This window comes from Rhineura floridana, chromosome 11 (assembly GCF_030035675.1).
Source record: "Rhineura floridana isolate rRhiFlo1 chromosome 11, rRhiFlo1.hap2, whole genome shotgun sequence".
Taxonomy (NCBI): Eukaryota; Metazoa; Chordata; class Lepidosauria; order Squamata; family Rhineuridae; genus Rhineura; species Rhineura floridana.
Window position 1 is genome coordinate 8,125,457 of NC_084490.1, and position 71,252 is coordinate 8,196,708.

A 71,252-nucleotide genomic window follows, 5' to 3' on the forward strand; every position below is an offset into this window, starting at 1 on the left:
AGGGTTCAAATCCCCACACAGCCATGAAGCTCACTGGGTGATGTTGGGCCACTCACTGCCTCTCAGCCTCAGAGGGCGGCTATGGGAAACCCCCTCTGAATACCGCTTACCATGAAAACCGTATTCATATGGTCACCATAAGTCAGAATCAACTTGAAGGCAGTCAATTTCATTTTTCATTAACTCTAGCTATCTATCTTAACTAACACAAGTATATAGGTTTCCCTAACGAAATAAAATGTCACACAAATTGAAATTTAGCCAATTTGAAAAATTTAAATAATATCCAAAATCTCAAAATTTGAAATTAATTTTCACATTGTCTTGATGAATATTAAAACACTGATGTTTAAGAGTGGAATTGACAGTCACAACCCTGAATTTCCAGGAACTTCTGCCCAAATTTCATCAGCATTTTAATGTTCTACACTAATGTCAAATTGAATTCCCTCATGTTTCAGAGGGACACTTTCCTGCCTTTGTCATGGCCACTCATACAATGACTGCAATGAGAGTCTCTGACCTTCAGACCCCTGTCAAGTTTCCTGGACCAGCTTGCAATGGGAACAACGATAGCATCGTTCCCATTGCATTCTGGTCTAGGAACACAGTAGGAGGCTGTAGACTGGACATCCTCTGGGCTTGTCACAATCACTGTACAAGTGGATGTGATGAGACTTTTTTTCCCGAAAGGGAACAAAAGAGAAGAACCCCATCAGCTCCCTCATCTTCTACATGAGACAGCATGGTGAGAAAAGGGTTCAAATCCCCACTCAGTCATCAAGCTCACTGGGTGACCGTGGCCAGTCACAATGTCTCAGCCTAACCTACCTCCCAGGGTTGTTGTGAGGATAAGAATGTGAGGGGAGTAGCATGCACACCATCTTGAGCCTTCAAGGAAAGGTGGGTTAGAAATGTAATAATAAATAAATAAATAAATAAATAACGGCGGGGGGGAAATCCTGCAAACTTCATCTGCTTTCCCTCCCAAAAGCACCTGATGTCCCCCCTCCTCCCATTTTGCAGGAGAAATCTCATGGAAACAGGTGGAGTTGGTTTCAACCTACCTTTAGCTGTAATTGCTCAATGCTGACAAAAAAGAACAAGGAATACATACTCCAACCTCTCCTCCCCCCCCCAAAAAAAATCATAGAACTTTGCCCACCTGACGTCAAATCTTTGATGGTGGCTTCCCCTGCACACAAGTTGCTGGATAAATCTGGACAGAAGAGTTTGGACCATAGAATAGTAGAGTTGTAAGGGAACTATAAGGCTTTAATCAGCTTTAAGTACTGCTCAATCTTGAACATATCTGGGACAAGGAAGTTGGGCCTCCCAGTTAGACCATCAGAACCCAAGAAGATCCCTCCTGGATCAGGCCAGTGGACCATCTAGTCCAGCTTCCGACTCTCACCATAGTCAACCAGATACCACAATGGGAAGCTGCAAGCAGATCTGAGCACAGCAGCAGTCTCTCCACCTACAGTTTCCAGCAACTAGAATTCAGGGAGATATTTCCAGGAGATCCTGAATGAACCACCAGCTAGGGAGTTTCCCAGATAGTGAATACATGCATATCTTAATAGAAACATGCTTTAGAATTAAGGTTCGTTCACCTTTCATAAAGCTGTACTGAGATGATGGATGCCAGCGTTGCTTTCAATGTGACACATGTTACGACGGGACCTTGAACTTCCTCATGAGCATAGCTCACTAGAAATCCAAGTCCCCAAAAGACAGCAGCAGGATCTTTTGCTGGAGTTACCCGCACATCACCCCCAGAACCTGTATAATTTTACCCTTAACCCAATAACACATACACTGCAAGTAAAATAAAGAGTGGTTTTATTAAGAGAAGGAACAAGGAAAAATATTGCAGTTTACAATTGCAGTTAACAATGAGTAGCTTTCTAACTATTATTCATTCATTCATTCAGCAACACTGGATAGACTAAAGCAAAGAGACTAACCCTATGAACACTTTCACATTAAGCTCACCCACACAGAAAGAAAGAAAAAAGGGAAGGAAAAAGGCCCAGATAGTTGCATATACCTTTCCTGGAGAGTGGCTGCAAGCCTGAAACTGAGAGAGACCTTTCGTATCTAGTCCAATGAGCCAAAAGCTCTGCCCTTGTGTAACCAGCGCTAGAATTGAAAGATCTCACCCAATCCTTAGCTCTGAAGCTCTGCAATTTGTCCCAAAGATGCTAGAGTGCGTTGGTAAGTGAAGCAGCAGCTGGAGCCCTCCAGAAGAGGCACACACTTCCCCTTCTCACTCCTCATGTTTTATATCTTTTCCTAACTAAACTGACCCCAAAGTAAACCCAATGTAAATGTGACCAGGAGGGTGGGAACCCACTCATTTCCTGATAAATTCCCGGATGATAGGTGTGATCTCCCTGCTGTAGATTCCTGATGATTCCTCAAGGTTAAGATCATCATAATCCTTGTGTAAAACAGTTTCTTTGTTTGACAGGAGTTTATCCTGTCTTCTCCAAAGGCTTAGAAATGCACAACACCTCCTAGTTTGAAAGGAGCTATTCTGTTTCCTCCTGATGGCCTAGATTATCATATGCATTTCCTTTGTTTGAAAGGGGCGCCTATTCTTACAGGGTGACAAATCCCAAATTTCCATGAGTCAGGAAGTCTATACCTTCAGGCATTGCAAGATATGTACTCAGAGGTCACAGAGGGGCTGTTTCCCAGGAATCTTTGCTGTTGTAGGCCTTTTCAAACTCTGGTTCACAGAGATGAATCAAAGATTAAAAATTCCAAATATTTGATACCTCATAACACACAGGTCTCGAGTGTCCAGCCTATATACTTGCATAGCCAAAGTCACAGCCATCTGGAGACACAGTACCTGGAGACCCCAGACTCCCTTGCTTAATGTCCAGAGAGAATCAGGAGTGCTCCTGCCTTTAGGGGGGAGACTCTGTGCTCTCTTCCTTTCACTCAATATGACTGATAAAGCAACACTGCGCTTCTGATCTTAGCAGACCCATACCTGGTGGGACCAATATAACATGTGCCTCTGGATATTCTACCAGCATTAACTGATCAATCCCCATTGGTTGAGAGGCTAAGACTGCAGTCTTATAACACAGGGGTAGGAAAGCCTTTTTTTCCTTCCTGAGGGCCACATTCCCTCTGGAAAGCCTTCAAGGGGCCACTTGGCAGCAGTGGGCGGGGCCAGAGGCAAAGGTAAACAGAGAAATGAATCTGAATCTTAGCTTTGCACAGTAAGCTAATTTCTACACACACTTGCATGTCCCCTCCCCATCAACTCATTTGAAATATGGTGTTGGAAGAGAGCTTTGTGGATACCATGGACCATGAAAAAGACAAATAATTGGATGTTAGAACAAATTAAACCAGAACTATCACTAGAAGCTAAAATGATGAAACGGAGGTTATCATGCTTTTCTCATTATGTGTCCATTATGATTCACTAGAAAAGACAATAAGGCTGGGGAAAATAGAAGGGAGTAGAAAAAGAGGAAGGCCAAACAAGAGATGAATTGATTCCATAAAGGAAGCCACAGACCTGAACTTACAAGGTGCTATTTATAACAGATCCTATTGGAAGTTGCTGATTCATAGGGTCACCATAAGTCATAATCAACCTGAAGTCACACCACAACAACAACTTAACCTATGGAATTTGCTCCCACAAGAGGCAGTGATACCCACCACTTTGGATGGCTTTGAAACAGGAGTAAGCAAATTCATGGAGAATAAGGCTTTCAATGGCTACTTACCCAAATGACAGCAACGGTCATCAATTTGAATGGCTTTAAAAGAGGATTAGGCAAATATAAGGAGGAAAAGGCTGTAATCGATGGCTACTAACCCTGATGACTATGTTCTACCTCCACCTTCGGAGGCAGTATGCTTTTGAATTCCAGAAACTAGAAACCTCAAGAGGAGATCGAACTGTTGCACTCAGGCCTTGCTTGTGGGCTTCCCTTACTGGGCATCTGTTTGGCCACTGGGAGAACAGGATGTGGACTAGATGGACCACTGGCCTCATCCAGCAGGGACTTTCTTATATTCTCCATTTAAGCACTCAGGAAGCATTAAAAGGCAATATTCCAGCCAGGCAAAAGCCACGGCAAAGGGGGTAAGGCCTGGGGAGAGTCCCCAGGTCTCAACAAAGAGGCCTAATGTGCTGCATTTGGCCTCAGTGCCTGAGATTCTGCTGCAATAACACTTACCTGGGAGTAAATCCAATTGAACACCAGAGAGGGGGGCTTGCCTCTGAGTAGATGTAGATTATGGGAGTGCACAATATGAATGAGATGCCCCTACCTTTGAACTCACCTCTGCTCAGTAGCAGTATGAGATCATTTCAGAATGAATGGAAGATTGAAGCAAAGTGGATCCATTGGGTCTCCTGGTTGCCTCCATTTTATTTACCCAGAATGCCCCAGACCATGTATCACTTTGGGGGCAAATGGCAGCGCTCAAGGGAGATGATGGTACATCTAACAAATGAATAATGACATTCTTTGGCTGAAAGTGCCTGGAACATGCCTCTTTTGTCATTTATTAAAGCAGGAGTGGGAAACCTTTGGCCCTCCAGATGTTGCTAGACTACAACTCCCATCAGCCCTAGTCTGGCCAATGGCCAAGGATGATAGGGGTTGTAGTTCAGCAACATCTGGAGGGTTACCCATGACTGTATTAAAGAATGGTGTGCTAAACTGCACGAGTATACCTCAATGGATAAATTAATGCATTTCATTAGTTTTGGAGAACAAAAACAAAGTCATGACAACCTTATCCTCAGATGGATCAAATTTTATTTAACATAGTAAGATGGGTTATGACCAAATGTATGCCATGGACTCACAATATTTCACAGTGGATATAATGATATGATGCGATACCAAGCTGAGGGATATAATGCAATGGTAAAGTTGTAAAGAGGGAGGCAAAGGAGCTGGGTTTATTCTAGCATAGACACATTTTGTGCAGTGTCAAAAAAATTGTGCAGCATGAATACATTTTTGGTAGTTTGAGCATATGGGATTTAATAAGGAGCTTGATAATTGGGTGTTAGAACAAATTAAACCAGAACTGTCACTAGAAGCCAAAATGATGAAACTGAGGTTATCATACTTTGGACACATCATGAGAAGACATGATTCACTAGAAAAGACAATCATGCTGGGAAAAACAGAAGGGAGTAGAAAAAGAGGAAGGCCAAACAAGAGATGGATTGATTCCATAAAGGAAGCCACAGACCTGAACTTACAAGATCTGAATAGGGTGATTCACAACAGATGCTCTTGGAGGTCGCTGATTCATAGGGTCGCCATACATCATAATCGATTTGAAGGCACATAACAACAAAAATGAAGATAGATATTGGCTCTTTTCAAATCTTCCTAACATACTAATATATAGTACACTTTTGGTTAAGGAAAAAAAAGCAAGGTGCCGGTACTCATATCTTGTCAAAAGTACTGTGGGTGCCAACACAAAATGGCTGGCATGGGCAGTAAAAAAAAAGGGCCGGTATGCTGTACCAATGAGTGCGGTCACAGAAAAAAGGCCTGCTACTAGTATCCCATGGGGCAATTTACTTAATTAGTTCAGGGGCGGTCAGTGTACTGGCTTCTTTTGCAGTAGGAAAAACAACCTTAGAATAAACCCTGCAAAGGAGTATGCTGTATACTGAGGGGAGGGACCTGTGGCCGTAGAGCTGTTGCTAATGGAAAGGAATGACTAGAACGGGAGAAACATCCATAACTTGGGGAGGATTCTATGTGCTGGCTTCCCCCAAAGAATCCTGGTAATTGTAGTTTGTGAATAGTGCTGAGAGTTGTTAGGAGACTCCTACTCCCCTGTTGAAGCTTCAGCAGCCAGAGTGGTTTAACAGTCAGCCCCTCTTCTGGTGATTGTAACTCTGTGAGGGAAATAGGGCATGTTTGGAGATTCTCTACCTTTGGAGATGCAGTCCTGACTGCAGGAGTAGCCAGCATTCACCATATGCTCAGAGGCACATTACCAAATTCTTCCAAGCTACACAGGAAGTGGATTGGACTGTGAAAGACCAACCCAAATTGTGTTTGCATTTTGACCAATTTGTAGGGCAGTCCAATATCTCAGAGAGGAGGTCAGGTCTCCTGCTCCCCTGGTGCATTCACTATAGCTGCCCAATTTCCCTGCTTTTTGACTGTGGGCTATAGGTACGTTCTTAAACCGCAAGGGTTTTTTTGCCTATTAGTGAATTGTATGTATTTCAGTACACTACCTCGATATTTTATATGAGTTGGTAATATTTTATAAATAAATGTAAATTGACATCATTGGGAACATGATGGAGCCCAAACATGTCTCCTCATGGGTTCCCCAAATCTCCACCCATGAGCCTTTCCTTTTCCCTTCACCAAAACCTTACCATGCAGTGACAACAGTGGCCATAGCCCCTGGTACTTGGGACGATTAGATTGCAGAGTCCCAGGCAGCAGGGACACAGGGATGTATAGTTTCCCAGGGCACTTATTAGTAGGGACACTAGATGCCCTGGTAACTACACGTCCCAGTGCTCCTTGTGCCTGGGACAGTCATGAAGATGCTCAGCAGAATCTCAGTGCAAGGAGAACTAGGGACATAGAGTCTCCAAGGCACCTAATGTCCCCACTAACTACTCAAGCACTCTGGGAAACTATATGTCCCAGGTCTGCACATGCCCAGAAACTTGCTTTACCTGTCAAGCCTTTTCAGAGACATGGGACTCAATTCAAAATGGAGCCATGCATTATGAGACTGAAGAAGTTTGCATTCTGAGCCAGGGAAAAATATGAACTTCAGCGACATTGCAAGTACAACATACCCATAGGGATATATTGTTGGCGTGTGTGCGTTGTTGTGTGAAACAGCATACATTACGTTGGAGTTAAGTTGAGCAAGAAACTTCTTCAGAGCATGTTAAGAGTCTTTATTGAAAGACATTAAGGCCAGAGGCTTAAGAGTAAATACATGTAGAGATTCTTCAGTCACCCCCCTTCTGGTACATCTCTCTCCATAGATAAACACAAAAGACAGCCTCTCAGCTCAGAGGCATAATTCAGAAGAACGACAACACATAGACTCTGTTAGAACTTTCCCAGTCGCTATCAGATGGCTACCATAGCAACGGCCCTGGCCGTCCGTTCCCAGACAGGGCATAGACATAACTCCCCCTTAACCACAGTTACATCTTCACACTTGCAGGCTTCATGGAAAACTACTAGAGACAGTAATGCCTACTGGTCACCAGCCCAACATATATATTATTTCATCTGCTTATAGATGATCGAGAACATCTTAGGGTATTAATTTAGATTTGCCATTCCACTCATTACCAGGGACATAAGGGCAGTCATCACGCTTGAAAATCAGGCTGCACATGGGCGTGCACATCTACACACACACACCTACACACAGCTTGCTCTAAAAAGAAAGCCTCTGTCCAGGCATTGAAGGCTGGTCCATTAGCGGAAAGAGGGTGCTGGCCCACCAACTTCAGTCTGCCTTCAGCCAGCTCCCACCTGCCTGCCTTTTTAGTGACATCCAGTCCACAGGTGGCACTGCCTGCTGGCTTCCTCTTTGTGAGTCTCAAGGTAGCCCTTCTAGAACGTGGACAGCAAGGAGGATGCTGGGGACAGAATCAGCATTAGTTGGCTTTGCCCATCATTGGCACTGGCTACATCTTCTATAGGCTTCTCTGCCTTCTGTCTCACCAGTCTCAAGGGACACCAGGCAGCATTGGTCTCAAGAGGTGCCCCTAGCCAATAAGCACATCTCATCTTCAAGCCAATGGTCATCTTCTCTCCTGAAATCACATGCCACTTCAGAAGCAGCTGCTGTCACTCATGATGGGCGTCAGAAGCACCTTCCAATGACGTTCCAATTATGAGCTGATGTTTTCCAGAGCCGTGTTTTACTGAGCATCAAATGCACATTCAGAACCACATAATTTTAGAGCTGGAAGGCGTTTAGCGCAGCTCTCTGCTTCATGCAAGAATCTTGCAACTGCAGGACCCCTGACAGATGGCTGTCCTGTCTCTGTTTAAAGACCTCCAGCAAAAGATAGCTCCCCTCCTGAGTTGTTTCAGGGAGGGATGCATGCATCGTTCCCCACACTTTGCACATCTGTTGCAGAAAATTGCATTCTTCTCAGTAAGAAAACCACAATATTTTGTCCGTCAAAGATCTGGGTATCAAGTACAATACAGGCTGAGCACTTTCTTATTTATTTGTTTCAATGGTTAATGAATTAATTATTTGCACAGTATATATTTACCACACAACTGTAAATAGAACCTCCAAGCAGCTTATGAAAGGAAGAAAAGAAGGATTAAAACTGGCAATAAAAGAGTTTTTTAAAAAACAGTAATTAAAAAATGACTTCCATAAATAATACAGTACAGTAAGCTAAAAAAAAAGATGAAAGTACATGTCAGCTTCTGTATGTCAGGATAGGCTAGCCTGAACAAAAACTGTTTTTAGCAGGCAACAGAAAGAATGCAGTGAAGATACCTGCCTGGTACCCATAAGCAGAGAGTTCCAAAGTGTAAGAGTTGCCATGCTGAAAGGTTGATTTCTTACAAGGGCAGCATGAATATTATGTAGCACCTGCAACATTCTGTTGGCTTGCAGGCTTAGATCTCTTTTCTTCTTCACAACATTAGACTCAGACTTCACGCGGTTTAAAATTAGGCTAGTATGGACACATACGCCCCAGGAATCCCTAAGGGATAATTGGCTTTGATGTCTGGGATGTGGCTTCTTGTCCATATCCTAGCAACCCCTCCAGAAGGAAGTCACACCACAACTGACAGCAACAACAGGAGCATTCAGACTGTGCCCTACTGCATCATAAAAGAGTGTGGAAGGAACCACCAAGATGGTGCAGCCCACAGTGTGAGGGATTTGAAGGGTCACCTTTTGGTGGAACTTGAAGAGGGAAGAACAAGTCCCCTCCCCTGATTGTGTTCTGTCTCCGAAGCTCCAGCAAAGGGCTGTAGCTCAGCAGTAGAGCATCTGTCCTGCATGCAGAAGGCCCCAGGTTTCAATCCCCGGCATCTCCAGGTAGGGCAGGGACTGAGCCCTGTCTGACACTCTAGAGAGCTGCTGCCGGTCAGTGTAGACAATACTGAGCTAGACGAACCAATATTCTGACTCAGGATAAAGCAGCTTTCTGTGTTCCTCTGTATGTGCTTGGGAAACCTCCAGTCTTGAGGACAAACCTGGCCCTCCAGTCTTCTCTATTTGACCCTGGAAAATCTACCCACCCCAGAGCCAGGCCCTTTACCAGCCATGCTTGCAGCCTCCTTCAGTGTTTTTGCCTGGCTGGAATATGCCCTTGAACTCTGATCATGTTTCTTGCTTGCCTGGAAGGTAGAGAGGGGTGTGTGGGTGCACGTAGAAACTAGCCTACTGTTCAAAGGTCAAATTCACATTTCCTCTGCTCATTTTGCCTCCTTTCCTACCACTGGCAAGTGCTCTCAGAAGGTTGCCCAGAAGGGAATGTGGCCCTCAGGCTAAAAATATTCCCCATCCCTATTGTATCCAAATCCAATCAATCTGTGCTCCTAAACCTGTGCTGAGCTTCTTCACCCCGTGGAATCTGAGTGCCCCACCCTATCTGTCCTGAGAAGCTATATGCCTACCAGACAACTTCCTCAGTGCCCTTTGGACCTCCTTGTTCCTCATTGTGTATATGAATGGGTTCAACATGGGAGTGATGATGGTGTAGAACACAGCCACTGTCCCATAGGTGGAGTCGCTTGAAGATGGGTGCGTGTATATAAAGGCTGGAGGCCCGAAGTATAAAAGCACCAAGGTAAGGTGAGCACTGCAAGTTGAGAAGGCCCGGCGTCTTCCCTCCGTCGTTTTGATTTTCAAAATGGCAGAAGCAATGTAGACATAGGAGATACATATGAGCCCAAAGCAGCCGGCGGCCACAACCCCGATGTTGGCCAGTGTGACGGTATGGTTCACCGCCGTGTCAGCACAGGCTAGTTTCAGCACTGGAGGTATATCACAAAAGAAGTAGTCGACTCGGTTTGGACCGCAGTAGGGAAGACAAAAAGTGAGGCTGGTGTGGATCGCGGCATGAAATGAACCAGTGAACCAGGTCCCGGCTGCAAGTCCAGAGCAGATTCTCCGGTTCATTAGTGTGGCGTAGTTCAACGGGCGGCAAATGGCAAGGTAGCGATCATAAGCCATGACAGTGTAGAGGAAACACTCTGTGCTTGCCATGAAGTGGAAGGCATAGAGCTGGATGACACAGCCTCCAAAGGAGATGGTTCTGTAGCTCAACATTATGAAGCCGGCCAAGATTTTGGGCACGGTGACGGAGGAGAGACAGATGTCTAGGAAGGAGAGGTTGCAGAGGAAAAAATACATGGGAAGACCATGCAGCTGGGGTTCAAGCAAGATGGTGACCAGGATGAGGAGGTTCCCCAGAATGGTCAGCAAGTAGATGACCAAGAAGAGGAGGAAGAAGAAGAGAGGGAGTTCTGCTGTGTTTGGCAGCCCCCCAAGGATGAAGACCTTCACTTCAGTTTGGTTGTTTGGATCCATCTGATAGGGCAGGAGCCAAGGGCCAAAGCCAGTAATCAGAACCAAAGAGAAAGACAGGACCAAAGATGATCAAAGGATGCAAGAGCATGCCCAGAGGTCAGATTAGCCTTGTTGCTTGAGGAAGCTTAACCAGAACAAAAAGCCCATCGTATGCTTGTTGACCAGGTTGGGTGGCTGTGGTCAGCCTGAGGATATTAAACTGTCAAAGCACATTCTGCAACATGCAGCTCACTGGCTCACCAGATGGGGCAGCAACATAGAGATCCAAAGGCTCACTGTTTGAGCTCCACAGCTCCTAACAGGAGAAAGAAAAGTATCTTAGTCATTCAAATGAAGAATGGAAAACAATAAACATCACTGCTTTAACTCTAGCTATCTACCTTAACTAACACAAGTATATAGGTTTCCCTAATAAAATAAAATGTCACAAAAATTGAAATTTGGCCAATTTTTAAAATTTAAATAATACCCAAGATCTCAAAATGTAAAATTAATTTTCATGATGAATATTAAAGCACTGAAGTTTAAGAGTGAACTTACCAATCACCACCCTGAATTTGCAGGAACTCCTTCCCAAATCCTCATCTAGGATGCACACCTTAACATGGTGAGGGGGTTTAAGAGTGTCGAAGATGCTGATACCAGTGCCGTCAGGAGTCTAGACCAAGAGGCTAGACTCTTAGCAGGGGCACCAAAGGCAGAATGGTCAAAGCTGAGACACCAGACTAAGATGCATCCAAACTCAGAGGAGAGCAATGGTAAACCACCTCTGAATACCTGACCACGAAAAACCTATGAACAGAGTATCCAAAATGCAACATGAGATAGTGCTGGAAAATGAGACCCCCAGGTCAGATAGCATTCATTGAGCTATTGGGGAAGAACAATGGACAAGCACAAGTAGAACTGTGACTAATGAAGCAACCGCGTCAAAGCTGAAAGGAAGCCCAAAGGCTGATACGCACAGATGCAAAAGGAGAGTCTGGAGTTGTACAACATACACAATATGTCCTGCCTTCAAGTTGATTCTGACATACAGCGACCCTATGAATAGGGTTTTCATGAGGCTGAGAGGCAGTGACTGGCCCAAGGTCACCCAGTGAGCTTCATGGCTATGTGGTGATTCGAAACCTGGTCTCCCAGGTCGTAGTCCAACACCTTAACCACTACACCACACTGGCTCTCATAACATGCACAATAGGACCATGGGATGTGAGAAGCATGAACCAAGAAAAGTTAGAAATTGTCAAGCAACAAATGGAATGCATCAACATTACCATACTTGGTATGAGTGAATTAAAACAGACGGGAATGGGACATTTTCAATCAGGCAACTACAAAATATTTTATGCAGGAAATGAGAAATTAAGAAGAAACGGGGTGCTTTAATAGTGAGAAGTGATGTAGCAAAAGCAGTTAGGAGCTGTAACGCAAGGTCTGAACGAGTGATATCAATGAGAATAAATGGGAAACCTATTAACATAACCATCATCCAAGTCTATGCTCCAATGGCAAACACAGAAGAAGAGGAATTGGAGAGCTTTTATGCAGAAGTACAGGAAGAAATTGATCACACACCAAAACAAGACATTCTGATAATCATGGGGGACTGGAATGCAAAAGTAGGGAACAGAGAAGAACTAGGAATTGTGGGGAAATGGGGCTAAGGAGATCAAAATGAAGCAGACTTACTGAATTCTGTGAAGCCAGCAATTTGTTTCTTGCAAACACATTTTTTGAGTGACCGAAGAGACTACTGTACATGTGGACATCACCAAATGGTCAATATAGGAATCAAATTGATTATATAATTGGAAGCAGAAGATGGAGAAGTTCCATACTTTCTGCAAAAACAAGACCAGGAGCAGACTGTGGTACAGATCATGAACTGGTCGTATCGAAAATCAGAGTAAAACTAAAGAAGAAGAACAAAGCAATCAAAATGCCAAAATACAATTTAAATAACATCCCAGAAGAATATACAGATCAAATAAGGAACAGATTAGAGGCTTTAAACTTAGTTGATAGAGAACCAGAATAACTATGGAGTGAAGTCAGAGACATTATCAGAGAAGAATGCAAAAAGACAATACCTCTAGTTAAAAAGAGAGAAAGACCTCAATGGATGACTGAAGAAACTCTTCAAATGGTTACAGAGAGAAGGAAAGCAAAAGCAAAAGGAGATGGAAACACAGTCAGAACCCTAAATGCAACAATACAGCAACTAGTACGTAGGGACAAAGAGAACTATTACAATAGTTATTGTATAGAAATAGAAGAGGACAACAAAAAAGGTAGAACAAGAGCCCTATTCCAAAAGATTAGAAAAATTAAAGAGAAATTTAAACCAAAGGTAGGGATGCTGAATAATCAACAGGGGAACACACTGATTGTCCGAGATAAAATAAAAGGAAGATGGAAGCAATACACTGAAGAACTCTATAAAAGAGATGCAAGGATGACAGATTCATTCATGGAGGAACCGTATGATGCAGGACCAGAAATCTTAGAATGCGAGGTGAAAGCTGCTCTTAAAATACTTGGAAGAAACAAATCACCAAGAATAGATGGCATACCAATAGAGTTGCTACAAGCTACTGAGACTGAATCTGTCCAACTGTGACAAAAATTTGTCAGCAAATATGGAAAAGAAAACAATGGCCCACACACTGGAAATGTTCAATATACATCCCAATTCCAAAGAAAGGGGAGACCAGGGAATGCAGTAATTATCGAACTATTGCCTTGCAATAGTTGGAACTATCCCATGCAAGTAAAGTAATGCTTAACATTCTACAAAAAAGTCTCTTACCATATATGGAACGAGAAATGCCAGATGTCCAAGCTGGATTTAGAAAAGGAGTGGTACCAGAGATCATATTCCAAACATACGTTGGATAATGGAACTGACCAAGGGATTTCAGAAGGAAATCACCCTGTAATTTATAGATTACAGCAAAGCCTTTGATTGTATAGATCATGAAAAACTATGGAATGCCTTAAAAGAAATGGGGGTGCCACAGCATCTGATTGTCCTGATGCGCAACCTATACTCTGGACAAGAGGCTACTATAAGGACAGAATACAAAGAAACCCATTGGTTCCCAATAGGAAAAGGTATGAGACAGGCAGGGCCGGTTCTAAAGGGCGGCCAGGTGGGGCACTGGCCCGAGGGCCACTGGAGCTACAGGAGGCCCTCCGCTCTCCTTCTGCGATTTGCGGAAGCATCACGGACTGCCATCCCCCCGCTACCCCCCACTTTACCTACCTTTCCGTTGTTTTTTGCAGCGCAAAGATTTGCCATCAATTAAGATGGTGGCCGAGGTTTCCTTAAGGGGATGAAGCCTCTGCCATCATCTTTGCTGATGGCACGCATGCGTGCTACACGCACGTGTTGCTGCCATCAACAAAGATGGTGGCAGAGGCTTCAGCCCCTTATGGAAACCTTGGCCGCCATCTTGATTGATGGCAAACCTGCACACACCACAAGAAACAACAGAAAGATAAGTGACGCATGGGGCTAGCGGGGGGATGGCAGGCGGCACGGAAGCTCCTGTCTTGCGGTCCGTGGATGCTTAAGTTCTGCGGATCGCAGAGGGGGAGCGGAGGGGCCCAGGGCAGGCTGGTACCCAAGGGCCCTGGCATGCCTGGGGCCAGCCCTGGAAACAGGGGTGTATTTTATCATCCTATTTGTTTAATCTATATGCAAAACATATCATACAGAAAGCGGGATTGTACCAAGATGAGGGATGTATGAAAATTGGAGGGAGAAATATCAATAATTTAAAATATGCCGATGATACCATACTACTAGCAGAAACCAGTAACAATTTGAAATGAATGCTGATGAAAGTTAAAGAGGAAAGCACAAAAGCAGGACTACAGCTGAACATCAAGAAGACTAAAGTAACGACAACAGAAGATTTATGTAACTTTAAAGTTGACAAGGAGGACATTGAACTTGTCAAGGATTATCAATACCTTGGCACAGTCATTAACCAAAATGGAGACAATAGTCAAGAAATTAGAAGAAGGCTAGGAATGGGGAGGGCAGGATCATTCAGACCATGGTATTCCCAATCTCTAAGTAGAGATGTGAAAATTGGACAGTGAAAAAAGTGAATAAGAGAAGAATTAACTCATTTGAAATGTGGTGTTGGAGGAGAGCTTTGCAGATACAATGGACTGTGAAAAAGACAAATAATTGGGTGTTAGGACAAATTAAACCAGAACCATCATTAGAAGATAAAATGATGAAACTGAGGTTATCATACTTTGGACACATAATGAGAAGACATGATTCACAGGAAAAGACAATAGTGCTTGGTAAAACAGAAGAGAGTAGAAAAAGAGGAAGGCCAAACAAGAGATGGATTGATTCCATAAAGGAAGCCACAGACCTGAACTTACAAGATCTAAACAGGGTGGTTGATTACAGATGCTATTGGAGTTCGCTGATTCATAGGGTCACCATTAGTCATAATCAACCTGAAGGCACAAAACAACAACCTCCCCAAATTTCATCAACCTTTTATTGTTCTAAACTAATGTCAGATTGAATTCCCTCAAGTTTCAGAGAGACATTTTCCTGCCTTTGTCATGGCCACTCATACAATGACTGCAATGAGAGTCTAACCTTCAGGCCCCAGTCAGGTTTCCTGGACCAGCATGCAATGGGAACAAAGATAGCATTGTTCCCATTGCATTCTGGTCTAGGAAACACAGCAGGAGGCTGTAGACTGGACAGCCTCTGCACTTGTCACGATCACTGTACAAATGGCTCCAATGAGACTTTTTTTCCCCGAAGGGACAAAAGAGGAGAACCCCGTCAGCTCCCTCATCTTCTACATGAGACAGCGTGGTGAGACCAGGGTTCAAATCCCCACTCAGTCATCAAGCTCGCTGGGTGACCGTGGCCAGTCACAATGTCTCAGCCTAACCTACCTCCCAGGGTTGTTGTGAGGATAAGAATGGGGAGGGGAGTAGCATGCACACCATCTTGAGCCTTCAAGGAAAGGTGGGTTAGAAATGTAATAATAAATAAATAAATAAAGGCAGGGGGGGAAATTCCTGAAAACTTCATCTGCTTCTCCTCCCCTGTTGCAGGAGACGAGTTGTCTCATGGAAACAGGTGGTGTTGGTTTCAGTCCATCTTTAGCAGCGCTTAATACTGATGAAAAAGAACAAGGCATACATACTCCAACCTCTCCTCTGCCCCCGCCCCCCAAAATCATAGAACTTTGCCCTCCCGACCTCCAGTCTTTGATGGTGGCTTCCCCTGCACACAAGTTGCTGGATAAATCTGAACATAAAATTTTGCACCATAGAATGGTAGAGCTGGTAGGGGCCTATAAGGCTTTGGAAAATGAAATGGACTGCCTTCAAGTCGATTCCGACTAATAGTGGCCATATGAATAGGGTTTTCATGGTAAGCAGTATGCAGAGGAGGTTTATCATTGCCTTCCTCTGAGGCTGAGAGGCAGTGATGGGCCCAAGGTCACCCAGTGGGCTTCATGGCTTGTGGGGATTCAAACCCTGGTCTTCCAGGCAGTAGTCCAACACCTTAACCCTTACACCACACTGGCTCTCCTATAAGGATTTAACCAGCTTTAATTACTGCTCAATCTTCCACACATCTGGGACAAAGAAGTCAGGCTTTCAGGTTAGACCATAAGAACCCAAGAAGATCCCTCCTGGATCAGGCCAGTGGACCATCTAGTCCAGCTTCTGATTCTCATCATGGTCAACCAGATACCACAATGGGAAGCTGCAAGCAGATCTGAGCACAGCAGCAGTCTCTCTACCTAGAGTTTCCAGCAACTAGAATTCAGGGAGATATTTCCATGAGAACCTGGTCCCCTGTATTGTTTAAGAAATGAACCACCAGGTAGGGAGCTTCCCAGATAGTGACTACATGCATATCTTAATAGAAGGATAGCTTTTGAACTAAGGTGCACTCACCTTCTGTAAAGCTATAGTATGATGATGGATGCCAGTGTTGCTTTCAATGTGACACAGTTTTCGAGCATCCAGTCTATATACTTGCATAGCCAAAGTCACAGCCATCTGGGGACACAGTCCCTGGAGACCTCAGACTCCCTTGCCTAATGCTCAGAGAGAATCAGGAGTGCTCCTGCCTTGAGGGGGGAGACTGTGCTCTCTTCCTTCAGCTCAATATGACTGATAAAGCAACACTGCGCTTCTGATCTTAGCAGAGCCATACCTGGTGGGACCAATATAACATGTGCCTCTGGATATTCTACCAGGATTTCCTGATCGATCCCCATTGGTTGAGAGGCTAAGACTGAAGTCTTATAACAGAGAGGCTGTTTGTCGCCAGGGGATGGCTATTTCCAACTGTCTTGGCATGCTCTCCAGCCCTGGGAACCTTCAAAAGGGAGTTTCTTCCAGAAGACTTTCTGGCCTTTTGCCTTGAGGCAAAAGGGACAGGGGGATAGAAGAGATTTTTATTTCAGATTGGGGGTTAGTTTTCAATATTTTTGCTTTAGTTTTATGGTTGAGCTTTATGCTTGTTTACACTTTGGTGTATGTTAACGGGAGGGAGGCGAAGGAGCAGGGTTTATTCTAACATACAGCTAGACACATTTTGTGCAGTGTCAAAAAAATTGTGCAGTGTGAATACGTTTTTGGTAGTTTGAGCATATGAGATTTCATAAGGAGCTAGGTAGTTTCGAAAAACGAAATAGATGAGGGAAGATAAAAAAAATAGAAAATGAAAATAAATACTTGCTCTTTTCAAATCTTCCTAATGTTATACTAATACTCAGTGCTCTTTTGGTAAAAAAAAAAAAATCAAGGTGCCAGTACTTGTATCTTGACAAAAGAACTATGGGTGCCAGCCCACGGCACAGCTGGCATGGGCAGTAAAAAAAGAGGGGCTGTTATTCTATACCAATGTGTACAGGCACAGAAAAAAAGCTTGCTACTAGTACCAAATTAGTTCAGGGGCCGTCAGTGAACTGGCTTCTTGTGCAGTAGGAAAAACAACCTTAGAATCAACCCTGCAAAGGAGTATGCTGTAGACTGAGGGGTGGGACCTGTGGCCATAGAGCTGTTGCTAATGGAAAGGAATGACTGGAGTGGGAGGGATGTCTGTAACTTGGGGAGGATTCCATGTGCTGTGTTTCACCCGCACAACCTACTGCTTTTGTGCATGTGGCAGTAATCATAACTCATTGGCCTTTACCCGTGTAACTGATAACTGCGTATCCTTCCCTGTTTCTCCCCTGCCTCCATTTCGCTCCTCTCCTCTGCTGTCTCTCTCGTGCCATTTTCCAGTTTTTAAACGCCTTGGGGCAAAGACCTGTCCTCTTATTCTTTGTCAAGTGTGCATGGATCAGATAGCACTATATCTGCAATAATAATTGGGCAGAGCTTCCAAGTAATTAGTTACAAGAAACGAATTACTTGCAATTCATTACTTTTTTGAGTGGGTAGTTCCTTTACATTTTGATTGTAATAGATAGAGGAGTAATTTTATTACTTTTGAGGAGTAACTGTAATGTTTCCAGCATTACTTTGGGACATTACTTAGGAGGGAGCAGGGGAAGTCTTCTGCTCCTCTGATTTGTGGATGAAAATCATGTGCCTCAAACTGGGCTTCTGTGCAGCATCGCTCTTCCCTTGTGCTCTGTGGGTGGGTAGGAGGCAACGAGGGAGCAGGTGGAGAGGGAGACGGGGTGGAGTGGAGAAAGCAATTGTTTAAAAAAATAGATGGTGGCAGAGAAGAATAGAATGTAGAGAGAAAGGAGCCAGAGGGCAAGAACATGGATAAAGAAGGAGAAGGAGGCAGCAGCAGAATGGAGATACAGAACTGTGGAGGTGCAAGATGACAGTGTGTGTGTGTGTGTGTGTGTGTGTGTGTGTGTGTGTGTGTGTGTGTGTGTGTGTGTGAATACTGTTTGCACTTGGCACACAAAGTGGCCTCCACCGCCCTCCCTGGCTACTGTGCTGCATTTGCAGTATTTTAACTTATTTGCATCTCTGGGGAAAATGTTTGCTTGAGTGGGTGTCCCTTAGTTGGTGGCAGGGCAGGGTCCAGGATAGGGTTGCCAGGTCGGAACCATCCAAAAACCTGAGAAAATGGGGGCGGGCCCTAGTGATGTCAGGGGGCGGGCCCTAGTGATGTCAGGGGGCGGGCCCTAGTGACATCACAGGGTGGGCCCTAGTGACATCACAGGGCGGGCCCTAGTGATATCATTAACATGATACATTGTATCAATCACAGTTGCTTGGAGCATACCATTCAAAAAAAATTCTCTGGAGATTAAAATAGAAATCTTACCTAAAATAGGGTGTTCCTAGGTCCATCTGAAGTGACAAGGTCATTCTTTCTCACAAGCTTAGGGTGATGCAAAATGGAAATGGACTGCCTTCAAGTTGATCCCAGATAGGGTCTTCATGGTAAGCAGTACTCAGACAGAGGTGGTTTACTATATCCTTCCTCTGAGAGGCAGTGACTGGCCCAAGGTCACCCAGGGAGCTTCATGGCTGTGTGGGGATTCAAACCCTGGTCTGCCAGGTCACAGTTCAACGCCTTTAGGGAACATTTAATCTAGCTTACTTGCTTCTGGCAAGAAGGGTTTACGTGCCCTCAGGCCAGGCCATTATTGGAAGAAAGGAACTTAGTGTTGCAGAGACGTTAGATGGGAGCACAGATAGATGCCCCTGAAGGCAGCAACTGTAAGCATGCTTATTAAGGAACTAAGCCCCATAGAACTCAATAGGACTTACTTCTGAGTAGATATGGTTGCAGCCATGTTAAGGACAAGGGAGGGCATTCTAGGCAAAACAGACAAATAATTGGGTGTCAGAACAAATTAAACCAGAACTATCACTAGAAGCTAAAATGATGAAACTGAGGTTATCATACTTTGGACACATCATGAGAAGACATGATTCACTAGAAAAGACAATCATGCTGCGAAAAACAGAAGGGAATAGAAAAAGAGGAAGGCCAAACAAGAGATGGATTGATTCCATACAGGAAGCCACACACCTGAACTTACAAGATGTGAACAGGGTGGTTCATGACAGATGCTCTTGGAGGTCACTGATTCATAGGGTCGCTATAAGTTATAATCGACTTGAAGGCACATAACAACAACAACAAACCTCCCTGATAGACTGTGGGAATGCTGTGGACACAATATATTTCAACTTTAGCAAAGCTTTTGACAAAATGCCACATGATATTCTGATTAGCAAGCTAGCTGAATGTGGACTGGATGGAACAGCTATTGGGTGGATCCACAGTTGGCTACACAATCATATTCAGAGTGCTAATCAATGGTTTCTTCTCAACCTGGGGGGGGTAACTAGCGGGCTACTATAGGGCTTTGTCTTGGACCCAGTGCTCTTCAACATTTTTATTAATGACTTGGATGAGGAGGGGCAGGGAATGCTTATCAAACTTGTAGATGATGCAAAATTTGGAGGAATACCTAATTCCCTAGAAGACAGAAACAAAATTCAAAGGGATCTTAATAGGCTGGAGCATTGGGCTAAAAACAGCAGAATGAAATTTAACAGGGATAAGTGTAAAGTTCTACACCTAGGAAAAAGAAACCAAATGCAGTTATTAAGATGGGGGATACTTGGCTCAGCAATACTACATGCAAGAAGGATCTTGGGATTGTTGTTGATCACAAACTGAATATGAGCCAACAGTGTGATGTGGCTGCAAAAAAGGCAAATGCTATTTGAAGCTGCATTAACATTTGGAGGCAATATGCCTCTGAAGGCCAGTTGCGCTTATTTATTTTATTTATCTATTAAACTGATATCCCGCCCTTCCTCCCAGAAGGGTCCTGCTTGCAGGCTTCCTATTACGGTTGGGGTGAGGAACTAGATGTTCTTATGTCCTTAAGGGAACCTGAAAACTACTGAAAGGTACCAGGAGAACAGATGGGCCCAACTCCTGCTGTGCAGCTCCCAGCACGGGCGGATGAAGCAGGGTGGCCAAGGCAAACTAAGACTCCGAGCCCTGGCCTGAGGCAGGATTGGACCAGATGCGAGGATCCGCTTCATTTACCCAGGAATGTTGGATGCAGACCCATGGGTGCTCTCTAGCCCAGTGCTGTCTGCACTGGCAGCGGCTCTCAGGGCTTCAGGCAGGGGTGTCTCTCAGCCCTACCTGGAGATGCCGCTGAGGACTGAACCTGGGCCCTTCTGCATGTGCAACAGTTTCCCTAAAAATAAAGTAACATTCTAGTCCTTATGGTTCTGAATGAAGGGTGATTTAAACAGGGAGCTGCTTTATACTGAGTTAGGCCATTGGTCCATCTGGTTCAGCATCAGCACTGTCTACAGCGACTGGCAGCGACTGGCAGCGACTGTCCATGTTCTCTACCACTGAGTTACGGCCATCTTCCCTTGATTTAAAAGGGGGGGACGGGCTCTGGCCTGCAGGTCCCCCAATATCACCTGCTCCACAGGCTCTTCTCAGGCGGGAGGGTGTTCAGCACTGGGCAGTCTCTGCTTGAGGAGAATTTTGAAAGTGCACATTGGGCAAGCTGGCAGCTGACCCAAGGCATCTCCTCAGGCCACTGACCCACAGACAAAACCAGCTGGGGCCTCAGGTTGATTTGGCTGCTGGTGGTCAATGGCTCTTGACAGACAAAAAGAGGCTTCCTACTCTGCTGTGGGGGGCTTTGCACGCACACTGAGAGGTTTAACTTCCAGAGTCTTGAGTGGAGGCAACTCAATGCTGAAAAAAGACTAGAAACTTGTTAGCAGAGTTAGGTTTGGGATCAAGAGCAGACCCAGCGCTGATGTGTGTGTGTGTGTGTGTGTGTGTGTGTGTGAGAGAGAGAGAGAGAGAGAGAGAGAGAGAGAGAGAGAGAGACTTTCCCTGTGAAGTAGCAGACTTTTACGCTGCAGCAATAACTGAGGATTCAGACTTAGTAAAATAAGGAACAGCTTGCTTCATTGAAGGAAATACACAATAGATAGGAAAGGGATTCTAGTTCTAGTAAACTACCTGCATTGGAGGTTCATGGACCTGACAAGGCCTTTGTCCTCATGCTGCAGGTGAGAGAGACAAAGCAAAGACATCTCTTCTCTTCAAGAGACAGCGAAGAAGCAGGAAGGAGAGAGTTGGAAGGTGTGGTCAGCATTCCTAAGAGGTATCAGTTTTCAGGAAGGAAGATGAGCATATGACCAAAGGAAAGGCACAGCCTAGCAACCTGGAGGTCTCTTCTCTGTCTCCCTCCAGACATGGAAACACCCAAATCGAGTTGCATTTCCACAATTCCAACACAAGTGATGCTTAAAATGGAAACTGTGATTTATCAGGGACAGGGATTAGGAAACAGACATTGTTCCTGGGGAACCTGGCCTGGTTTTCCCTGCCTTCCATCTGCAAGATTCTTTCTTTATTTTAAGACCCACTCTGCACTCACCTGTTCCCGGGGCTGCCAGCTTTCTTTGGGTGGCAGCCAGAAATTCAAGACGTAGAAATTTCATTGTCACAGAGATGAGGGGACGGGCCTGTTCACCTGCTGAAGTTCCATACACACACAAACCCAGCTGGAAAAATCACATGGCAACCTCATCCTGCTATACATTTTGCTTATTTAAACATTTGGTTTTCAACAATCCAAGGAGCAGTGGCAGACATGGAACCACCAGCTTTCCACAATCAGAAAAGGAAGAGGGGGGGGCAGGGTGTGAGAGAGTGTGTGTGTGTGTGTGTGTGTGATGGAATTTCCTCCGCCAAGGTGTGGTGATGGCCAGAGACTGCTGAGCCCCATCTCTCAGGCCTCCCTCTCAGGCCTCTCTCTCTCTCTCTCTCAGGCCTCTCTTCTCTCAGGCCTCTCTCTCTCTCTCTCTCTCAGGCCTCTCTCTCTCTCTCTCTCTCAGGCCTCTCTCTCTCTCTCTGCAATCAGCCGCAGTCCAACCTGCTCCAGCTCCTGCCACCCAGCAGCCTTCTGCTTCCAAACGAGATTCCAAACTGCTCTATCGGCCGCGATGCAAACCGCAGCCAGAAACGCCCATCGCGGCCGCTCCTCCCACCCAGCAGCCATGCGTGTCAATCACGCATGCGTGCCTGAGGGTGACGTCCAAAAGCCGGAGATCAGCCTCTTCACACCAAATATGGCTGGAGGCCGGAGACGGCCCACTTTTGCTGGAGACTCCGGCAGAAAACTGGGGACCTGGCAACCTAGTCCAGGAGGTGGTTAAGTGAGAGAGATTATGCTTGCTGGCTAAGAGTGTGTGTATGGAGGGGTTCACTTGGTTTGATGTGCAAAGATCTGAGTAGTGGCCTCTGCCTCCCTCCCCCCTCCCCTTACCAGCAGAGAGACCACCATTGCTATCTTATGGATAAAAAGAATTATTCTACTATCTCTCTCTCTCTCTGTTTATTTTTAATATTGTTTTGGGCAACTTAGTGTGCAGCAGCCAAGGGCAGCACTTTGTAGGAACTCTGTTGTTGTTTTTAAGTTACTTAAGTGTAATCGTAGTGATTACTTTTGAGTAATGGTAAAGTAATCAATTCATTTCAGAACAATTGCAGTTGTAATGGTAATTTATTCCTTTTTCGGCCTATGTAACGGTAATTATAATTCATTCCTTTTTTAAAAGTAATCTTCCAAGCTCTGCAATTGGGCATTTTTACACTTTGTACTTAAAAAAGGCATTTCAACCATTGTTCTGCTACCACAAATTATGCAGTCAAGTTTCCCGCATTTGGGGAAATCGCAAGGGTCAGCACACCTGGAGTGCAATGGATGAGCCTCACCCTGGGAAAACCTCCTTCGTGATCAAGGTATCTTCCCTGCCAGGTGTCCGTAGATAGGATGCTTCACACATTACAATGAAGGCATGCTATATGCATGTAGGGATGGGGATTAATAATCAATCCTTCTTCCCAGGGAACTCTGGGAATTGCACCTCTGTGAGGGGAATAGGGGTCTCCTAATAACTCTCAGCACTCGTAACAAACTACAGCTCCCAGGATTCTTTGAGAGTAGCCATGATTTTTTAAAGTAGAATAATTGCACTTTAAATGTATGGTGTGAATTAGGGATGTGCCAGAATTCCTCCCAATTTGGATATGGTGCTGAATTTTCCATTAATTCACCTATCATTGTGAAATGGATTTTTATGTAGAGATTTTACGCAGATATTTTTGTAAACAGATTTTTCAGAAAAAGAAAGAAGTCCGCCTCTAAAATATTGATAAGAATGATAGTTTTATTGACATGTCCTTTGATTCATTGATATTTCCTTTTGTTAATTGATATTTCCTTTCAAAATATCGATATGAATATCAATATTTTTGCAAGAGGGAAAAAATCAGATTGGTAAAAACAGAAGCTAGCGGACAAAGAACAAACCTGAATTGACAGAATGCTTCTGAACCAGCACCACCCAACATTTCCCATCCCAAGTGTCAATGCAGCCAAAATGGGGCTTCCCTTGGGATTGGTCTAGAAGCTGCAGCTGGTGCAGAATGTTGCAGCGCAGTTGCTGAGTGGGGCACCTGCACGCATGTATGCCTGTGCTGAGGGAACTGTGCTGGCTGGGGATCAGTGACCAGGCCAGGTTCAAGGTCTTGTTCCTAATGTGTAAAGCCCTGAACAACTCAGGATCAGGTTACGAGAAAGACCGCCTGATCAAGATTTGTGAGATCACTTAGATCATCTGGGGAAAATCCACTCGTAGCAACATACCCTACAGGATATCACAGGACGGTGACCCCACCTGAGATTAGACAGGCACATACTTGAACTTCAGGCATGTAACTGAAGCTTTCTTGTTCCATCAGGCATTTGAAGGCAGCGTTTGGTTTTGTGATGGCTTTATTGCTTGTTATATGTATGGCTTGTTTTATTTTTATGTACAGCATTTAGAAATGCAAATGATTAAGTGGTATATAAAGGTCAACAAACAAAACTGGACATTTTCCTTCTGCCGTACATGAAGTAGCAATCATCAATTGCTCCCAATGTCTTGTAAAAAGTTTAGTTTCATTTTGTTTAGTTTCTCCAAATGAAGAAGCCCCACATGTTGTAACCTTTGCTCGTAGGGGAGTTGTTCCAGCCCTCACTCCCTACCACCACCGTCTTTAAGAAAGCAAATTAGCTAGACGCATTGTTTAGATCATCAAGATTCTTGCTCATCACAAGACTAGTCCCCATGACCCATTGGAAAATGAATGTATTTGTCTTATGGACCAACTTTGGCATTTCCACCATCTAGGGTGTGGGCCCCATTAATGACCAGCAAACTCCTATTAGCTGCAGAGTGAATCATTGAACTGGTGAGGAGGTCTTCCTGCCCCGCAGCTTTCTTAAAGCACACTTCATCTCTTTGTTCCTCAGTGTGTAAATGATGGGATTCAGGACTGGGGTCACTGTGGTGTAGAACACAGCCACCACCCCATCCAATGGGTCTTGGGACCCAGGCCTTAGATAGATGAAAACCAGAGGGACATAGTATGTCACTACGACTGTGATGTGGGCAGCACAAGTGGAGAATGCCCGCCGTCGCCCTTCAGGGCTACGGATCCTCAGGATAGCTGAGATTATGTAGACGTAGGATGTCAGGATAAGGAGGAAGCAAGTCATGGCCAAGAAGCCGATGTCCACAAATGTCATCATCTCATTGAGCGCCGTGTCAGCGCAGGCCAACTTCAGCACAGCTGGGATGTCACAGAAGATATAACCCACTTGGTCCCCATGGCCATAGGGCAAGCGGAAGGTGAGGGTGGTCTGTATCATGGAGTGCAAGGAGCCACCGAACCAGGTCCCAAAGGAGAGGCAGAGACAGGCTTTGCGGTTCATGATGGTGCCATAGCGGAGTGGTTTGCAGATGGCCAGGAAGCGGTCATAGGCCATGACAGTGTAAAGGAAACATTCAGTGCAGCCCAGGAAGTGGAAAAAGAAGAGCTGGGTCACACAGCCACCAAAGGAAATGACCCCGCCACCTTCCACAAATCCGGCAACCACCTTGGGTACCACCACTGTGGAGACGGTCATGTCCAAGAAGGAGAGGTGGCAAAGGAACCAGTACATGGGCTTGTGCAACTGGGGCTCAAAGGCCACTGCTAAGAGGATCAGGAGGTTTCCTATAAAGGTGAGCAGGTAGATGAGCAAAAAGAAGAGGAACAATGGGACTCGTAGTTCGTGGGGGTAAGGGAACCCAACTATGATGAAATGATACAGTCCTGTTCTGTTTTCACACTCCATGCACCTTAATCTTCATGCACCTTAATCTTCACCTCAATGGTTGATTAATGATTAGACTGCAAAATATAAAGGACAGAAGCAGTTTGCATGCCACACCAAGCGCTGAAAGCAGGGCAAGATGACTTGTAACCACTTAGGTCATTTCTATGGGATAAAACATACGTAGCTTGTTTCATTTATAGCATACTTGCTTAAACAAAGACTGCACTATATATTTAAAGCAGTATCATACAACTTTAAATAGCCATGGCTTCCCCCAAAGGATCCTGGGAACTGTAGTTTTCTAAGACCGCCGAGAGTTGCTAGGATATAATTATAAATCTCCTAACAACTCTCTGAACCCTTAAAAAGCTGCAGTTCCCAGGATTCTTTGGGGGATGCCATGGCTGTTGAAACTTGTATGAGACTGCTTTACATGTAAAGCGCAGATGCAGCCAAAGCTAAAATTAATACCAGGGGTAGGAGTGGGTGGGAGGCAGATTCCATATCAAAGTCTCAATTTGCACATGGAATATCAGACTTCTAGACTGTTTATCCTGTGAATTTCAAACTGAGTATTTGAGACGTTGGTTTAATGGCTATGCTGGGAAATTAGCTTTGCTGAAAACCATAGAACTGACTTCCAATTAAAAATGGTTACATTTGAGCTGGAAGATTAGTTTTAGATCTTGAGAAGGATTTCATCTTTCACTGCATTGTTTCATTTTTGCAGGACGCTTTTGTGCCGTAGCCAAACACAAAGCTAATTTTTGAAAGTCAGATTTCAGAAGACTGGCTGAAACTGAAAGCAGTTGTTTTTGAAATTTAGTGTTGTCATCTTTTTTCCCCCAACTCCATGTGGTTCCCAGGAATTACATGAAATGTTATATGATGTTGTTCTATCCTGGTGTATCCTGATAAATGCATAGAATTTAAAATTTTAAATATAAACAAAAATGACAGTTGTTTGGCATATGAATTGATTTGGTACACCAATATTCTGAGCAATGCTGAAATTCATTCTGAGAGGGAATTCTCTAACAAATATTATCAAATCCAGAACTTACAAAAACTAATAAAATTCTGAATATGTCAAATTTGGTTTCATCCCTTGCTTAAAGATGTAAGATTATTTCAGTGGGAAAAGGGATAATCACGTAGAAACATAACATATCATTTGCTTCGGAAGATCCCAGATTCAAACCCTGTAATCTCCACTTGCAGCAGGAGTCACAGGTGACAGAGCCAGGAAAAAGCATCACGAGGTTGAGACTCTGGAGCTGAAGCTAGTCATCATAGACAATCCTGGGAAAGATAGAATATTTTATTTTATTATTTATTATTAGATTTATATCCTGCCCTTCTTTCCAGTAGGAGCCATGGGCAGCACCCAATGTTCATGATCTTCAAAAATAATGATCTAACTAATGATCTAATGGAGTTTCAGGGGTTCTGAAGGTTACTTATTCAAGATACTGGAGTTGTTCATAGATAACACTAAATCATGCACTGCAAAGAATGAATGAGCTTCCTCCTTTTATTTCCTCCTCTGGCATAGCCATGAGAAGGAGGTCAGATGCCTCAAGCTGTTTTAGAGTAGCCATTTTAGTATGTCTTATGTTCCCATGTGTCGTCCAAACCCCTACACCATGGTTGATCATAACTCCAGTAACTGAAAACAAGCCACTTTCGTAAACTAAGGTTTGCACTTGTTTCCACTATTGATAGATGAGAGTAACTAAAGTTTGTCCAGGTTCTGATGACACAGTAAATTGCAGTTAATCAAAACGTCTTGGTAGCAAAGGAGGGAGGACCATGTGAGAGCTGCCAAAGCCATTTGCAGCAAAGTCATCCCTTCCCCAAGTCAAGGCACATAATACACAATAACAGCCAAGTTATTCTGAAGTTTGAAGATCCCACAAGCACTGCTCCATTTCTCTGACAGTAAAAATAATAAATTAAATAACTAACCATTTTCTGTCCTTTCATGACACCCTTGATCCGCTGCTTCAAGCAGCTGCCTTACTCTTCCTGATGGTAGAGTCAGCCTTGGAGCTAGACTCATTCTTGTATGCTAAACTATGGTTATGTCCAACTCAGTCCATCATTGCAACTTACCTTTCTGCTTGGTGCAGTGTGAGTTGTGCTGAAACCTCCACGCACTGAAGCTCTCTTTAATTTACACTGCAGTCCTTTGCAGTATCTCCTTACTCTTCTTTCTCTGCATTTCAAGACAGCCACCACTCTCAAACATGCAGCCAGTGCCTAGCTAAGAAAAGAATGTCAAGCCATCCTCTTCTTGGCCTTGTTAACCCTTTATGCTGGAGACAGATACAAGCTGTCTCTACACACGTACTAGGGTTGGCGTGAAACAGTGTACACTTACTGATGTGTACAGCTCTACTGTTCTGTATCTGCATGCACAGCTAATATACTCATTGAACATTAGATGTGAATATGAGTGCGCAACACAGGCAGGTACACAAATTGTACACTCGTTGAATGCAACATGTGAACACCCTCCACATCTCTCTAACTTGGCTTCAAAGAAGCCAGGAGCAACCTTTAGCGCCAGTAGAATAATCTCTGATTAGAAGGTGCCAGAAGTCACTCCAGAATCCGCACTGAGAGTGTAACAATAAACATCCCTCTGCTTTGGGTGTTTTGCCAATGGTTCTGAGATTCTATTAGCTCTCCTAGATGGTAGCGTCACAATCATTTATGTCATCAGGCTTCATCATCACCACTCCCCACATCATTAACTTGTTTCCCTCTAGATCACCCACAGCTAGCGAGTGGGGATTTCATTTGTTTTCAAAATAAATCAATGACAACATCTCCTGTTGGCAAACTATAATGAGAGTTATTGAAAAAGGGGAGGTGGCGATAGGTTATTAGCATAGACTTATGCATGGGATTTATATATCACCCTTTCTCCAGCACAGCCCAGGACGAAGTATACCAAAGGATAAATGAGCAGATTACATCAACGATGAAAACAAATTCAGAACTAGAACGTTCATGAAATAAGAGGCATTTAAAACACCAGGTTAAATGACACCTCGATTACATCATTCACTAGAGAACTGGGAGGCATCGCTCCACAAAGCAGTGACGCAATGGGTTTGAAGGAGGAAAACCTCAAGCAACGCTCAGGGTTGCATTCTACTATCCCACCAGCATATGAGATGGGATCTCGTTCGACAGATTCCTCCTGTGCTGGCCCAAGAGCCTCCCCACCCCCACCCCTGCACAACAAAGTGATGAGATCTATAGGCAGAGTGGAGAGGTCTCCTGGTCTGGAGCTCCAGAGGTGAAGAGATGTGACATTATTTAAAGACTGTAAGCTCCTTGGGGCAGGAGCCTATTGTCATGTTCTCCATAAGACATTGTGCACACTGATGGGGCTATATAAATGAAATCCTGCCACACGTCTTGTGCTGTGTTGAGAGAAGAGCACAAATGCAACTCAGAAATGTGTAAATGCAATTCATGGTGTGCTTGGGGTTTGACTGTTTTATCTTTTTAATTGATTTATTTATTGCACTTTTGTATTTACTGTAGTTTAATTGTATTTTCTTTTGTATTAATCTGTTCACCGCTATAAACAGATGATTATGATGATGTACCTACCAATCTACAACACTTTGTCCCATTCTTCAGTTGAACCTTCCCCCCCCCCAGGGCTGGCACCAGGCATGACTGGGCCCTTGGGCACCAGCCAGCCCTGGGCCTGCAGGGCCCACCCGCACATCCCACCTACCTCTCCCATTGCTGTGAATGCCGTGCATGCTGTGTGCACATGCCTTCCACCAACCAAGATGGCAGCGGGGACGTCAGCCCCTTAGGAAAGCCCCCGCCACCATATTGGTTGATGGCAGACTTGTGTGGGCAACGCATATTATATTTGCAGTGGTGGAAGAGGTAGGTGTGTGTGTGTGTGTGTGTGTGTGCAGGCTTATTGAAGCCCCTGCTGTCTGTATGGGGGGTGCCCAGGAGCTCCCTCTCCTCAATCCGTGGTAGGGTTGGGTGCTGACACTGCCGCAGATCATGGAATGGGAGCTCTACCCTCCCACCCTAAGGAAGGGCCCTTCAGGGGGGGCCCTCTGGGCTGCGGGGGCCCTCTGCTAGGGCCCGACCTGGCTGCCCTCTGGCCCTGGCCCTGCTCCCCCCCTTGAGTGGCTTACATAAAATCAATAACAAACAAAACAATCCCTTCCTACAGGCTTACATTCCAAAAACAGGGCTGGGCAGAAGAGGGGCTTCTGGTAGATCTCTGGGATGGTTTGCAGTAGATTGGCAAGAGTTTCTGACTCCTGTTTTGCAATAGCAAAAACAACAAAGTGTTTTATCCCCACTTTCTTCTTTCAAATTAGGCTGTTTTAGAATCACTAAAGATCTGAATAATTCAGACACAGATTTGTGCATATCTACTCAAGTCATCCTAGTATATGGATTATGGGGTCAAGTGGTAGGTAAGCGATTTTGCCCCTTAGGCCTATGTTTTGAGTTTGACTCTCTGTTCCTGTCACTATTTTGCCCCTGGCTCTGGTTAGTGGATCCCAGGTGTGGAAGAAAAACAAGTCTTCTCGTTGTGTTTGGATCAGATCCATTAGAGGCACCTTTATTTTGTTCAAATTCAAACAGCTGTTTGGAGAGAACATGGAATGCCAAAATTCTCTACCCCTTAATTTTTATAGCACATATTCATACCATTCCCCAAAGCACATGTAACCAAATTACAGCATGTCATCATTTTAATGTCATTTTAGCATGTCAGCTTGATATGCATCTACTGTCTTTCTCAGAGGGCAGAGAAAATGAAACATTAATCAGGGTAAACACTTAGCAGTTTAAAGTCTCAGGGTTACATATACATGGCTTGCAAATGCTTTCCTAACCTGTTCGCTCTTCTCTTCTCTTGTTTACACTACATTACAGCATCAGCATTTTTCTTGGAACATCTTTTTGGCTTCTCTCTTAGTACATTAAGCAGAAACATTCTACCTGTCATTCTCTGCATTCACAATTCTGAACCAAAAGCTGAAACAAAGTTAAGTCCTATCTTTTTTTGCTTCCACACAGGGTTCTAGTAAAACAACACAAAACAATTAAAAAAAACCTGGAAGCTGCCCACCCCGATATAAAAGACTCAGCACAGAAAGAAGCATGAGGAAGAAGAATCCCAGGATTACTGTAAAAAAAAAAGTAAATCCCTGAAGTTTATCACACCTGATCCCAGTATAGAAGGAAAAAAGGATGAGGAGGGAAGAGGAAAACTAGCAAACCTGGGCACCAATTCTTAAAGTTATTTAGTAGCTTTGAAAATGAACAACAGGAAAGGAAACAGTACAGGGAGGGGAGGAACTGAGCCCAGAGGAAGATGCTGGAGGGAGTATCCTATCAGCTGTTCCCAAACACAGACATAGAGTGGGTGGTCCCCAACCCAGCCTCTCTGCAGTCATGGCTGGGTATTGGTGCCGGTGGTGTGGAACTGAAGTTAAGCAGGAAAAAGCTGCTGCTCCATGGACAAGGCAAGGGTAGAATATCAGCATCTCTCCTTGCGTTTATAGTATTTCTATCAATTCATTACAAGCGTGGCTGATCCAGAGGCTTTGTCATGCATGCTAATGACAGGGACAGATACATTGTACCCTTGTTCCCTCCTGTGTCTGATGTGTGCACCCAGTTCCCAGAAGAAGGCTCTAAGGCCTGAGTGACACCCATGGCCCCAGGTCGCTCAACAGGACAGTGTATGGACCAGTTCAAATGCCAGAGGCCTTGCCCATCTATTGCAAGTGGACTGGATGTCACAGTAATTGCCTTTAAAGTGGGATCATGTGCAGGATGTAGAGATGGAGGAGAACGCCGGTTTGGTTCAAATTTTAATGTGAGCGTACAATACACCAGAACAATACGCAAACCAAAGAGAAGCTATTTTTTGAAATCCGCACTTCTCTGAATTTTGCGGTTCAGTTCTCAAGCTATGCAACGTTTGCAAAAATGGATATATTAGAGTTTTACACTACTTGCAAAAATGCATATATAAGTGTGCATAAAAGTGCAGATGTTAGTGAAAATAACATAAAAATGGCTTTCCTAGGTGAAGTTTAGTTGCCAGGTGTCCATGCTGGTAGTTATTATTCTTCACTAATGATGCAAACATCAGTAATTGCTCATTATATGACAGCCTTGGTTTTTAGATCCCATAGGGTGTTATTTTTCCTTGGAGCCACCGAAACAATGCCATAACATCTTTTGGGAGAAATTACGTCTCACATCCTGAATGAGAACCAGAGATATGGTAAGACAAGGGTTTATAATTCCTCCTAGCTGATAGACTCAAGCTGACCTTGAAATGTGAATCAGGAGGACCTGTATTTTGCCCTTGTACATCCAGTGTTTGGTTCAAGTGTCTTGCATCTTCCTCAGAAGGTGCAAATACTGACTCATTCTCGAGACAACAAAGTAAGCTGTGTGAGTTATTGACTGGGGTCATGCCTCTCAATAGAAACAGGGAGGTCTATTTGTCAGAGTGGTGTATGTGTGTTGGACATTTGAAGGTGAATACAACTGATCTGGAATTTGTTCCATCGTTCCATAGTAGGGTTGCCAGGCTCAGGGCCTGAGACTGATCCCATATCTTTAGGAGAAGAGAAAGTTATCCAAGTGCAGGTGTTCTTGCAACATTGTAATGGGAAAAACCATAAGGTGGCATTCTCCCTTCCCCCTGCACAACTTTTAAAGATACAGAAGACCTCTTGGAGGCTGGGCCTGGCAACCAAGAGGTCTTCTGTATCTTTAAAAGTTGTGCAGGGGGAAGGGAGAATTCCACCTTGTGGTTTTTCCCATTACAGGGTTGCAAGAACACCTGCACTTGGCTGAATTTTTTCCCCCCTAAAGATACAAGATCAGTCTCAGGCCCTGAACCTGGCAACCATATTCCATAGCTAAGTGACTGATGTTCTTATAGATTAATGTTTAGCATGCCTGCAACTTTAATGCATGAGCCATTGTCTGGATTCACACCAGAAATTGAAAGATTGTCTCACCCCTTATATACCCAATAAATCACTGCACTCTGTAGGTGACGGCCTCCTGCAGATACCGTCCTATCAGAAGGTCCATTCCACACAATATAGGAATTGGGCCTTTAGTGTGGTAGCAGCTACCCTTTGGAATTCCCTCCCATTAAATAATAGACAGGCACTGTCTCCGTTGTCTTTTCAACACCTACTAAAGACCTTCCTCTTCCAGCATGCCTTTTAAGTAGAGATCTTTCCCAGTCTGCATCTGTATTGGAATTGTCTTAAAGATTTTAAAAATTGTTGTGTCACATTGGGAAGAAATATAAATATGACCGGGAGATTTTCCATCAAAGGAATGCAATAATGTTGTGCATTTAAAGGTGTATACAACTGATGATTGTGGTTCAGGTAAGTCCACATACTGCCAATTGAAACTCAATAGTTAAGGACTTACATTCTCATAGATCAGCCTTCCCCAGCTTGGTGCCTTCCAGATTTTGTTGGACTTCTAACTCCCTTCAGTCACAGCCAGCCTGGACAATGGTCAGAGATTATGGGAACTGTAATCCAAAATATCTGGAGGGCACCAGGTTAGGGAAGCCTGTGACAGTTGAATGTTCAGCATGCATATGACTTCAAGAGGGTGTCTCCACTATGCATTAGTCAACCCAGATATTTCATGGTGAAAATATACCTGATCGGCGTGTTGCTTCTAAATTGATTAGGGAAATCTTGCAATGGGAAAGGGTTGTTTGCAGAACCCTTTCCTCCTATGGTATTTTCTCATTGTGCCATAGTGGTTAGAGTGTTGGATTAGGACCAGTAGAACCCAGGTTAAAATCCCAACTTGGCTGTAAAATTCACTAGCATGACCTAGGGTCAGTCATAAGAGGTTTGCTGGATCAGGTCAGTGGCCCATCAAGTCCAGCATCCTGTTCATCACAGTGGTCAACTAGATGCCAACGGGAAACTTGCAAGCAGGACCTGAGCGCAAGAGGACTTTTTCCTCTTGAGGTTCCCAGCAACTGGTATTCGGAAGCATGCTGCCTCCGACAATGAAGGTAAAGGATAGCCATCGTAGCTAGTTGCCATTGAGAGCCCTATCCTCCATGCATTTAGCCATCCAGGTTGGTGTTTGCTCTCTCTCTTCCTCATGTACTCAAAGGGTTGCTGCAAGAATAAAGTGAGGTTGGAAGGAAGGGGAGGGAATCATCTACAGTGCCTTGAGTTCCTTGTGGGAAAGGTTGGATATAAATGCTGTTGGGATAAGCAAGTTTGCATGCTTTTGGTAGGGACATGTCCCTTCTAGCCCTAATTGGGGGACACCTCTATACTTGTTTACTGTGATGTAACATCCTATTGATAGGTGTTGTTTCCCTGCTTCCCTTCCTCTTCTTTGTTAAGAGATGTTGTTCTCTTATTAGCATAATTCTCCATTAAGCCACAGGAGAGAGAAATCTCGACAGTCTTCTGTGCCAGAGTACCCCAGTCATGGACTAAATCTACTACCTACTTCTATCTTTTTTCTGCAAGCTGGAGCCTATATTTCCTAAACATATGAAAGGTTGTGAGTAAACATTCTTAATACTTTTTACCAAAGAAGACTGTCTGTGTTGTTTTTATTCAGCTAGTCTGTAGGAGGGCAAGGTGGGCTGGTTAATTCTCATTCCGCTTTGCAAAATATGTACTCTGCCAAGAAATAGAACTACTGAACTGTTTCTGTTTCATCTTAAACCAAATAAATGCAGTAAACACATAAATAAAATAAATCTAACTCTGCCCCCCCCCCAAGCTGGGTTCCTTCTGGAAGGAAGGGCAGGATATAAATTTAGTACATAAATAAATACATAAATAAATATGCTCCATGTGTGCTCTGTACTTTACAAAAAATATTAATTTAAACATAGTTTGGCCTGGTACAACCAAAGCCGCAAAACGGCATGTCCAAGTGCATCGCCAATTTCAAATGGAACAAAGAAGGAATGTTGGAAGCTGCTTTATACTGAGTAAGTCCTTGGGCCCATCTAGCGCAGTATTGCCTACACTGACTGGCAGCACCTCTCTGGGATTTCAGGCAGGGGACATTCCCACCCCTACCAAGAAATGTCAGGTATTGAACCTGGGACCTTCTGCTTACAAAGAGATGTTCCATCGCTAAGCAATGGCCCTTCCCTAACCTTTGTGTTGACAAAATGTACGGTGGATGAAGACGTCCCATGCATGCACTGAGCACCTGCGGCCATCAAATGACCAGACTGGGATGCTTGTTTTTTGTGTTTGTATTTTGTAACATCTGATAAACCTGGGCATACCTTTGGTGTTGTCGCTAAACGGAAATGGGGGAGAAGTGGCAATTTTTCTAGTCTTTAAAGAGTTCTAGTGGTTCTATTGTAGGGATGGGACAGAAATCTTGTTTAGCTCACATTTTAATGCCAGTCTGCACTTCCTGAAATAATAAGGGAACCAAAACACGGCTATTGTTCAAACCCTGCATTTCTCCAAATGTTGCAGTGCAGTTTTCCAACCAAAACGCATATTTTAGGGGGGGAAGTGCATCATCGTGAAAATAAGATATAAAATGCATTGCGTTAGGCAAATCCGCTCACAGAAATGTTTCTATGTAAGCACTGTGCATATTTTGAGAAATGCACGTTCAAATGATGATGAACTTTCACAAGGACTTTTTATTTTTTAAAAAATCTCAAACTAATGGAAACATGTGGTGAAATGAAGTCAAGAGTGGAGAAATAGAAACCAAAATTAACAGATTGGTTCATCCCTATTCTATCCCCTCCCTCACACTCTTCATTTTCTGTCCCCATTCAGGCGTTTGCCATCAACAGCCCCAACAACCAACCAGAGGCAGATGGAGAGAGTCAACTTCACTCTTGTGATTAAATTCACCCTCCTGGGTTTCTCTGAAACGCAGGGACTTCGGGTCTTATTTTTCACTCTCTTTCTGGGCATTTACCTCTTGACCTTGCTCGGGAATGCCACCATACTCCTCACCATCCACCTCAGCCCTCAGCTCCACTCCCCTATGTACTACTTCCTCTCTGAACTGTCCCTCCTGGATGTGTGTTATTCCACTTCCACCATTCCAAAGATGCTGGCTGGCTTCGTCAACAACTCCCAAAGGATCACTTACCGGGGCTGTGTGGCTCAGCTTTACTTCTTCCACTTCTTTGGGGGCACGGAGTGCTTCCTTCTCACTGTCATGGCCTTTGACCGCTACGTAGCCATCTGCAACCCCCTCCGCTACTCTTCCATCATGAGCAAGATGGTTTGCACCCACTTCATAGCTGGAACATGCCTCATTGGGACTGTCCATTCCACTATTCAAACCGTCCTCACGTTCCGTCTCTCTTATTGTGGCCCCTATGAGCTTGAGCACTACTTTTGTGACGTCCCACCATTGCTGAAAGTGGCTTGCGCCGACACGTCTGTAAACAAAGTCATCATCATGTTCAACGTTGGCGTGGTGGCCCTCAGTAGCTTGCTCTTGATCATGGGGTCCTATGTTCGTATCGTCGCCACCATAGTCACAATGTGCTCTGAGGAAGGGAAGAGAAAAGCCTTCTCCACCTGCACAGCTCACCTCATTGTGGTTTTGACTCTCTACGTCCCTTGTATCCTCATATACTTGCAACCAGCCAAAGCCAGCTCAGTTCAGAAGGTGATGGCTGTTTTCTACACCGCTATCACCCCTGCAATGAACCCGCTCATCTATTCCTTGAGAAGTGAAGAAATCAAAAGGGCAGTGAAGAAACTTGTATTTAGGAAGATGTTTTCCTGAACAAAAGTCAAGTGGGTCGACCCATCCACTTAAACTAGAGAGTTCCCCATTATAGCAATGCGGTAGATGACCAAGAACAGCAAAAAGAGCAGGGTGCCCATCTCTGGCACATGGGGGAGGCCCATCAGGATGAATTCAGTTACCGTAGTCCAGTTGTGACTGTATACACAGCCAGTTTGTGGGAAGCCCATTTGAATGAGCTCAGTTGCCGTATTCCAGTTCCTGCTCTGATCCATCTTCTCAGTTGTTCCAAGCGACACAGAGGGAGAGGAAAATAATATTTATTATATAATAATGTGCATAGGTATGATTAATTATTATTCGTTATACACTATTCATTATCTGCATTGTCATTATACTCATTATACACCAAGGAAGACGGAATGCTGGACCAGGGAGATTTGGGTTCAAATCCCTGCTCAGCCATGAATTCCATTGGAAGAACTTGGACCAGTCACTCCTTCTCACTCTGATATATTTTAAAGGGTAGGATAACCACATGGTAAATCTGGGTTGTGGAACCTTATTCGGTTTGAGGCCGCATTCCCTCATGAACAACATTGCTGGGGGCCATATGGCAATGCTGAATGGGACCAGATGCAAAGCTTGGCAGAGCAATGGATGTGACTCTTACCTTTGAATTTCGGGAGCCGCTACAGAACAGTTCCTTCAGTGTACTAAGCGTTGAGAGAATCTTATGAAACCATGCAAGATACTGGAACTACACCACTGCTGCATGGCTTCCCAAAGGAATCCCATGGACAGTTGAGCAAATAAGGAGGGCTTATCCAGTTCCTGAATAAATGGAGATTATGTCTGATGTGCCCTGGGATGTAACTTGCTTTTGCTACACAATGTGTTTGTGTGTGGCGGGGGAGAGGGGTTGTTGAATGGAGAGATGGAAACCGAAGCACAACTGTCTTCAAGGCACGCAGTAATATCTGCAAGAGTTAGGAGGGTGCTATGATTGCTCACCTGCCCCTGGCATTGCACCCCATGCTGGCCCCTCCCCAACCCTGTTGCGTCCTTGTTTTAGACACACACACATGCATGAGTAGTGGCTGGTGCCCATTGGGAATGGAAGTGCAGAATGCAGAGCCAGAGCCAATGACTAGCAGAGCCAACTAATTCTAATTTTGTCCCCATTCTCCCTCCTGAGTTCTACAAGGGGCAACACTGAGACTGAGGAGGTGCCACTCCCTGGACTCACTGTAAATACCTACCCACCAACCCACCAACCCACCAACCCACCAACCCACCAACCAACTGTCAGGCCCAGGATGTGACTCAGGAACCAGACCAACGGCTGTAGTTAATTCGTGTTTTATTAGGGTAATGTCCAAACAAAGACTGCGTTTTCTCATGAAGCAATACAGGGATACAGGTCCTGCGGCATTGGGAGAAAGTTGACAGAGCAAGGGACTTGAAAAAGTACTCAGACCCCTGACCAGTGCTCCCATATTACAGAATTACAAATGGTACATTGTAATTTTGTTCAGTGCAGAGCTTGGAAAAGTTACTTTTTTAAACTACAACTCCCATCAGCCCCAGCCAGCATGGCCACTGGATTGGGCTGATGGGAGTTGTAGTTCAAAAAAGTAACTTTTCTAAGCTCTGGTTCTGTGTGATATTTTATTTTGAAACACTGAAACTCAAAATCAATTACTGTAAGGTGACATTGGTTTTATGTTAGGAAATGTTTGTAAAAAAAAATCTGCTCCAAATTTTACTTTATTGTCTTCGTAACCAGCTTTCTTCTAAGCTGATGCTTTCTTAACTCAGTGGAACAAGTGCCCACAGCATAAGCATTGTCATTAGCATTTTTGTCATCAATTACATTTTTGGCTAGAAAAAAACCCACAAATCGGCAGCAGCACAAGCTAATCAGGAACAAAAATCTGGCGGATCAGTACTGAAAGCTGAACTGTTGGAATTCAAACACATGGGAACCAGCTACTGAACCCCATCCATAATGCAAAATGGATCAGGATAAGATCAGAAGGAAGGATAAAAAAAGACAATTGTCCATATAATTCATTTCCCTTGTCTTAGGCTGCATTCAGACATGGGGTTGATTGTGTTATACTGATTATAACGATAGCGCTTCTGTCCCAATTTCTAACATTCCTTTCACACTGCAGTACCTGTTGCTTTAAGGAACTATGGCTTTTTGACCAATATACCACCATGTCGTGCTACATTTCATTCACACCAGTGGGGGTGGTGTGACACAAAAATGAACATCACTGGATATGTCGCTGCTCCCCCACCCTTTCTGCACATGCACACTTCTGTCCCCTGTGATTCCCCCATGTAAATGGCAGGAAAGAATTGTATGCTGGTGTACCACACCAAATTTAGTCACTTCACTCCTGCAATTTTCTGGGTCAATGGGGTTGTAAATTGATTTTTTCCTGGAAGCAATTAACATGGAAATGAGAGCTAAGCTTCCACTATATTCCTCTAGATTTCCAGCTGTGGCTTTTATGTCATGTGAAACATCAGATAAAATGTGGAAATTACCAGGTAAGAAAATGTCCGGAAAATGGAATAAACTGCTCTCCGAATGCAAGCTTAGTCCCAATCATAGTATCAAAACAGACAATCAAGTACACTGATGCAAGAGAATGATCTTCATTTCTTCCCCTCTCAGTCTCTATATATCAACCCTTCTCTCCCCTTCCCCCCAACTCCTCTTGGGCTTGTGGCTCTGTGGTTGCTATCACAGTTCAGGAATTCAGCCCGGTTTAGCAAGACCAAGATTAAGCTGATAGCATGTCCTATGATTTTTTTTTTCTGGTCAGCATTTACTGCTCATATCAACTTTGTTTTGGAGGCTTCCTGGATATTTATGGATGTTCACACAGTATTAAATTGTATCTCTGTGGTGTCTGGAAATCAATAATTTTAAAGGAAATACAGTTATTTTGAAATATTGATAAAATTATCATAAAAGGGTTACTTCTAGCTTCTAACCTTGCCCTACCTATTAATATAGGCAGGAAGCTTCTCTTACGCCCTGCAAGCCTAGATCAGTCTAAAATCAGCACCTTCCCTTCTTCCCTCCTGGCAGATGACCAGCGTGGATGTCAGGGAGCTTTCCCCAGGGATCTCCAGCTGAAGACTTTGAGCACAGGACTTGGCTAAAGCTTAGAACAGCAGTGTTGGAAGGGTCCTATAAGGCCATCGAGTCCAACCCCCTGTTCAATGCAGGAAGGTCCTTGCCTAGGAAATTGACACAATGGTCTTCACTGCACCAGGATGTTGGCAGTGGTGAAACAAGAGTCACAAAGGTCAGCCTTGGTTGCTCATTTAGGATGGGAGGATGAGGCAGGAATGCAGGATGAAGGAAGGGCCACTGAGGTCTTGGGGTGTAACAGAAGGTCAACTTAAGCATTTTATTCATTTTCTGCAAATGGTGATGATAAATTGGCAAAAGAGCTGAGCTCTTGCAAGAGGTGATGGTTTGATCTAGGCACTCTGATTGCCACATTTATCTCACCCCTTATTCCCTTATAATTATGCCTTAGGGAATGGCAATGGGGAATTTATGCATTTATTTATTTATTTGCAGCCTTCCTGCCCATAACAAAGTCTGGACTGGATGTACCTAACTCCAGCATATGACTGAAGAAACATAGCAGTAGATCTTTATCTTTTAAAAATGTGATTTGGCTTGCTGTTTCTTCTGGTTATAGCCTCAGTTGCATGCAATCCAGTGACTGCTTTCCAGTGTCTCATCACCCTTGCTATTTGAGGAATAATTTGGCAACCTCCCCCGGGATCACTGAATGTTTATAAAATGGTTTATGTTGTATGGAGCATCGACATTTCCAGCCAGACCATCTTGAAGAATCAGAACCAGAGAGGCTTCATAAATCTCTTCATGATGGCAAAACAATAAGCTGTGATGGAGTAAGAATTCAGAAAAGACTTTCAAACGTTTTGGCCCCAGATGTACCCATGGATGAATTTATTTAGCCCCTTGGAGGAACGGTAGCATGGATGAATCTTCTGAAGCCTTGTTTTTTGTATACCTGTCACTCTAGTAGAGAGGAAACTGGGTATCCTAAATCAGACTCAAGTTTGCTTTTGCTTTAATGAAGAGAGGCAAAATCAATGATCCTGAATTTGAAAGGGATTTAACCACACATTGCACCTATTAATTGTATAAGAATGCTATTCCTGGTGAGTTCTCTCAAATCCAGATTGACCTGGATCTATGTGAACATGAACATATTGTGCTGAGTCAGAAGAATACTGGTCCATCTAGCCCAGAATGATCTCTTCTGACTGGCAGTGGTTCTTTAGGGTCTCAGGCAGAGATCTTTCCCAGCTTCATTGCCTGAGCTTGGTGTAACTGGAAATGCTGATGATTAGGGATGAAACAACCTGTCAATTTTTGTTCTCTCACTTTCTCAGTTTTCCAGTCTTAAATTCAGGAATTCCACATTTCTGCAGCAATTTGCATTTTTTTAAAAATCCACATAAAATTCTCCAGCAACCTAGAACATGGATCAGAGCAGGAACTGGAGGATGGCAACTGAGCTCATCTCAGTGGGCTTCACACAAACTGACTGGGTAGCCAGTCACAACTGGACTACTGTATCTGAATTCATCCTGATGGGCCTTCCCCATGCGCCAGAGATGGGCACCCTGCTCTTTTTGCTGTTCTTGGTCATCTACCTCATTACTATAATGGGGAACTCTCTAGTCTTGGTGGCCATCTGGGTCGACCCACTTCTTCACAAGCCAATGTACTTCTTTTTAAGCAACCTCTCCTTCCTTGACTTCTGGTTCTCCACAGTTACCCTTCCTAAGATGCTCCAGGGCTTCCTAGAACCTCATGGCACAGTCATTTCCTTCATGGGCTGCCTCGTTCAGCTATATTTCTCCCAGCTGTTGGGAAGCACTGAGTGTTTCCTCTACACAATCATGTCCTATGACCGGTATTTGGCAATCTGCCACCCACTCCACTACAGCTCCATCATGGACAGGATGATGACCGTTCGTCTGGCCATTGTCACATGGGTAATGGGTTTCTTTCATTCTCTTCTGCATACATCCTTGACATTCCACCTAACCTACTGTGGACCTTGGAAGATTGATCATTTCTTCTGTGATCCAACCCCTCTCTTGGAGATTGCATGCACAAATACCTCCATCAATGAAGCCATGATCTTCTTCAGTATTGGCGTTGTGGCCCTGGTCTGCCTCCTCCTCATTCTGCTTTCCTACGGGAGCATCTTGAGGGTCATCTTGAAGCTTGGCAATGCGGAGAGGAGGTACAATGCATTTTCCACTTGTGCTTCCCATTTCACAGCTGTGGCTTGCTTCTACATCCCTTGTGTCATCACCTACATGCGTCCCCACTCAAAAAGCACCCTAGATAGGATTGTGTCTATTTTTTATACCATCCTCACCCCTTTGCTGAACCCACTGATCTACACTCTGAGGAACAAGGAGATGAAGGCAGCTCTGCATAGGCTGAGGCACAGGGCAAAATGTGCACCTGGTAAATAAAAGCCATTCATCAGTAGTTATATTGCAGGGCAGATAACAGGACATTTCCACACCATAGCCTTAAGCTCCTTTCATTGTCATTCTCTTCCTATGGGACCCTGGTAATTGTAGATGTTGAGAATATGGGTATTCTAACCTTTTCCAATTCTGCAATACCTTTCTTGAGATGGATCCACCAGAACTGCACACAGCAAGACCATAGATTTATCCAGAAACATCATAATACTAACCATCTTATTTTAAATCCCCTTTCCTTTTCCCTAGCATAGGATCTATCTTCACAGGTACCCACACTGAGAAAAAATGTGCTTCCCACCTTGATCCTAAGATCACTTTCCTTATTATTTAAGCTTCAGTTCAGCCCCCATTGGTGTCTTTTTTCAGAATGGTCTATGTCCAGAATTGGCAATACATAAACAGATTGTGAGGAGCTCTAAGCAGATCTCTCCAAACTGGGTTAATGGGCATTAAAATGGCAAATGCAGTTCAATGTCAGCAAGCGTAAAGTAATGGACAATGGGGCAAAATATCCTAACTTCCCTTACACACTCATGGGGTCTGAACTGGCAGTGACAGACTAGGAACGAGACCTTGGGGTCATATGGATAGCTCGGTGAAGATGTCGACCCAATGTGTGGCAGCTGTGAATAAGGCAAAATCCATGACAGGGATTATTAGTAGGGTTGCCAGGTTCCTGGCTGAGACCAATCCTGTATCTTTAGGAGAAGAGAAAGTCAGCCAAGTGCAGGTGTTCTTGCAACACTGTAATAGCAAAAACCACAAGGTGGAATTCTCCCTTCCCCCTGCACAACTTTTTAAAGATACAGAAGACCTCTTGGAGGACAGGCCTGGCAACCAACTTTAAAAGTTGTGCAGGGGGAAGGGGGAATTCCACCTTGTGGTTTTTCCCATTACAGTGTTGCAAGAACACCTGCACTTGGCTGACTTTCTCTTCTAAAAATACAGGATCAGTCTCAGGCCAGGAACCTGGCAACCCTAATTATTAGGGAAGGGATGGAAAATAAAACTGCCATTATTGTAAATCTTTTTGTACAAATCTATGGTGTGACAATGCTTGAAATACTGTGCATAGTCCTGACCACCTCACCGCAAAGAGGATATTGTATAGCACGAAAAGGGAAACCAAAATTATCCAATGGCTGGAGCAACTACTGCTACTCAGGTCATTTGGGGGTGAAATTTGCAAGCTTAGTGAAGGTGATCACCCCAGCAGCTGTGGAGGTGAAAGGAAGCAAACTTTGATCAAGGTTTAAGCAAGTCTGAATGTCTGTTTTAGAGCAGAAAGGTACCCTTTCTGTTTGCCTGGATCTCATGCTGCAACATGAGAACAGAAGGCATGGCAAGGCTTTGGTCAACATCATGTACAAGGTGAGGAAGATGCAAGACTCATTAGCTGCTCCGAGTGACTCTCACGGGTCTCTCTGTATCCCCATAAGGCTTGTGATAATGTCAACCCCCAAAACAATGGAAAATTGTTTCAAAAGGTGTTTAGCTGATAACCTGATAACACAGCAGAGTTTATTTGTGAGCAAGGGGGGAATTAAAGGAACCAATCAACAGGCAGGAAAGAGGTTTCTGGGATGCTGAGGGACAGAGAGAAATGACTCTTCCTTCTCTGGACTCCTCTTAGCATCACCTCCACAGAAGCACCTTTTTTCTAATGTCTTTTTATGCTGTAAGGTTTCTCTGGCAACACACAGAGAAGAAAACTTTGCTTGCTTCTTGCAATGATATCACCCTGGGTTAAGTGTTGAGCTTCTCACATACTTTTTGTACAGCTCTGTTTGTTTTATTCCTAGGTGAAGTTCAGATTTCACTATTCTATTTTTAAAAGGTTTTTTTAAAAAACCTGGATTAATGTTTCTGTTTGGATTTTCCTGGTGTTTTGCCAGATGCCTAGCCCCTGGTCTGGCACAAAGCAGTTCAGTTTGAAATTGCAAAAGAACAATGAACGCTTCTGGTGGTGAAGACGTTAAATGGTTTATTAAGCAAAGCTGTGTACATTAAGCTGTCATTTGCAAGCAATAAAACACTAAAATGAAACTGTTGGCTAGTGGGTGTCTGCCTCCCCACCTGCCTGTGCATCTTGCTGACATGTGTTTTGCTGGCTGGAAACCTCACAAACAGCCAGCGAGGATTCTTGCTGGAAACTCTGCCTGAAGCTTTGACTTTAGGTTGCTTAGAGGCTTTCAAGGCCCCTGGAGGCTTAATCTTGTTGTTATTTTGAAGCTTAATCTCCCCAATCTAGGGCTCCTTTATTTATACCCAAAAGACCCTCTGGGAAGGGGCACCTTATACCTATTAGATCATTATATTCCTAGCACCTAGATTGCTGGTTTCTCACACAGGTGCCCTTTGTTTATCTTTCCTGACCCTGAATCTGCTACCATCTGGCCTTGGAAATATAGCTGCGATGCTTATTCCCAGGTTTTGCTCATGCCCTCTATTAATGAGCTCATGGGCATGACTGCTTTCTTTTGACTACCAAGATCCTTCTCTGGCTCTTGTTTACATAAGCAGAGTGAGGACATTCATAAATCAATTAAGCTCACTGTCCCTTCAGAGCTTGAGAAAGCCACAAACAAGCTCACATAGCAGAGCAGGGATGTGAGACAAGCTGATTGTTTTGGTTAACTGAACAACTTTCCCAAGTGCTGTTTTTGAACACAGACAGCATGCAGAAAGCCTGTGTTTTAAGCTCTCCAGATCCCAATACATTGCAATTACAGGGTGCAAAGCAATAAGCACCCTAATAAATCAGGGGTATGAGGCATGAATTGTGGGACAGAGCCATGCATATGTCATCCTAAGCCTCCTCGATTTACACCTAGATTCTTCCAGAGATATGTGGCACTACACCTGGATCCTATATCTTGGAAACCAGATTGATTTCTCTGGTAACATGCACTGAAAACCACAGGAGCCTGTCTCCTGAAATTTCACTCTGGATTGGTAGCTATGTTCTTCTCTTAAACTATATTGCTTTGAAAGGTTTTATATGTTGCTGTACATATGTTTTGTGAGAGGGTGGGATATCAACAACTTTATAAATAAATAAATAAAAGACCATGTGGTTTGGATGTTGTTAATTTTTATTTTGCGTATTATTCCTCTGTGTAAACTTAAGCTGAATATTTAAGCTTACATATCTATGTTCTATTTTGTTTTTCCATGTAAATATTATTTGCATGTACTTTTCCTGATTTCTCCCTTCCCCAATATTCACTTATGCATGATGTGCTGACTGGTCATCACATTCTCTCCCATTGGGACAAATTAAGAACCTTATTTTTCAGGTTATACAAATAAAATAAGCATCACATCATTCAGGTGCCAGAATCAGTAACAACTACACAATATTTATTGGACCACTTTGAGATTTACCATACAGTCCTGTGCATGTTTACTCTAAAGTAAGTCCCACAATGGGGCTTCCTCCTAGGTCTGTAGCAGCCTATACCAACCTGATGCCCTCTAGACGTTTTGGACTACAACTCTCATCAGCCCCTGCCACTACCCTCTGTGTCACTGGAGCAAATTAAGAACTGCAATTTCAATGCCTCTGTGAGGAAAGGTTACAAAAATTGGGTTTGCTTTAAGTTTAGAAAAAAGGTGAGAAAGGAGGGACATAGAGATCTATAAAATCATGCATGGTGTGGAGAAAGTGCTTAGAGAGTTTTTTTCTCCCTCTCTCATAACACTAGAACTTGTGGACATCCAAGTTGAATGTTGGAAGCTGAATGTTGGCAGGTTCAGGACAGACAAAAGAAAGTACTTCTTCATGCAGTATATAGTTAAACTATAGGATTAGCTCCTACCAGAGGCAGTGATGGCCACCAACTTGGGTGGCTTTAAATGAGGATTAGACAAATTTGTGGAGGATGAGGCTATCAATGGCCTTCATACCCTGCTACTGTCTTAGTGTGCACATCACACCCCACTCCTCTCCATGGCCACCATGGGCACTGTCACCACAGATTCCTACTGAGAGGGAGTTCCACTGAGTTGGGCTCACTACTCCAAAGGCACAACTCCTCAGTGAAATGAAACTCCCAGCATACACAGCTGTTCCTGTCTGCAACCATCAGCAGCTGTGTGTACTGGGAGTTTCATTCTGTTTCCTGAGTCCTAACTGAGCAGAACAGAGGAAGTTGCCTCAGCTGGTCCAGAGGATACACAAGTGAGCCAGCTCTCAGAGAGCGGGTGAACAGGGAGAGCTAAAAGGATTTTGGCAATGGAGTTCAGTGGGGGAAATCAAGGGGAAGGCCCTCCCAAAAATGTTCTTGTAGCGCACATCATACACTAGTGGGACTCTCCTGTTAATCTTCAAGGAGGACATGACAAAGCACAGGTCATTCCAGTACAAGTAGAAAAATAGAAAAAGGTAATAGAGTTATATCCAGTACTAGTCTTACTCAGAGTTGATCCACTGAAGTTAAACAACAGAACAGCAGCCTCCCAAATCAGGCCGACAGCACATCTAGACTAGCATCATGTTCTCTCTGTGGTTCTGTAAAACAATTAGCCAGCAGCTGCCTCTGCAGGGGCTTGGGTGTAAAGCAGATAAGTGAGGGAGAGGGTCAAGGGGTCTCAGAGCACATACAAGCTCATCTTCCAAAAGGAGAAGTCAGTTTAGAAAGCAAGGTCCGATATTCTAACAAGGCAATCCTGGTTTCAAGGCATGGCTGACGAAGATCTGACGCTGGTGTCTGATGTTGCTTCCAGCAAAGGACAAATGGCATCTCACTGCCCTTTAAGCTCCCCTCCCTGGTTCAGGTGCTAGCAATCAGTCCTCCAACTCCCGGGAGCTTGTAGCCTGTTGCTCTGCTACTCGCAGGGGTCTTCACTCTGCAGGGAGTGGAGGGGCATCCTGTTCACTCTCTGAGTCTGACTGAGGGCCTCCAGCTGTATCCTGAACATCTTCCAGTGGTGGGAGGTCTGGAGCTGCTTCTGAAGTGGGTCTGCTTGTTCCCTCTCCTGGGTCTGCTGTGCCAACCCCCTGCTCCTCAACCTCCTCTGAGGACTCATCCGATGGAGGCATGACAGTGAATAATTTTCTGGACTGACTCTGCCCACCCAGACTGCCCATTGGAACTTCTTGAACAAGTTCTTCTTGAGCTGTGATGTGTGACTTGTGTTCTTGGTGGTTCTTCAGTGTTGAACCTGGCTTGTTCCTCAGTCCTGCCTTGCTCATCAGTTCTGGCCATGGCCTTCCTCATAGTTCCTGGTTGCTGGCTGCTTACTCACTCCAGATTCCTGCCCACAACCCAGCCTTGACATTAAAACCATTGTTTGCAAATAACAGTTCCCCAGCAAAGTTCCTGGCAACAATAATTTTGTTTCTTCCAAATAGTTTTTAATGACACCCAGTGGGAGCTGATGAAAGCATTGGACATAGGCATGTTCTCCAAAGTGCCCATGTCCAAGGGGAATGAGCAAGCAGATGGCATGGAACTCACAGAAGACACATTATAAAGTCACTGGGGGAGAGAAAATGTATCTCTCTTGATGAAGACTCTTCATGGAGAACATTCAGCTGATCCATTATCCCACACAGCTCTCCTGAATTAAAGAAGTGCTCGGATCACTTCTAAATTTATCTCACTGAAGTAGATGTGAAAGCCTGAAGAAATACCAGAATGCATCTCAGAAGAAACAAATAGGAATGAAAGGAAATCTGATTTTTGTGCCCTGGGGCTGCACTGGCCACAACACACGTGATAGCCTTTAAAGTCCTGCAACACCCTTGGTCGATTTATCTGCAGCAGGAAGAGAAATCTTCTTTCAGGATCTCCTCTGTACACTCAATTAGCCGGTGTTATGCCTGCATGAAGGTACACCTGGGGCAATTCAAATGAAATTTCTTTCACTGAGAAGCCAGGACTGACATTGTTAAAACCTCAGAAGAATCTTCTGTATAGAAACAAACAAATGATGTGAAGGTAACAGTAACAGGTATGCTTCTACAAGCATTTGCTGATGGCATTTCGTTAAGCAACCAAATTATCCTAAAATCCATCTGCAGTTACCATCTGTTCTTCCCAGGTAATACCATCAGACAGAAATTCTATAGCAGGAATATCATCTCACCAAAAAGGTAATTAGCATTAGTGTTAATGGCTTCTGTCATATAGGAACCTGGATTATATAACTACGTTCAAAGCAGCTACAGATGCCGGAATAGTATTTGAAGAGACAGCTCATGGTAGACACATTGTATGAGTGGATTCCTGATGTCATTGGATTCTTGGATGATTTATGACTTTCCTTCATTGCTGTTTGTTTCCCCAGTTTATCACTGAAGTTTAGGTGAAACGTCTGCAAATCTGAACGTTTGTTTTTCCCCAGTCCTTGGAACAGACCAGTCCACTGAACCCAAATGAGTAGCAGGAAGGAAACCTTAAAAAAATATGCTCACTTTCATTTTTCGGTAGAAACTAGTTTGCAACTGATAGAGGAGGAGGAGGCGGGTGTCAGGACCATATTCTTTCCAGTCCTGTTTTAATGCCAAATTCATAGATTGTGTTCCTGACCGTATGAGAAGTGCTTTGCCCACCTGATTACCTAAGGAATTGATTTCCAACAGTTCACCAGTTGTTTTGCTTCCTATGAAGCCAAAGTTTGGCAAACCTTTTGAAATTGGGCTCTTTTCCATATTTGTGCTACTTTCCTGGTACCCCAAACTCAAACCAGTTGTTGTGCCTACATGTGAATTGGTAAAGATCGTTGCAAGCCATTGTGAGCATACAGCTCGCTCTTTCACACAAGGTTCTGTAGATGGGGATAGATATTTCATATTACAATTTAAAACAATAATTTGAATGGAAATGCAACACATGGGGAGGCATGAGAAGAAATCATCAGCTCTTTGTCTTGTTCCTCCTCCTAAATCACATTCAAATTATGGAATAGTGAGTGTGGAGTCACCCCCACAAATTCCATGCCGATCACTAAGGATTAATTGGTAGGGGAGACCAGAAGTAGGTGGAGCTAGAACCAATGGCAGGCAGAGCCAACTCTATCTAGTGCTGTCCACACCCTCCTCTCTGCTGAGTTCTACAATGGGTGACATTGAAACTAAGAGGGAGGAACCTAGCAAGATGTGCCATCCCATAGACCAATCATAAGTAGGAAGGCTGGCAGGTGGACTCTGGCTGAGGGCAGACTGAGGTGGGTGGAGCTGTGCTCCCTTCACTTTAATTGGACTAGCCTCCACTGTATTGGACGGAGGCCAACATCTGCTTCTATGGATTATGCCCCTCCCTGGAACTATATAGGTCCACACACCTTTAAAAAACATTGTTGTCAGTAGTGATATCCCCCAATCCCATTCATTCCCTAAAAGAGATGCGGGATTTATCTTACTGGTACAAGCATCCTACCAATGTTGTGTCCAAATCAAACAGCACCAACAGAGTTTGTCCTCTCTGGGTTCTCATACCCGCAAGAGATGAAGGTCCCTTTGTTCCTCTTCTTCTTGCTCATGTTCATACTGACTCTGTCCGGAAATTCCCTGATCCTCTGGGTGGTGGCTTCTGACCTCCAGTTGCACAAGCCGATGTACTGGTTCCTCTGCCATCTGTCCATCCTGGACATGGCTTTCTCATCTGTCGTTGTTCCCAAAGTGATTGCAGGATTCTTTCCTGGTGGAAAAGCCATCTCCTATGCTGGCTGTGTCTCCCAGTTATTTTTCTTCCACTTCCTTGGTTGCTCAGAGAGTCTCCTTTACACCTTGATGGCTTATGACCGGTTCTTGGCCATTTGTAAGCCCCTCCATTACAGCAATATCATGAATTGGAAAGCCTGCCTCGGTCTCTCCCTGGGGACAATGATTGGAGGCTGCCTGAACTCAATGCTGGAGACTACCCTCACCTTCCGCTTGCCGTACGGAGAGAGCAACTATGTTGACTACATCTTCTGTGACATTCCTGCAGTGTTGAAGCTGGCGTGTGCTGACACAAAGCTCAATCAGATGGTCCTCTTGATTGACATCGGCCTTGTGGCGATGGCATGCTTCCTTCTTATCCTGACCTCCTACGTGTACATCATCTCAGCTATTGTGAGGATCAGCAGCAGGGAAGGGCGTTGCCGGGCCTTCTCAACTTGCACAGCCCATCTTACTGTGGTGGGGATATATTACCTGCCTGTGGTTTATCGCTATCTGAGGCCAGCTTCTCAGGACTCCATGGATGGTGTGGTGTGCATGTTCTACACCACGATAACCCCATTTTTGAACCCAGTCATATACACACTGAGGAACAAAGAGATGAAGTCTGCTCTGGTGAAAAGATGGGGTGGGAATGCACAGTAAACACCACCCATGATCACATAGCCATATTTTCTTCCTTCTAGCATGCCCAATCATGTCAACTCAGATTGGCTTCTCCATGTGATGAAATGGTTGTGGGAGTGGAACCAAAGGAAGGGAGTATGGGACATATGTAACCACTGTTGTGGATAGCTGGGCTCCATTTAAAGTGTTGGATGAGATATATGAAGGGGGATAGTTGTCCAGGGTCTCAGGGGCTCTTAGCACCCCTACTCTTTTGTGAGCCAGTTTCCTGCAGGTCTCTTATGTCTCCAGCATCCTGTGAACCAATGAACATCAGTATGGCTGGGGGGGGGGGTTGGCTGTGATTATTATGAAGGGACTCTAGCACTTCTGAATTTGCCACCATACTACTGGATATATGTGGGTGTACTTTTAGGAAGCCCACTTCTGAATTTATCAGAGTCTGTCTTCGTTGTTTGACTCTGTGATTCAACCATGTTCCAAGTTGAGGCTGGCACAAAGTTTCAGTAAAAACAGACGAGTAAAAAATATTAGAATGCTATTTTTGGTCAATATTTGGGATCCCTCTTCTGCAGTGAAAACGGATGATTTGTTCATCATAAATCGTATTTCTCAGGATTAGCTATTTTTGCATTAAAGCCAATATGGTTTTGAAAAGCAAGTGCATGTTGAGGTAACACTGCATTCCATTACATGATGTTTCATATGCTAATCTCTAATAATCAGTTTTGTTAAGGATGGATATGTGTATGGAGGGGGTGAAGGAAAATTGAACATAGGAACATATGAAAAATTGTGCTGGATCAGGCGAAAGGCCTGTGTAATCCAGCAACCTGTTGTCATAGTAAATAACCAGATGCTTATGAGAAGCCCAAAAGCAGGAGCCAAGTGGAACAGTGCTCTCTCCACTCGTGATTCTCAGTAACTGGAATACATAGGCATACTGCCTCCAACAGTGGAGGTAGAATGTAGCCATAGAATCACAGAATCATAGAACAGTAGGGTTGGAAGAGGCCTATAAGGCTATTGAGTCCAACCACCTGCTCTTAAAGCATACCCGACAGGTGGCTGTCCAGCTGCCTCTTGAATGCCTCCAGTGTTGGAGAGCCCACCATCTCCCTAGGTCATTGGTTCCATTATCATACTGCTCTAACAGAAAGTTTTTCCTGATATTCAGTCGAAATCTGGCTTGAGCCCATTGTTCCATGTCCTGCACTCTGGGATGATCAAGTGATCATGATCACAGCTAGCTTCATGTTCTATTGTCTTTATGCCATTTTCCATTTTATTTTATATTATTTTCAAATAATAGCTTCTTCGGGAACATACATAGGATTGAGCGATTAGGTTGCAATTCTAACTCCACTTGCCCGGCAGTGAGCTCCACTGAATTCATGGTTAGGACTGTGCCGCTGATCTGTGATTCTCCCCTGTCCCACTCCCAGGCATCAGATGTCTTTTAAGCTTCGGAGTGGTGGCTGTTTTTCAAGACATGGTTATATCTAAGAAAAATCCAAACATCACAAATATTTTATTTAATTTGTTAGATAGTTTAAAACACTTCTAAACTTAGTGTTTAAAAATCTCTATGTTGTGTACAAATACAGCATAAAAACAATAAAACAGTATCAAAAAATAGTTATACAATAGTATATTTTTGTAAAAATGTATTAAAATAGATTAAAACAGGGATTCAGTAAGAACCATGTCCTAACTCCTGGATCAGGAAAAGCCTGGGCAAAAGGGCATGTCTTTACAAGATGTATGAAGCAACTGATACTGCTTCATGTATGGCAGGAAGAAGGGCACTCCATAGTGCTGGGGCAGAATACATGGCGCTAATTGGCCTTACCCCCAATGTTGTGTCATGCCAATGTGTTACCTCAAAGATCGTCTCACCCCTTTATAACCCGTCAGTCACTGCAGTCTATAGGCAAGAGCCTCCCGCACATACCGTTTTAGCAGGAGGCCCGTTTTGCACAATGTAGGGATCAGGACTTTAGTGCTGTGGCAACTACCCTTTGGAATCTGCTCCCCTTAAATACTAGGCAGGCACCATCTCTGTTGTCCTCCACTAAAGACCTTCTTTCAACAAGCCTTTTAAGCAGAGACCTTTGCCCCAGTCTGCATCTGTTTTTAAGATATTTTTATGGTTTGATCACTTGTTGTTTGCTGCCCTGGGCTTCTTTGGAAGGAAAGGTGGGATATATTTAAATAGTAGTAGGAGTAGCAGTAGTAGTAAATTGTGGGGCAATTCAAGTGGCTGCTCACTGATGGCAGCATCAGTTCTCTGTGATGGGCCCTGTCACTGAGCAAGCTCCATCCTGTTGGCACTCTTGCTACCTGCTGGGCTGCCTGGTAAGCGGTCCATGGCCCAACCCAGTGGCAGACAGAGAAGAAAGAGAGAGAGTTGAGGGACCAGCACTGAAAGCAAAACAGAAGAAGAGCCCAGCAACAGAGGGAAGAACCACAGCAGAGGGGTCGCCTGAGGACCACCTCCAAACTGGAGCCAGCCCTGTCTTTGACTATATCAAACCCCAATACTGCACTCTTACACCTTGGTCAGGTTTGTGGCCTTCCAGATGTTGCCGAGCTACAACTCGCATCAGCCCCAGCAACAATGGCCAATGGCCAAGGATGTTGGGAGTTGTAGTTCAGCAACATCTGGAGAGTCAAAGGTTCCCCCACCCGGCCTAGGTGTATGTGCTTTCATTCTGATGAACCCAATCATTGGTGAGGGAGGGGGTTAATTTCATTCCTTGATCACCTCTTCCAACAAAGATGGAGAATAAATGGTAATGGAACAGTACTGCGGACTGAGCTATGTAGTTCACTACTATCTAGTAGTGGGCCAGAATCGGCCAGTGGCATTCTGGTCCGATGGGAGCGGTTTCAGCCTCTTCTCGCTGAGGAAGTGGACAAGGTGTTCTCTACTGTGAAGCCAACCACTTGTCTGCTTGATCCTTGCCCCTCGTGGCTCATTGTGAGCTGCAAGGAGAAACTGGGTGAAGGGATCAAGGCGGTGGTAAATGCATCCTTGGAAGAGGGTGCAATGCCATCAGCCCTCAAGGAGGCAGTGATAAGGCCCATCTTGAAAAAGCCCTCCTTGGATCCCCAAGAGTTGAATAACTTTCGCCCAGTTTCTAATTTACCATTCTTAGGCAAGGTGATAGAGCGAGTGGTGGCTAAACAACTACAGACGCACTTGGATGAAGCGGATTATTTAGATCCATTCCAATCGGGCTTCAGGACTGGACATGGAACTGAAACAGCCTTGGTCGCCCTGGTAGATGATATGAGGAGGGCGTTGGATAGGGGAGAATATACCTTCCTCGTCCTCCTGGATCTCTCAGCGGCTTTTGATACCGTCGACCACGGTATCTTGTTAAGCCGCCTAGAGGGATTAGGGATGGGGGGCACTGTTCTACGGTGGTTCCATTCCTATCTCTCAGGCAGGTACCAACGGGTAGCATTGGGGGATGAGGTTTCAGACCCTTGGCCTCTCACTTGTGGAGTGCCACAGGGTTCTATCCTCTCCCCCATGCTATTTAACATCTATGTGAAGCCGCTGGGAGCCATCATCAGGAGTTTTGGGCTGCAGTGTCACCAATATGCGGATGACACTCAGCTCTATCTCTCATTTACGTCCTCACCAGAGGTGGCTGTGGAGACCATGTCCAAGTGCCTGGAGTCCATTAGTGGATGGATGGGCGAGAACAGGCTGAAGCTAAATCCTGATAAGACTGAGGTGTTACTCATGGGTGATAAGAGAAGGTTGGGAGACATCGACTTGGTGTTTAACGGGGTAAGATTGCCCCTGAAGGATCAGGTCCGCAGCCTCGGGGTCATTCTTGACTCCCAGCTGTCCATGGAAGCTCAAGTTTCGGCAGTGAGCCAGGCAGCTTGGTATCAATTACATCTGATACAGAGGCTGCGACCCTACCTTCCTGTACAGCTTCTCCCGCGAGTGATACATGCCCTGGTCTCCTCTCGCTTAGACTATTGTAATGCGCACTACGTGGGGTTACCCTTGAAGACGGTCCGGAAACTCCAGCTGGTGCAGAATGCGGCGGCACGCTTGATTACGCATAGCCGTCGCCGGGAACACATCACTCTGGTGTTGATAGATCTTCACTGGCTACCAGTGGTTTACCGGGCCCAATTCAAGGTGTTGGTATTGACCTTTAAAATCCTATATGGTTTCGGCCCGGTTTATCTAAAGGACCGCCTCCAGTATCACCAATTGAGCCGCCTTACAAGATCAGCCATGCAGGATCTCCTCTCGGTCCCACCGGCCAAAACAGCTCAGCTGGTGCGGACCAGAGGGCGGGCGTTCTCAGTAGTGGCTCCCACCCTCTGGAATTCCCTCCCCTACGATCTTCGACATGCCTCCTCCCTGATGAGCTTTTGACGAGCGTTAAAGACCTGGCTCTTCAGGCAGGCCTACAGGAATTCGAGCTAGATTAGTTGTAATCTTTTAACTGATGTTTTGATGTTAGTTTTAATTGATGAATATGGTTGTATTTATTGTATTGTACATTGTACTTGTTGCTGCTGTAAGTCGCCTAGAGTGTCCAAAAATTGGACAGATAGGCGACTAACAAATTAAAGTTTATTTATTATTATTATTATCGCTTGGTAGCATTTGCTGTGGCAGCTGGACCCACTATGGAGTACTCAGATGGCAGCTTTGTCTTCCAGTTTTTAATCATGTGGAAAGTCAGTCATGGATGGGACAACACCCCTCCTCTCCCAATAGATGTCCAAATTAATATGATTGTGATGTGCATAACTGAACACAGGGTTGCCTCATGGAATGGTTCCTTGGCATTCCCCCAAAGGAAGTAACATTTTAATGAAGGCCTCTGGAGTATCCACTGGTAACATCATTAACTCACAAAAAACCCAGGTCTCAAAAGGGTATATCCCAGTGATCCAAGGGATGCAAAATGATTAGAGAGCAGAGAAGGGAGAAAAAGGTTATAAAGATGAGAGATCAGAACAAAAGGAGTGGGAGTTGAAGAAGAGCAAAGTGTATTACCTAGGATGCTCTTGCCGTTTATATCAGGTGACAAAGGGGTTGCTAGATGTAAAGAATCGTGAAATTGCATGCACCCACAATAGTTCACTCTCTGTTTGCTGCATTTCTGGGGGAGCATCTACGTGGAAATGACTCTGAGCTGACACATCCCACCAAAAGATTGTGACTTGCGTTGACTGGCATTTGTGACCACTATCCCCATGAATTTTGTTCTATCATGATGAGTACTGCCTGAATGGAGTGTGGAAATGTAACGTCAGTGCTTGTACATTTTGAACTTTTGGGATTCGTATATCCCAAAGACCTAAAGTTCCTGTTGCTTGTCTTCTTCTTCCTTATGTACATACTGTCTCTTTTTGGAAATGGCTTGATCCTCTTAGTGGTAGCCCTGGAGCCTCGTTTGCACAAGCCTATGTATTGGTTCCTCTGTCACCTGTCCATGATGGATATGATGGTCTCCTCAGTGGTGGTGCCCAAGCTGATAGTTTGGCTGATTGAAGGAAATGGGGTCATCTCCTTTGCGGGTTGTGTGTCCCAGCTTTTCTTCTTCCACTTCCTGGGCTGCACAGAATGCTTCCTATACACTGTGATGGCCTTTGATCGCTTCCTGGCCATCTGCAAACCACTCCATTACAGCACAATCATGAACCACCAAATTTGCTTCTGCCTGTCGATCGGCACCTGGTTTGGAGGCTGCCTGCACTCAGTGATTCAGACATCCCTCACCTTCCGTTTGCCATATGGTCGGGGAAGCCAGGTGAGCTACATCTTCTGTGACATCCCAGCTGTGCTGAAGCTGGCCTGTGCAGACACATCCCTCAATGAGATGGTGACTTTTGTTGATATTGGGTTTGTGGCTATGACCTGCTTCCTCCTGATCCTGACATCCTATGTGTACATAATTTCTGCCATCCTGAGGATACCCACTGCCAAAGGGAGAAACAGAGCTTTCTCCACTTGCACATCCCATGTTACCTTAGTGGTGATATACTATGTACCTGTGGTTTACAACTACCTGCGTCCACCATCTCAGGACTCCCTTGATGGTGTTGTTGGCATGTTCTACACAGCAGTGACCCCATTCTTAAACCCTCTCATATACACGCTACGGAACAATGAGATGAAAGTGGGTGTGAAGAAATTGTTCAATAGGAAGCCACTGTGAGAACAGGATGCTGAACTTGATGGGCCATCTCCTTGATCCAGCATGCTCTCCTTTTGCTCCCACAGTGCTCCCTTAACTGAGATCATTTTCTTGAAAATAAGTCAGACAAAGCAAATTCAGCACAAACATGTTTCAAAAATTATATGAATCCTTGCATTCCAATAGTTAAGAATATCTTGAGATTTTATGAGCAGCTGATTCTTGGTCAGTGCCAGAGAAGACAGACCCCATGGCTGGCAACCTGAACATGCAACATTCAACTTATCTCTGCTCTCTTCTTTTCTATCATTTACAGCCTTTTGTACAGGACAACAATCTGTAACCACACAATCTTCTTGGTCTGTACCACTTATTTGTTGGTCTTGGGAGAAGATGATATTGGGGAAAATCCAACAGGATCTGAGGAGTTTCTGGTTCAGGATGACTCATCCCTTAGAGAAGAGCATAGAAATATTTCTAACTGTCTAAGTGTACTAAGGTAGAACCAGGCAATCAAGGTGCAAGAGTACATAATAGCCAGTGAAATTTGGGGGGGAGATGTCACATGCCAAAAACAATAGGAGAGAGACAGCATGTATTGGTTTTTATATGCTAATGTTTGAAGCCTCTCTGCCAAGATCTGGAGTTCTTGGTTAAAATGAGAGCACATAGTGGGATTAATGGGAAAACTGGCACAATGGAAGGAACCACTGGTACAGAGTTATCCCTGGATATGAACTCTAGAACAGGGGTTACCAATGCCTCCAGATGTTGTTGGACTACAATTCCCATAATTCCTCAGCATTGGTTGTGCTGACTGGGGCTGATGGGAGTTGGAGTCCAACAATATCTTGGAGGAAGCATGTTGGCTACCCCTGCTCTAAAGGAAGGATATAAGGGGATGGCGTCGCTCTGGACATCAAAGAGGTCATAGAGTCAAAGAAACTAGACATTCCAAAAGCAGCTGACTCCCACCCACTATTGTGGGTGAGAATATCAAGTCCAAAAACTAATTAAATGTTGGGGACAAACTATCACACACACACACCCCTAAACAAAATGTCCAGGGCAATCTTGAGATGGAAAATAAAATCAAGGAGGCAACCAAAGCAGAAAATATTGTAGTAATGGGTGACTTTAGTCACCGTCATATAGACTATTATTTATTTATTTATTCATTTATTAAAGTTATATCCTGCCCTTCCTCCCAATAGAAGCCCAGGGCAGTAAATAAAAGCACTACAAATACTCTAAAACATAATAAAAACAGTCTTTAAAATATATTACAACAAAACACACTTTAAAACATATTAAGACAAAACATCTTTTTTAAAAAACATTTTTTAAAAAAGGTTTAAAAACATACTAAAAAAGCAACTCCAACACAGACGCAAACTGGGATAAGGTCTCTACTTAAAAGGCTTGTTGAAAGAGGATGGTCTTCAGTAGGGGCTAAAAAAATAACATAGATGGTGCCTGTCTAATATTTACGGGGAGGGAATTCCAAAAGGTAGATGCCACTACACTAAAGGTTTGTTTCCTATATTGTGCACAATGGACCTCCTGATAAGAACTGTGGAATAGTCTTCCCGAAGAAGTGCGCTTGGTGCCGACATTGCTATCCTTTCGGCGCCAAGTCAAAACCTTCCTATTTTATCAGCCATTTTAGCTTTTCTTAAACATGTTTTAATTGGTTTTAGATTGTGGATTTGCATTTATATTTTTTGTATTGTTCTGTGTGATTCTATTGTATTTATTGTAATGGTTGTACACCGCCCAGAGAGCTATGCTAGTGGGGCGGTATAAAAATTCAATAAATAAATAAATAAATAAATATCTGCAGGAGGCCCTCACCTGCAGAGCATAGTGATTGACTGGGTATATTAAGGGATAAGACTGTCTTTCAGGTATTCTGGTCCAAAGCTGTATAGGGCTTTGTACACAAAATCAGAACCTTGAACTTAGCCCGGTATCTACTAGGTAGCAAGTGCAATTCTTTCAGCAGCAGGGTGACATGTTGGCGATACCCTGCCCCAGTGAGGAGTCTTGCTACCGCATGTTGCATCAGCTTCAGCTTCTGGACCAACCTCAAGGGCAGCCCACATAGAGCACATTACAGTAATCCAGCCTGGAGGTTACCAGTGCATGGACAACAGTGGTAAGGCTATCCTGGTCCAGACATGGCCGCAGCTGTCTTACCTAGGTAAATGTCTGTTTCAGTCACAACGAAGAGAGGAAATTATTAGACACCCCAAATGTCTGTGCCCTAGAATAGTTGGCCGTGGAACTGACAAGAGGGGAGATGACTCTGGACTTAATCTTAAATGGCATCCAGGTGCGGATGTGAGATGTCTCGAACCAACTGTAAATCAATGCTATCCAATGCAACATTTATGTAAGTGAACGATTGCCAAGGAAGTCCAATACAGTTACATTTTACTTCAAAAACGGAAGTTTCTTGAAAATGAGATGACTGGTAAAAAGGAAGTTGAAAGGGAAAGTCTAGAGGGTCAAATCTCTCTAGAAATGTGTGGCGGTTATTCAGCACCACAGTAATAGAAGATGTAATGATGGCCACCAATTTAGACTGAATTTAAGGCTATTCATGGCTACCACTCATGATGGTTTTATTACCCCCAGTATCAGAGGCAGTATACCTCTGAAGACAAGTTGCTGGGAATATGACAAATAAGACAAATGCAGGATTCTGCATTTAGGCCACAAAAACAAGATGCACGGGTACAGGATGGGAAATACCCGGCTTAGCAGTAGTGCGTGTGAGAAGGACCTTGGAATTGTAGTGGATCGCAAGTTGAACATGACCCAGCAGTGTGATGCTGTGGCAAAAAAGGCAAACACGGTTTTGGGATGCATAAACAGAGCTATAGTTTCCAGGTCGAGGGAAGTAATAGTCCCACTATATTCTGCATTAGTCAGGCCTCATCTGGAATACTGCGTTCAGTTCTGGGCGCCTCATTTTAAGAAAGATATAGACAAGTTACAGCGGATTCAGAAGAGGGCGACGAGGATGATAGCTGGTATGGAGAACAAGTCTTATGAGGAAAGGTTGAAGGAACTTGGCATGTTCAGTCTGGTGAAGAGAAGGCTGAGGGGTGACATGATTGCACTCTTTAAGTACCTGAAGGGCTGTCACATAGAGGAGGGTACAGATTTGTTCACTGCTGCCCCAGAGGGTGGAACTAGGTCTAATGGTTTTAAGTTGCAGGAGCATAGATTCAGATTGGACATTAGAAGGAACTTCTTGACAGTAAGGGCAGTTCGGCAATGGAACCGACTGCCTAGGGAGGTGGTGGGATCCCCTTCGCTGGATGTCTTCAAGCAGAGGCTGGACAGCTATCTGTGGGAGATGCTCTAGCTGTGGATTTTCTGCTGTGAGCAGGGGGTTGGACTCGATGGCCTACAAGGCTCCTTCCAACTCTATGATTCTATGATTCTATGAGTAGGAAGAGAGTGTTTGCACTATTGTCCTGGGCTTCCTATGAGCATCTGGATAATGAGAAGAGGATGCTGGACTAGATGGACCTTTGGCCTGACCCAGCAGAAATCATCTTATGTTCTCAAGTTCCTATCACACTAGCAGCTTCCCTCAGACAATGCACTGTCATGGGTGATCAACCTGAATCTGCTTCTGCTAGATTTTCAGTTACGAAGTGGTACCCAATCGGTGGCATGAAGTGAAACACTTGGGGGAGGGAGGGAACCCTACCCATTTTGACCCTCCAAACCACACTGAAATACAACAAGACTACTGGTGGCACTGATGACTCAGTGGTGGCACTGATGACTTTTTTACAAAAAAAATAACATGCTAACTAATCTCATTAATCAAACACATCTCAACATCTCCACATTCTGGAAAGAGAGCAGAATGTGATCAATGCTAGACTAAACATCCACAGAGCCAGACATTAGAGAGGAGTCTTTCAGAGTCCTACCTGGCAATGCCAGGGACTGTACCTGGACTCTTTTGCATGAAAAGCAGATACCGTGCCACTGAGCTACAGACTTTATGCTAAACAGTGATCATCCATGATAACTTCACCTTGGGGTGACTCTGCAAGGTATCAAGGAGTAGCAGGCTCCCTCTGAAGTCTGAGCATAATTCCTGCTATGGCTTCTGATACCCAACACACCTAGTTGGAAAGGTATCATGGCTTCACGGATCACAGCAAAGCAATTGTCAGATATTCACAGTAGAGCTGATGCATGAGTTTTAATTCAAAAATATGGGAAAGCCTTCTACCTACCCTGCAATAAAAAGGCTCCCCCGCAAGTCTAGGTGGGAGGGGTGCAGCATTCCAGCTAGGAAGATCTAAGGCCAGACTGCCTCACAATAGCTATATGTTTGTACCAGAAATACATCCTCCCCCCCAAAAAATTACCCTTCATTACCCCGTAAATGGCCTTTGCCATCTCTTTAGTCTCCCCAAATGAATAATATTAGAGTTACTCCTGGTGTTACCTTGTTGAAATGGTTGTGTGATTCATTCCAATATGCCTCTCCTGGATCCAACCACAGTCAAGTACATCCAAGTCCAACTGATTTCAATGGGAGAAGAATATGCCTATCTCTGTCCTGTTGCAATTAATGGGATTAACTCTGTGTATGTGCATGCACACGCATGCCTCTGTGTGTATTTTATATCACTTTCTGTCTTAATAATAATAATAATAATAATAATAATAATAATAATAAATAAAATTTTATTTCTAAGCCGCCTATCTGGCCGAATTAACGGCCACTCTAGGCGGCGTACATAAAAATTAAAATACAACATATAAGTACAATTATAACATTAGTCTCTAATTAATCCACACACCCCCACATCTTTACAAACTAAAACCAGATTACCCAGGAGTCCCGTAGGCCCGCCTAAACAGCCAAGTTTTCAATCCTCGGCGGAAACCTACCAAGGAGGGGGCATGGCGAAGGTCATATGGCAGAGAATTCCAGAGGGTGGGAGCCACAATCGAGAATGCCCTCTCTCTGGTCCGCAGCAGCCTAGCTGTTTTAACTGGTGGGACCGAGAGAAGGTCTTGTGAGGCTGATCTCGTCAGGTGGCATATTTGGTGATGCTGGAGGTGCTCCTTTAGATAAACTGGACCAAAACCGTGTAGGGCTTTAAAGGTTAACACCAACACCTTGAATTGGGCCCGGTAAACAACTGGTAGCCAGTGTAGATCTTCAAGCACTGGAGTGATATGATCACGGCGGTGGCTGTTCTTAATCAACCGTGCCGCTGCATTCTGTACCAGCTGTAATTTCCGGACCGTCTTCAAGGGTAACCCAACGTAGAGCGCATTACAGTTGTCTAAGCGAGAGGAGACCAGGGCATGTACCACCCGTGGGAGCAGATGGACAGGAAGGTAGGGTCGCAGCCTCTGTATCAGATGTAATTGATACCAAGCTGCCCGGCTCACTGCCAAAACCTGAGCCTCCATGGAGAGGAGAGAAATGAGAGAAATGTATGAGGTTCTGTGGTCAGGTCTGCATTAATTTGGAAGTATTGACTCCTACCTCTTCTTAGGATGAGAGCCTGATATTCAGATTGCTTCTGGTCCCTTGGGTGAGAGAGGAGGAAAGTAGGGATGGAAGAACCTATCGGTTTCAAATATCTTAGTTTCTCATTTTCCCAATCTTAACTTCAGTTCTCCATATTTCTGCAGCAACTCCTTCAGCATTTTAGTGCAAATTTCTCCTACCAAACAATTTTTGTATGCATTTTTTACTAATGTACACATTTTTGCAAGCAGTTTCTCCTAATATAAATTTTTAATTAAGTTGTTGAATTTAGTGTGTTGATCATGTAAGGGCATGGTTGAGTGAAAGTGAGCAGCATGTACAGTATCTCACACTGGGCAGGTGCTGCCACTCCCAGCAAACTACGTAAAGCACAAAACAAAATTGCCGGAGTCAATAATAAAGGATATGTGTACAAGCCACAATTTATAAATGCAAAACACTCATAAGTACAAAAAAATGCAAAACACTGTTTAATGTGAACCAAACAATGTGAAAATACAAAACAGGTAAATGAAAAAATGAAAGAGGACTCCGAAGCTTATCAGTAAAGAGTTCTCCAAAATTACCAACTCATTTCACACTTTCCCAAAGATCAGAGAATGTAAGTACAGGGAATATATTAAATGGAGCTATCAATCCCTCAGTGCCTCAGTTTCATTTTAATGCAGAGGATATTCTCCTATACTCCCTGGTGGATTAAATCAAATCAATGCAGATACAGTAGTTGCAGTAGGAGAGTTAATCCCTCCAGTTGCTAAAATCCACTGGTCAGAGTAACCACTGGCCCAGTCAGGGTGAATGTTTGAAAGCTGCCCTACCCCCAATGCTATACTATATCAGGACCAATTGTGTGGATCAACTCAAGCGGCTACTCAATGAAGGCAGCATCTGTCACTCATGGCTCCCCTCAATGCCTCTGGTGTCTGTCCCTGTGGCATAGTCTAGCACACTCCACCACACACCTCACCTGCTCCACCACGTATGCCATTGGCATTCGTACTGAGCTGCCCAGTAAGCTCTCCATGGCTGAGCCCAGTGATAGGCAGAGGGGAGAGAGAGAGAATACTGTGTTCAGTTCTGGGCACCTCATTTTAAGAAAGATATAGACAAGCTAGAGCGGGTTCAGAAGAGGGCGACGAGGATGATAGCCGGTATGGAGAACAAGTCTTATGAGGAAAGGCTGAAGGAACTTGGCATGTTCAGTCTGGTGAAGAGAAGGCTGAGGTGACATGATTACACTCTTTAAGTACCTGAAGGGCTGTCACATAGAGGAGGGTACAGATTTGTTCACTGCTGCCCCAGAGGGTAGGACTAGGTCTAATGGTTTTAAGTTACAGGAGCGTAGATTCAGATTGGACATTAGAAGGAACTTCTTGACAGTAAGGGCAGTTCGGCAATGGAACCAACTGCCTAGGGAGGTGGTGGGATCCCCTTCACTGGATGTCTTCAAGCAGAGGCTGGACAGCTATCTGCGGGAGATGCTCTAGCTGTGGATTTCCTGCTGTGAGCAGGGGGTTGGACTCGATGGCCTACAAGGCTCCTTCCAACTCTATGATTCTATGCTTCTATGAGAAAATGGGGGTCCAGCAATAAAGGGAATGCAGAGATAAGAAGAGCCCAGCAACAAAGGGGTAGAGCAGCAACTGATGGGGTTGCCAGAGCACCACTCAGAACTGAAGCCAGTCCTGTCTTTGTCTGTATCAAACCCCAAGAGAACAAACTTGTATGTAATTTTGACATGTGCATTGGATTCTGATGAACCCAATCACTGGTGTAACTTCATGCCTTGGTCACCTCTTCTTTGGCTAGCAAGGATGAAAGACAAATGGTGATAGTGGAACAATACTGTGGACTGAGCTATGTCGTCCATGACTCTCTTGGCAGCATTTGCCATGGGTCTCCTGTGCAGTGCTCAGATGGCTGTCTTGTTATTTCCAGTGTGTCATAATGTAGAAAGTCAAACATGGATGGCATGGACATGGGGTTGCATCTTCATGGAATGGTTCCTTTGTACTCATAGAATCACAGAATTGTAGAGTTTGAAGGGGCCTATAAGGTCATCGAGTCCAACCCCCTGCTCAATGCAGAAATCCAAATTAAAGCATATCCAACAGGTGGCTGTCCAGCTGTCTCTTGAATGCTGTCAGCTCTTCACTGAGACAGCAGTGTCGGTGGGGGTGCAGGCAGGGCTGGAGATTCCTTGGTAATTGCCAGGCCGTAAGTCCTCAGCTGGCAGCTTGGCTATAAATCTGCCAGGCTAGCAGGAGGAACCAAGATAAGGACAGAGGCCATTCAAGCCAGGAATCCAGAAGAGACATCAGTGAAGGTCCGGGTCTAGTTTGCCAAGAGATCAGTCCAAGTCAAGGTTCAGGGGATAGGAATACACACAGTGGTCACGCCTGACGTTGTAGTCAGCAACAAGCTGAAGCCAAGGTTTGACTTTTAAGGAGCAGGTTTGTCAGAAGGTGTGAGCCATCAGCGTTTTGGCCTTAAGTGGACAGGCCTGCCCCTCTTCTGCCTGACCTTCTGTTGTCTACGTTCTGCAGGTGAGGGGGGAGTATCCTGTTCACTGGCTGCGTCTGGCTGAAGGGCTTCAGCTGTGTCTGGGCTGCTCTGCAGCTGAGGGGGAGAAGGAGCTGGGTTCTCAGGAGTTTCCTCTGTTTCTCCTTGTGGGTCTGCTGCTGTTACTCCCGAGTCATCCTCGTCTGATGAGTCCTCTGACGGGGCCATGACAAATGCCTCCAGTGTTGGAGAGCCCACCACCTCCCTAGGTCATTGGTTCCATTCTCGTACCGCTGTAGGTACTGCTCCCCCAAAGGAAGAAGCATTTTAATGAGGGCCTCCGGAGTGTCAACTGTTATCATCATTAACTCAAGATCAACCCAAGCCTCCAGAGCTTGTGTTCCAGAGACCCGAGCGATGCAAAACAAGAAAACAGCACAGGGAGGAGGAAAACAAGGGAATGCAGGCAGGGTATAAATATCCGTACCAGAGGGCAGATGTGCAGGAGAAAGCCCATTTCCTAGGATTCTCTTGCCGTTTATATCAGGTGGGTGCTTCCTTTAAACCTGGATAGCTATTTCAGAAGAATATATCAAATTTAGTTCTCAGTACCTCGACACATTGATTGATCACTCATTGTCAGCAAAGCTGTCTCTTACCCAGATTCGATGCATGGAATTTTGAGGGATTAAGAAAAGTAGAGTGAAAAGGAACAGAAATGGGATGCTGAGATATCTTATGTGCTAATGATTGATGAAGTGATGCAGGTTGTATTTTTTTAATACTTTCTAGATTTATGCCCATTGTTGTCCTCACCAAAGATCTTCAGCTGACAGACCTCCTTGCAACTCCACCGAAACTTACGGATCTGGTTTTCTATATATTGGATGAGCAATAGTAGCTAATAGACCTCTTAGCTCCACTGAAACTTCTAGTCCTGGCTCGACTTATATTGGGGGAGATCCAGCACAGATTCATCTTGGGGATCCACTGCTTTGTTCAATATAGCACCCATCATTTGAAGGGGAATAAAATTCTGAAATGGACAGTGGTGGAATAACTACCATTTCGGTAGCATCCCAGTTAACAACAGTCAGTTCATATCCTAGATTTTGAAATTAGGAAGTAAATGCTAATTTTCCTATCAAGGATGGAATGAGAAGTTGTATTAGGAACTGCTACATAACTGTTCACTCCATATGTGTTATGTGTCTGAAATATTAATGTTGGTGTCTGATTGAGCATTGGGTTCTTACTGTTTCTGTTCAAGAACTATCAAAGTGAAAAAGGAGAAAGATGTAGCCTGAGCTGGTATAACTGATGTCTAGAGCAGGGCCAGGCAGAAAGTAGACTTGTTTAGATCACTGGGTGATTTGCGTAGGTTGTCAAGCATTTCTGATAGATGAGAACTGCCCTGAATGGAGTGTGAAAATGTCACATCAGTGTTTGAAAATTTTGAACTTTTGGGATTCATATATCCCAAAGATCTAAAGTCCTTGTTGCTTGTCTTCTTCTTTCTCATGTACATATTGTCTCTTTCTGGAAACAGTTTGATCCTCTTAGTGGTAGCCCTAGAACCTCATTTGCACAAACCTATGTACTGGTTTCTCTGCCACCTGTCTGTCATAGACATAATGGTCTCCTCGGTGGTGGTACCTAAGTTGATTGCCTGGCTGGTAGAGGGCAATGGAATTATCTCCTTTGGACAATGTGCAACCCAGCTTTTCTTCTTCCACTCTCTTGGCTGTGCAGAATGCTTGCTGTACACTGTGATGGCCTTTGATCGCTTCCTGGCCATCTGCAAACCACTCCACTACAGCACAATCATGAACCGCCAAGTTTGCCTCTGTCTTTCTATTGGTGCCTGGTTTGGAGGCTGCTTGCACTCTGTGGTAGAGACGTACCTCACCTTCCGTTTGCCATATGGTCGGGGAAGCCAGGTGAGCTACATCTTCTGTGACATCCCAGCTGTGCTGAAGCTGGCCTGTGCGGACACATCCCTCAATCAGTTGGTGATTTTGGTTGATGTTGAGTTTGTGGCGGTTACCTGCTTCCTCCTGATCCTGACATCTTATGTGTACATAATATCTGCCATCCTGAGGATTCCCACTGCCAAAGGGAGACAGAAGGCCTTCTCCACTTGCACAGCCCATGTCACCTTAGTGTTGATATACTATGTGCCTGTGGTTTACAATTACCTGCGTCCACCATCCCAGGAATCCCTTGATGGTGTGGTTGCCATGTTCTACACAGCAGTGACCCCCTTCTTAAACCCCCTCATATACACGCTAAGGAACAATGAGATGAAAGTGGGTGTGAAGAAATTGTTCAGTAGAAACCACAGTGCTCCCTTAACTAACTGAGCTCATGTTATTGGAAGTCAGAGAAAGTCAATATTGCATGAGGGGTTTTTTTTAAAAAAAATCAATGAATCCTTGCAATCCAACTGTTAAGAAGATCTCAGCTGCTTCTGAGCAGCTGATTGTCCGGCCAGAGAAGACAGACACTGTGGAGGACAATGTGAGTGCGGAACACTTGCCTGATCTCTATTGTCTTCTGTCATTTACAACCTGTTGTCTGCATGATCTGCAAGATAGCAATCTGTAGCCACAAAATCTGTCCCACTCATTTGTTTATATGCATTCGTTCAAAGTCCAATTTATGAAGTCATAGAATCATGGAATCGTAGAGTTGGAAGGGGCCTATAAGGCCATCGAGTCCAACCCCCTGCTCAATGCAGGAATCCAGATTAAAGCATACCCAACAGTTGGCTGTCCAGCTGCCTCTTGAATGCCTCCAGTGTTGGAGAGCCCACCACCTCCCTAGCTAATTGGTTCCATTGGTGTACCACTCTTAACAGTTAGGAAGTCCTTCCTGTTGATCAGCTCAAATCTGGCTTCCTGTAACTTGAGCCCATTGTTCTGTGTCCTGCACTGGGATAATTGGGAAGAGATCCTGGCCCTCCTCTGTGTGACAACCTTTCAAGTACTTGAACAGTGCTGTCATATCTCCTCTCTCTTCTCAAGTACTTACCTATGTGATTCTGCTTTCCTGGGACCACATCCCAAACTGCAACATTCATGTCTAAGGCTGCAATCCTAAACACATTTATACAACATAAGCTCAATCAAATTATGTGGGTCTTACCACCAAGTAAAGTTGCATAGAACTGCACTGTATGAGTCACATATAATGTGAGTATTTCATATTTAAACCTGAGTGTACATATGCCTGGGAAATACATGTATTCTTACAGTATATGTAGAGATGAGTATATAATTGTGTTTGACATCTACACCTTATTTATTAATTGTAATGCCAGGGTTTCCCCCATAAATTATGCTGGGCAGAGCTCTCGAGATCCCATAACTATTTATTTATTTATTTATTTATTATTTCAATTTATATACCGCCCTCAGCAAAACAGCTCTCAGGGCGGTGAACAAACAAGATAAAATACAATATATCATAATAAAAATACAAAAACATATACAAACAAACAACAAAAAGCACAGCAAAAACAAAATAAATACTACAAAAATTAAAAATACAGATTAAAAGATTAAAAAAGATTAAGAAGATTAAAATGCCTGGGAGCATAAAAAGGTCTTTACCTGGCGCCGAAAAGATGGAAGTGTAGGCGCCAGGCGTACCTCTTCGGGGAGGCTGTTCCACAACTCAGGGGCCACCACAGAAAAGGCCCTAGATCTCGTAACCACCCTCCGGGCTTCCCGATGGGTTGGTACCTGGAGGAGGGCCTTAGATTCTGAACGAAGTGAGCAGGTAGGTTCATAGCGAGAGAGGCGTTCCACAAGGTATTGAGGTCCCACGCCGTGTAAGGCTTTATAGGTCAAAACCAGCACCTTGAATCTCGCCCGGAAGCAAATAGGAACTATGTGAGATGGACAGGTCATGTGTGAAATTCCTATGCCACTGATGTCTGTCTGCAAAGAGGTAATAGCAGCAGCAGCAGGAGGAGTTATATTGCTGAAATATTTCAGTGTAGAGTGCTACTGTTCATGATTTCAGCCACTCCATTCGTTTCCTAATCACACCCTGTTTTCTATCACCTCCTCATAACCTAGCAGACCACATTCTGTGACTTTGAGCCTGCTCAATTTTCAGTGGATTGTTGTTGTTGCGAGGGGGGGAGATATTCCTCATAGGGTTTTTTTTCTAACTATTTTTTGTATTTCTGCGAACCTTAAGGCTCTCCTGCATCTGCTTATGCATGGGTGGTGCCTTTTGGGCTATATATGTGACAGCACTCACACCTGAACATCCGAAACAGAAGGAATGATGCCAACCCGAACTGTAGCAATACTAAATAGGAGGTAATCACAATGGTACTACTGGTGCAGCAGAGAGTCAATGCTGACTGTAGGTTTTGGGTGGCCCTGGGCAGCTTCCTAGGAGCACAGAAAGGTATTTTATACTGAGTCAGACCGTTGGCCCATCTAGCTCAGTATTGACTACACTGACTGGCAGATGCTCTGCAGGATTTGAGACAGGATCCCCTTCTGGCCCTACCTGGATATGCCATTGGGGATTGAACCAGGCATCATGCAACACTGTTTGGTTGGAGAACTGCATTGCGAAGTTCAGATGAATTGTGAAGGATGGCTGTGTTTTGACTCTCATATTGTTTCAGAAAGTACGAATTTGGATAAATTTGGCTTGAAATGTGAATTGAATCAATTTTTTCACACATTCCTACTCAGAAGTAGACGTTTTGGCTTCTTGTAAGGGGTATAGAGGAATCTACGAAAAGTAGTGATCTGCTAATTATCATTTTTGTGATGTTTTAGGGGAAACCAGCAGAGATACAAGACGAGCAGGTCTATCAAATGCTCTGCTTTCCCCCTCAGGGTTCTCCACACATTGGCCAGGACCTACAGCTGTTGGGTCAGAACCTGCTACTGGATTGTAGCCTGAACTGTTGGGTCAGAACCTACTACTAGACTGTAGCCCTAACAGCCTACAAATATGTGATAAAAAATTAAGAAGCATCTCCCCAAATCCATGTTTGGGTGAAAGATTGGTCTTGGGTCTGAAAAGGTTGAAGGCAACTCTCATAAGCCCTCGCCCTATGGCAGGCAGAGGTAGGTAACATTTTTCGGCCTGAGGGCTACACTCTCTTCTGGGCAACCTTCTGGTGGGCAGGGCCAGAGGCAAAAGAAGTTAGGGGAATGAATGTAAACTCCCCCTTTGTACAGTAGGCTAGTTTCTGTACACACAACTCTTTATTCTCCAATCAGGCAAGCAAGATCAAGGACACATTCCAAACAGGGTAAGACACCCAAGGAGGGTAAAAAGCAAGGCCAGTGGGCAATATGATGGGGGAGGAGATGTGCCCTGGGGACAGGTCCAAGATATTGATTATTATATCTTCAGAGGCATCCAAATCAGAGCAGTTTGCAAAGGTTTCGTCCACCATCTTGATTCAAAATTGCCACCCCAGGCTCCAACTGGGAGGAAGGCCAGGATAGAAATTTAATAAATAAATAATAATAAATGGTGTCCAATTGTAGACAAATGTAGACGAAAACCTGCTCTTCCATCTCAGGAACCATCATGTTAAAATTTAGTGGCAATCTCTTAAGAGGTGTCCAAAGGGTAGGGAACAGGTGGACAGACAGAGAACATTCCAAAATATGTGGCAGAAGAAGAAAAGAGGTGGCCAAGGGGTCTGTGACGTTATTTAAAATGGTGCTCACGCGCTTGCAGTGTGGTGGAGCTCTTTACCAGTACAGTCATTCTCCTCACATCACTTCCTACAATTCCCATGTGACCACAGAACATTCTAGGTAATCGTGCCTGTGAAGAGCCTCAGGCTGTTTCAGGCATAAATGGGACTTTAAAAAAAATAAAAGGAGCAAAGTTTTTCACAAAAATATTGGATGGGGATTAAGCATAGCATGGTTACTATTTAAAATGCATACTAGCCATGCCATGCTGGTTATAAGCTCGATTTAGGCCAGTTGCTTGAGCTACAAAAGGAAGATGTTTATCAAAAGCTTCTCCATCCACCTTCACTGAAATCATTAGACAGGTGATCCCAGCCACTGTTGAAGACCTACAGGTAAGGTGGTTGTGTGCCCTGCTTTACAGAGGACAGCACCGTATTTATTTATTTATTTTATTTTTATTTATTGAATTTATTAGTCGCCCATCTGGCTGGCTGTCCAGCCACTCCGGGCGACGTACAACATAGGCATACAATACGTAGGCATTAAAAATCTAAAAACAATGAAGATAATATCTAACCCACCCCAAAAGCCTGCCTGAAGAGCCAGGTCTTCAAGGCCCCGCAGAAACTCATCATAGAAGGGGCATGGCGGAGATCATTTGGGAGGGAGTTCCACAGGGTGGGGGCCACAATTGAAAAAGACCTCTCTCTAGTCCTCACCAGTTTGGCTGTTTTGACTGATGGGATGGAGAGAAGGTCTTGTGTGGCTGATCTCGTCAGGCGGCATAATTGGTGATGCTGGAGGCGCTCCTTTAGATAGACTGGGCCGAAACCTTATAGGGATTTAAAGGTCAAAACCAACACCTTGAATTGGGCCCGGTAAGCAACTGGTAAC

At 44.4% G+C, this 71,252-nt stretch overlaps 7 protein-coding genes and 1 non-coding gene across 8 annotated transcripts; 5 read left to right on the forward strand and 3 right to left on the reverse strand.

The window, feature by feature from the left end:
* Positions 1–9,636: 9,636 nt before the first annotated feature.
* LOC133366217 (olfactory receptor 10S1-like) lies at positions 9,637–10,581 on the reverse strand. Its single transcript, XM_061589079.1, has one exon. The coding sequence runs from the start codon at positions 10,579–10,581 to the stop codon at positions 9,637–9,639; it is 945 nt and encodes a 314-aa protein (XP_061445063.1).
* A 12,649-nt stretch (positions 10,582–23,230) lies between these two features.
* On the reverse strand, positions 23,231–23,395 carry LOC133368115 (U1 spliceosomal RNA). Its single transcript, XR_009758588.1, has one exon. It is a non-coding gene; the product is annotated as a U1 spliceosomal RNA (small nuclear RNA).
* Positions 23,396–24,857: 1,462 nt separating this feature from the next.
* LOC133366943 (olfactory receptor 10G6-like) lies at positions 24,858–36,835 on the reverse strand. Its single transcript, XM_061590490.1, has 2 exons — positions 36,670–36,835; positions 24,858–25,699 (listed from the first exon to the last, which is right to left on the reverse strand). Exons 1-2 carry the CDS (start codon positions 36,833–36,835, stop codon positions 24,858–24,860), a joined length of 1,008 nt encoding a protein of 335 aa, XP_061446474.1.
* Positions 35,670–36,599, forward strand: LOC133365942 (olfactory receptor 10G4-like). The gene has a single exon (XM_061588427.1). The coding sequence runs from the start codon at positions 35,670–35,672 to the stop codon at positions 36,597–36,599; it is 930 nt and encodes a 309-aa protein (XP_061444411.1).
* Positions 36,836–41,111: 4,276 nt separating the features above from the next.
* On the forward strand, positions 41,112–42,122 carry LOC133366944 (olfactory receptor 10G4-like). Its single transcript, XM_061590491.1, has one exon. The coding sequence runs from the start codon at positions 41,112–41,114 to the stop codon at positions 42,120–42,122; it is 1,011 nt and encodes a 336-aa protein (XP_061446475.1).
* Positions 42,123–49,545: 7,423 nt separating this feature from the next.
* LOC133366257 (olfactory receptor 10G6-like) lies at positions 49,546–50,454 on the forward strand. The gene has a single exon (XM_061589151.1). It carries the CDS (start codon positions 49,594–49,596, stop codon positions 50,452–50,454), a length of 861 nt encoding a protein of 286 aa, XP_061445135.1. The 5' UTR covers positions 49,546–49,593.
* A 5,285-nt stretch (positions 50,455–55,739) lies between these two features.
* On the forward strand, positions 55,740–56,642 carry LOC133366235 (olfactory receptor 10G6-like). Its single transcript, XM_061589099.1, has one exon. It carries the CDS (start codon positions 55,815–55,817, stop codon positions 56,640–56,642), a length of 828 nt encoding a protein of 275 aa, XP_061445083.1. The 5' UTR covers positions 55,740–55,814.
* A 9,462-nt stretch (positions 56,643–66,104) lies between these two features.
* On the forward strand, positions 66,105–67,031 carry LOC133366945 (olfactory receptor 10G6-like). Its single transcript, XM_061590492.1, has one exon. It carries the CDS (start codon positions 66,189–66,191, stop codon positions 67,029–67,031), a length of 843 nt encoding a protein of 280 aa, XP_061446476.1. The 5' UTR covers positions 66,105–66,188.
* Positions 67,032–71,252: the final 4,221 nt, after the last annotated feature.

Bases quoted from the DNA above. Each gene is read 5' to 3' on its own strand.
- LOC133366217 (XM_061589079.1), bottom strand. From the start codon at position 10,581: ATGGATCCAAACAACCAAACTGAAGTGAAGGTCTTCATCCTTGGGGGG.
- LOC133365942 (XM_061588427.1), top strand. From the start codon at position 35,670: ATGGAGAGAGTCAACTTCACTCTTGTGATTAAATTCACCCTCCTGGGT.
- LOC133366943 (XM_061590490.1), bottom strand. From the start codon at position 36,835: ATGGATCAGAGCAGGAACTGGAATACGGCAACTGAGCTCATTCAAATG. The intron at 25,700-36,669 runs TCATCTACCGCA...TCTTCTTTTTGC, and splicing joins GCTCTTTTTGCTGTTCTTGG to TCATCTACCTGCTCACCTTT.
- LOC133366944 (XM_061590491.1), top strand. From the start codon at position 41,112: ATGGATCAGAGCAGGAACTGGAGGATGGCAACTGAGCTCATCTCAGTG.
- LOC133366257 (XM_061589151.1), top strand. From the start codon at position 49,594: ATGAAGGTCCCTTTGTTCCTCTTCTTCTTGCTCATGTTCATACTGACT.
- LOC133366235 (XM_061589099.1), top strand. From the start codon at position 55,815: ATGTACATACTGTCTCTTTTTGGAAATGGCTTGATCCTCTTAGTGGTA.
- LOC133366945 (XM_061590492.1), top strand. From the start codon at position 66,189: ATGTACATATTGTCTCTTTCTGGAAACAGTTTGATCCTCTTAGTGGTA.